This window comes from Lucilia sericata, unplaced genomic scaffold (genome assembly GCF_015586225.1).
Source record: "Lucilia sericata isolate MDLA Ls3-8-SP2 unplaced genomic scaffold, ASM1558622v1 Contig000183F_arrow, whole genome shotgun sequence".
NCBI classification, from domain to species: domain Eukaryota; kingdom Metazoa; phylum Arthropoda; class Insecta; order Diptera; family Calliphoridae; genus Lucilia; species Lucilia sericata.
In genome coordinates this window covers 66,171-127,118 of record NW_023994211.1, presented here as the reverse complement: position 1 = coordinate 127,118, position 60,948 = coordinate 66,171, and the positions used below count along the sequence as shown (strand labels likewise).

General features: G+C 27.9%; 1 protein-coding gene across 5 annotated transcripts; it reads right to left on the bottom strand.

Moving 5' to 3' along the window:
* Positions 1-13,990: 13,990 nt before the first annotated feature.
* On the bottom strand, positions 13,991-54,570 carry LOC119601644. 5 transcript variants are annotated; one of them, XM_037952704.1, is made up of 5 exons: positions 54,319-54,570; positions 37,169-37,418; positions 19,255-19,348; positions 15,538-15,869; positions 14,147-15,471 (listed from the first exon to the last, which is right to left on the bottom strand). In XM_037952704.1, exons 3-5 carry the CDS (start codon positions 19,262-19,264, stop codon positions 14,914-14,916), a joined length of 900 nt encoding a protein of 299 aa, XP_037808632.1. In that variant the 5' UTR covers positions 19,265-19,348; positions 37,169-37,418; positions 54,319-54,570; the 3' UTR covers positions 14,147-14,913. The 5 variants fall into 5 exon arrangements, with proteins under 5 accessions (XP_037808634.1, XP_037808631.1, XP_037808635.1 ...); XM_037952706.1 differs by lacking the exon at positions 37,169-37,418 and having other exon boundaries at positions 13,991-15,471; XM_037952703.1 differs by lacking the exon at positions 54,319-54,570 and having other exon boundaries at positions 13,991-15,471; positions 37,169-37,716.
* Positions 54,571-60,948: the final 6,378 nt, after the last annotated feature.

Here is a 60,948-nt window from a genome sequence, read left to right as displayed (position 1 = left end):
GTCAATTTTAATTTCAACACACAAAAATTAATTGTCAAAAAAATTAAAAAAATATTTTTTTAGTTTGTGAAAAATAAAAATATTTCGGATTGTTAAATGCGATAAAATTGTGTAAAAAATTAAAAAATAGTTATGTGTTTGTGAAAAAACGTCGTTCAAGTCCTATTATCCCGGTATTTTCGCGAAAAAGTTTTGAAGTATTGTGAGAGAATTGAGTTCTCACAAGTGTGTTGAATTTACACAGAACTCGTCTGTGAAGAGAAGGAAATGTTATTGTTGTAAAACAATGTCATAGTCCAACTTCTTATTATTCTTTGTTAGCAACAAAACGAACATTACCTGACTTGGCATCACTCCACAGAAGAAATCTGCTAAATCTTGAAATTATTTACAATTTCTTGAAAAGGTTTTTTTATTTGGTAATTTTCTTTGATTTAAATTTTATTTTAAAATATTTTTTTATTGTTTGACATAAACACATTAATATTTGTATTTTTATTTTTGAATTGGTAGCACTTTTATCAACGTTAAAATTAACTTGTATAATTTTACACGTTAACTCCTAACGTTTATAAATTTTAAATTTATATGAAATTGCCTTTGAACGTTAGCAACAAAACACAACTATTATTAAATTACGTTTCTTTTCAAATACCTAAATTCGAATTCTTATGGTGTTCAAAAGAACAAATAAATTTTGAACTCATCGATTAATATTTTTGATTATCCGATTGGCATCAGATTCTAGATTAGAATATTTTCAATATATGTATTTTTTAAACGTTTTTTTAACGTTGAATACAAACAAGAAATATATTTAATGTTTTATTGCAAAACAACTTTTTATATTCGTGTATATTTTTCTGAAAGTGGTTGATTCAAGTATTTTATATGTATGAATGTATATACTTATGTATATATGTATGGATGTATGTATTACAATTTTTGAAAATTTTAAATCGGTCCTATCCATTCCACATAAAGTATGAAAAAGTACATCAAAAAAGTATATTACTTTAAAAAAGTTTCCGCGGCAAATTCTTTAAAATTTACAATATTTACTCTAAACAAAATTAATTTATTACAAAAATCGGAAATTATTGATATAAACAAGTGTAATTGTTTGGTTCACGATATTTACACAAAAAAAAGCAAGGGTAGTGCCTGGTGTTTATCCCTCATTCTAATTTAGTATCCTATCAAGTAGATTCTACTATTAAAATTACATGTAAATTTGTATGTGAATGTTTTTAGAAAATCGAATTGCACCAAAATGAGCCGAATAAAATGTTTTCGTTATTAGCACACTGCATGGCCTTTGGTTATTACCTTAATGTATAGGTGTGGATATTAAAATACACTGTGATCGTCATTTGTTCAGGTTAGTTCTGTTCTTGTTTTGTAATAATTAGTCTTAAAAATAATTTTAATGCGGAAACTCGCTTTTTTAGTTTATTTAATAAACTAGAACGTTTTTGAGTTAGGCGAATAACGGTATATCTCGAAAACAAGAGCGTATTCGAATTAGTTTACCCCGTCAGGGTGCACAGTCATATAAATATATTATTATTTATGATTTTTTAAACATACATAAATGCAAAACATTAAATCCAACTGTTCTTTACAAAAATTAAAATTATTGAGTAAACCTATATATAGTACATTGATTGTGATTTATAAGAAAAGCGTTGCATTTTTATGCTAACATTGTTCCCACTGAATTAATTGCAATTAAAAAAAAACATAATCAACATAAAACAAACATTTTAATGCTCGTACAGACATAGGTACATCCATACACACATATATGTATACATGTGAAATTACTTACATACATATGTATGTATTTGTAAAATAATGTGTTGTTTTTTTATTTTATTATCATATTTTTGTGATTTCGGTTATACTTTTTATTTTTGAATTTTAAAGTATTTTGTTTGTCAATTTATTTATATTATTATTTTGTTAAATTTAATATATGTAGTATGTATAAGTAGTAGTGAAAAAATATGTTTTTTATTTATAATAATTTCTGTTTGAGCGTCTTAAATAAAATGAAGTATGAGTTTTTCTTGTTTATTATTGTATCATTATTATTTATTATTTGTTGTTATTGATTTCTTTATTAACTTTAGTTGTAATCATATTTCCTTGTTCCGTTAAATATCGGTTGGTTATTTGGTTGTCAAATTTCTAATGATTGGTTGGTTTATTTTTTAAAAGACTCTTTTCATATACATATGTATGTACCTACTTACAATACAATACGATACAATTAAGTATGACATATTTATATTGTATGCCGCATTTATTTTATTTTTATTCTGTTTGTTTTTATTTTATAAATTATTTGTTTTCGAGTAGAGGTGTTTGGTTTCTTAAAATATAATAATTAAATATTTTCCTTTTTTAATTCTTTTCTTACTTTTTATGGGGAAATATTACGTTTTTGTTTAGATTATGTGATGCTGTAGTTTTAATTGTTGGGATTTTATTTTAATTTATTTTTTACAATCATTTAAAATTTTTATTAGTTTTTGAACGATTTTTTTTTTTTTGATATATTTGTTTGTTTAATTTATATGTATAATTATAATATTTTTCTAAAAGAAAAAGTATTTTTTTTGTTAGCTATCTTGTTTTTATACATATTATTACAAATTATAATGTTGTTGGGATATTAATAAAAATAGTTATTTTACTCAAAGAAAATATAAACTTGAGATCAATAAAAATATTGTTTGAAGTGGAGGCAATGAACTTCGTTTTACATACAACTGAGGGGCTTGCTGTAGTAACATACATATGAGCATTTCCACCGAAAAGTCTACTATTGTCACATCACGTCACGCATCATTAATTGCCTATATCTAGGAAAAATATTTATATATATTTAAATTATTTACATTTTTATGTAGAGCTCTAATAGCTCTATACATAGGATAAAGAAAGGACCAGTCAAAACTGACGTGATGTGACAAAAAATATACTTTTCGGTGGAAATGCACATATGGGCAATTTCGTGTCAAGTGACCGAACTTTTAAAATCGATGTCTTCCGATTTTGATGAAATTTGCATCAAGGTTAGTACTATTGGATACTAACTTTGGTTAAAATTTCATTAAAATCGATTTTTGGAGTTAGGTCACTTGACGTTGGTCCACCAAAATTATTTTCATAAAATTTTAATATAATTATTTAATAGACCAAAGAACGATATGATAGCGAAAACGGTATTGCCTTATAAGGGCGATTATAATATCATATTTTATTACTGAAAACGATATTGTTAGAATATCATTTTTGATTATTTTGTTTCCAAGAAAAAATAAAGAAAACACAAACGCTTGAAAAAAATTCAAAAATACAAGTAATTAATGTACATATGTATGTAAATTAAAAATGTTCAAACAACAAACGAAAGCTAAGAAAAAAAATCAAATAAATTATGAATAAACACGCGAAAATCTTCTTTTCAGCTATTGGTAAGTTTTCCGTATATGTATGTATGTAATCTTTAAAAATTTTGAGCTATTTGCAACAAAATAATAATGTGATTATAAATTATGTATATTTTCACGAATAATAGATAAATAAAAAATAAATTTCAATTTGGATTAGAAACATATTAACTTCTACTATCTGAATCTTTTTTAGTTTTTCAAGTCATGATTTCTTTAACAGTTATTTAAAAAGCAATAAACATTAAACGACTTTTTTGGATTATGCCAGTCTTGTAGTAAATGAACAATATGTATACAAAAACTTGAATGGGATCTACATTGATAAACAACAAAAAAAAAAAAAAAACATGACGGTGGATTAATTACGATATGAGTTCTCTAATTAAAATCGAAGGGATTAGGGACATAAATAAATGGTGTGAAAATGTTGGAAGTGTATTCCAAAAGGATAACCTTTCCAAACATTCAAGTCACCTAGCTCGCAACTAAGCGACAATTATATGAATATTTTAAATTGGTCATCAGAATCTCCTGATCTAAATTCAATAGAAAATTTATGGTGATCACGAAGTTAAGTAAATAACCCTTTATAAAACTCTTAGTTGATTCTATGAATAATAATACAGTGATACACCAACAAAATGCAGGGGTTCTCATATACCACTTCGTTATAGTCCATAGAGTACGAATATACTTTTAATTTTTCCCGATCACTTCGTTTAGTAACATTTTAAGAGCAAAAGATGAGAAAAAAGCGTTATTGCAGGTTTAACTTTAAAAAATTATGAGTTTGGTAATATGAAACCGATACCAAATTTTTAATCCAAAAAAAGAAATCATAAATTTATAATGATCATTTAAGTAAAAAACTCTTCATTGATAAGCACTGCTTGGTATTGCAAATTGGCAATATCCGTCCAGGTGTTTACATAGCCCCCATACAAGTGGCCAAAAATCGTTTTGCAGAGTATGACGGATATAGGTCCATAATTGGTCCTACCCCTATAGAAAGTACCATTCAGAAAATTACTTTAACGATCATATCTGACTTAGAAGTATCTATATAATTAATAGGCAAGACGATTTTTTGTGACCCCTTTTACTCTTACAGTATACATCTGATCTTAGCAAAAAATATATCATTTTAAAGGTATTTGTTCACAGATGTGCACAATATATATATTAATGAGATCGGTTCAGAATTTTAGGAGCTATAAACGTTTAAAGTTGTTACTAATACATAGAAACAATAGTCACACGTACGTATTCTTGAAATTAAAAACAAACAAACAAAGCAAGAAACAAAACAAAGAAGTAAACAACACGGCTTTTTGAAAAAAGAGAGGAGAGTGCAGAAACGTTTAACTTCTCTGTTGCGGTTTTCTTTTTGTATTTTGCATGATATTTGTTTTTGTTGTTTTTAATAAGATTTTTGTAAACAAATAAGTATGTAAACAGGCTCAGGCAATGCGAAAATAGGATTTTATTGTTTTATATTTTTGTGTAAAGTGCTAAATTGTGAATGAGATAATGATCTATTTTGTTATAACATCGTTACGATTGTTACCAAATCGAATATTTTTATAAGAAGTAGGACTTCAGTTTTATATTCAGAGTTTTCGATTGAAGGTTTTTCGTTATTTAAACTTTTCAAAATAATTAAATTGAAGGACTTTCCTGAGGAAACAACGAACTGGGAATATAAAAACATGTGTAAATAATGCTTGGGGACACCTCAAGATATGCCAAAAAATGTACTGATATTGGTGTTTGACCTGGAAAAATATTGGTAGGACATCAGTACCGGAATTCAGTAATTTTTTTAATTTTAAGTATTGATATCGTAAAGTAATGACAAATATCGGTTACATTAACGAATTTTCATTTCCCTAACTTTTTAACGACCGTAGAATATTTTAAAGACAAAGATCGGAAAACTATAAGAATGTCAAAAGTTATGTCTTGAAATATTTTTAAATTATTAACGTGAACTTTTTATTGGTCGTTACACTGCCGATGCTTTTCGATTATGTTTAACGAAAAAAATCGGTGAAATAAAATACTGAATTGCGATACAAGTCACCTAGCTCGCAACTAAGCGACAATTATATGAATATTTTAAATTGGTCATCAGAATCTCCTGATCTAAATTCAATAGAAAATTTATGGTGATCACGAAGTTAAGTAAATAACCCTTTATAAAACTCTTAGTTGATTCTATGAATAATAATACAGTGATACACCAACAAAATGCAGGGGTTCTCATATACCACTTCGTTATAGTCCATAGAGTACGAATATACTTTTAATTTTTCCCGATCACTTCGTTTAGTAACATTTTAAGAGCAAAAGATGAGAAAAAAGCGTTATTGCAGGTTTAACTTTAAAAAATTATGAGTTTGGTAATATGAAACCGATACCAAATTTTTAATCCAAAAAAAGAAATCATAAATTTATAATGATCATTTAAGTAAAAAACTCTTCATTGATAAGCACTGCTTGGTATTGCAAATTGGCAATATCCGTCCAGGTGTTTACATAGCCCCCATACAAGTGGCCAAAAATCGTTTTGCAGAGTATGACGGATATAGGTCCATAATTGGTCCTACCCCTATAGAAAGTACCATTCAGAAAATTACTTTAACGATCATATCTGACTTAGAAGTATCTATATAATTAATAGGCAAGACGATTTTTTGTGACCCCTTTTACTCTTACAGTATACATCTGATCTTGGCAAAAAATATATCATTTTAAAGGTATTTGTTCACAGATGTGCACAATATATATATTAATGAGATCGGTTCAGAATTTTAGGAGCTATAAACGTTTAAAGTTGTTACTAATACATAGAAACAATAGTCACACGTACGTATTCTTGAAATTAAAAACAAACAAACAAAGCAAGAAACAAAACAAAGAAGTAAACAACACGGCTTTTTGAAAAAAGAGAGGAGAGTGCAGAAACGTTTAACTTCTCTGTTGCGGTTTTCTTTTTGTATTTTGCATGATATTTGTTTTTGTTGTTTTTAATAAGATTTTTGTAAACAAATAAGTATGTAAACAGGCTCAGGCAATGCGAAAATAGGATTTTATTGTTTTATATTTTTGTGTAAAGTGCTAAATTGTGAATGAGATAATGATCTATTTTGTTATAACATCGTTACGATTGTTACCAAATCGAATATTTTTATAAGAAGTAGGACTTCAGTTTTATATTCAGAGTTTTCGATTGAAGGTTTTTCGTTATTTAAACTTTTCAAAATAATTAAATTGAAGGACTTTCCTGAGGAAACAACGAACTGGGAATATAAAAACATGTGTAAATAATGCTTGGGGACACCTCAAGATATGCCAAAAAATGTACTGATATTGGTGTTTGACCTGGAAAAATATTGGTAGGACATCAGTACCGGAATTCAGTAATTTTTTTAATTTTAAGTATTGATATCGTAAAGTAATGACAAATATCGGTTACATTAACGAATTTTCATTTCCCTAACTTTTTAACGACCGTAGAATATTTTAAAGACAAAGATCGGAAAACTATAAGAATGTCAAAAGTTATGTCTTGAAATATTTTTAAATTATTAACGTGAACTTTTTATTGGTCGTTACACTGCCGATGCTTTTCGATTATGTTTACGAAAAAAATCGGTGAAATAAAATACTGAATTGCGATACATAATTATTAGTTTTGATTGATTTGGAAGATTTAAATGATGGATTAACGAATTGATTCAGTGTCAGTAAGTAATAAAAAAAGCCTGTATAAAATATAAGTAAAGTTTAGTTCGTCATGCCGGTACATGATACACCGCAATAAATGGGTATATCGCTTATATGCAGGTTTAGCAGAGCGAGGATTTGATGATATTCTTCTTTTTTGGGTTATTCTAACCAATTAGGAAATAGTAGTGTAAACTGAAAACTGTAAGTTGAACAGGTGATGGTTATATGCTATATAAAAATAGATAAAACTGCTAGATGAAACTGCTAAATATAATTCATGTCTTTTGGGATGAAGAGTGTTTAACCGTACTTAGCAATGTATCGTTTATTTAATAAATGTAGGTCTGCTGAAGTCTTTGTCGAGTGTTATAAGGGAGAATTTATACAGCATATACTTGATGGAAGGACTACTAATGACATCCAAATAAAATTTATTTATAATTAGATAAGACATTATTTATTTTAAATATTTTTATTGTCTTGACAAATTTTTAGAACATTTCCACTCTGTATTTTGAACAGCTAACATATCTTTAATGGTGCGTACAATAGAGTACTCCAGCATTGTGAACGTAGCGTAAATATGTAGGGGATAATAAGTCGATAGAAGAAATGTTCGTTATTTACTATTTTTAAAATAGTTGAAATACTTTTGTAAAACAAGTTTTATAACTAATTTTGACAATTGAGGTTTTAAACTTCTGATGGGACTTTTACCAAAAACCCAGCACATTTTCTAAAAGAAAACATTAATAATAGCAAATTATACACTTTGATATCAATAAAGTAAATTTTTTACCGCAGATTTGAACTATAAAAAAAGGGTTTTATTTTAGCATATTTATGTATTTTTTCCAGCATATGTTCTGGTCGAATTTCGACCGCTGGGCGAACTCTAGTTATTATTAAAATTCGATATAAACAAGTGTTAAGGTAACAGAAATCATTTTACAAAAGTTTATGTGTTATTGTTATAAAAATAACAATAACCCAGGCTAACGATTAAAAAATGTTTTTAATAATTTTCACTAATTCTAGTATTATTTGGTGTGCTGTTTCCGAATATGGAAATAAAAAGTCGTATCACCCACGAATTTTCCACATTTTCATCTGTTAGTCCTTACGACTGTATACTTGAGTCCCAAATATAAAATGCTGTAATTTTTCAAGCGTTGCGAACAGTGGCTGTCTCTGCCTCTAGACTTATGCTTATTTATATTTTATGTAAAACTGAAAAAATAACGAAATTCTGAACAAATACAGAACACTAAATAAAATACATAACATTTTAACGGTTTTTAGCAAAGAATAATTTATACAGTACAGGACTCTAAAATACAGTGTATAATACAGAACGTCTGGTCACCGTACTTATACTTAAAGTTATAAAAATACACTCTGAAAGAATTTCGGCCGACAGGACTACGTTAACTAGTGGCGCCACAGTTCTGAAGTGGGAAGTGGTTTTTGTAAAAATTTTATAACTAAATTTATATTCTGGAATATAACAGAAAATAATTGAAATATATATTCAATTATCGTTTCAATAAGATATAAAACTCGAAAATCAGTCAAAAATTATAAAAGTTATTACAAATTCCTCCGATTCTTTAGTGTCACAAAACACTTATCTGAGAAATAAAAAAAAAAAAAAATAAAAATTTTTGGGTAATATTCCGATAAAACCATGTGATTATATTCAATATATTCGTATTAACGTAAATGTGAGCTTATATCCTCATTAGATAGCGTAAAACGTATTTGGGGTATAGTCATACGTGGAAAACCCTTCAGACTGCAGTTTCAAAACTCCAGTTTCAAACTTTTACCTATTTTGTTAAGCAAATTTTCAAATTTTGGGAAAATCTCTATGCAACTTATGGACAATAAAGAAGGAAATAAAATAGTAAAAAAATTAGGTCGATATCTCTCACATATTAGAGGTACCTGCGAATTGAATTTTGAGGATTTCGGAGAAAACAAATTTTTGTTAAAATTTTTGGAAAACCAGTTTTATTCTTCACTGTTATCTATTTTATGTAAAATTTTTTCAGATAATACAATTTAAGACTTCAGATAATGTTAACCCAGATAATATTAACTCATACTGCGATTTTTATAAATATTTTTATTTGGGTTTAAAATGAATTTGTTTGATTTTCACACAGAAGGAAAATATTTTCTAACAAACACTTTATTGAAATAAATTTAATTTTCAGTAAATATTTTTACTGATTCAATAAATGTTTTTGTTTGAGTTAAATTTTTATGTCAGCATATGGAATACAACAATAAAACAAGTTTTGAATGCACTAAAATGAATTGATATAATTCTTATTTGGTTTATAACATTTAATGTATAAGTGTTTCTGTACAAAATAATAGTTTCTAGAATGTGAAATAAAATTGTTGTAAGTATATAAGTACTTTTTTCTACAAATTTTAATTTTATAGAATTAGTAAAATTTTTGTTAAAATTCAATATATATTTTTTAACAAAATTTTTATAGATTCAATAAGGAATTTTGTGAATTATTATTGCCAAAATACAATAAATAATTTATCTGTTACAGATAAAATAATTGCTTGAATTTCAGTACAAATACAAATAATTTGCGTTATTGTTTAAGTAAAATAAAAAAAAATAAAAATCGTTAGACATGAACCGGATGACATACGTCCGAAACTATAACTTTAATGGACAATAAAAATATTTGTATGACAATTGATTTTCAAGCAGCCGTGCGGAAAAGTTCACAGAAAAAAATATGAACAATTTTTTTCTTAACAATCGTTTGCTTAAATTTAATTTCGATTTTTATAAATATTTTTATTTGGGTTTATAACGAATTTGTTTGATGTTCACACAGAAGGAAAATATTTTCTAACAAACACTTTATTGAAATAAATTTAACTTTCAGTAAATATTTTTACTGATTCAATAAATGTTTTTGTTTGAGTTTTATTTTTATGTCAGCATATGGAATACAACAATAAAACCAGTTTTGGAATGTACTAAAATGAATTGATATAATTCTTATTTGGTTTATAACATTTAATGTATAATAGTTTCTAGAATTAGAAACGTTTTCTTAAAAATGTTGTAAGTATATATGTAATTTTTTTTACTACTTTTAGTTTTAAATATTTCTTGTAAAATTTTTGTTAAAATTTAGTATATATTTTTTAACAAAATTTTTATAGATTCAATAAAAAATTTTGCTTATTATTATTGCCAAAATACAATAAATAATTTAACTGTTTCAGATAACATATTTGTTTGAATTTCAGTACAAATACTAATAACTTGTGTTATTGTTTCAGTAAAATAATTGTTTGGAAATGTTGCGATTATTTATTAATGTTTTTCGTAAATAGTATATTATTTTAATAAGAAAAATCCTGAAATTTTTTCAATAAAGAATTTACGAATTTGAGTACTTGATTATACGAATTTCGTGATAGGTCCTATTTTAGTAAAAAAAATACTTGGATTTATGAATTTTTTGTTTGATTTTGAATTCAATTTTTTTCTGTGTTGAATAATATTCAACTTTACTCCGTCGCTCATCATTACGTCTGTTCGCAACTCGATAATTTGTAACAATTGTTACTGGATTCCGTTCGCATACTTTTAAAAACTTTCAATGAGAGAGTAAGAGAGCGATGAAAATGACAGTTCGTTGATAGAGAATTTTTTAATTTTACTGGATATATTTTCCCCAGTAAAAAATATCAAACATATGTTCACAACATATGATTGATTAATGAATATGTAAACAAGCCAAAGAAAACAAAAATTTGGTAAATTTCACATTTGTTGAAAGAAATATAAAAATTAATAATAACCGAATATTAAAATATTATTTGTAATTAGATTTATTTTAATTTTATTTATCATAAATTAGTTTTTAAAAGAGTTTGTTTGTTGTGAAAAATCATAACAACTATTGTCAATCTAGCGTTTTTAAAACCATTTAGTGTGTCTTTCTTTTAGCTATTTTGTGTAAATCTTTATTTTAATAATATGTTTGTTTGTTTGTAACATGAAGTTTAAAAAAAGTAATATATTTTTAATGATATTACGTGTTTTGTTAACTTTAAATATCCTCTTTAAATATCATATTTTCAATTCTTTGTTTTTTGGAGTTTTGTTATCGATTGAGTTATCGGCAAAAGGACATTACCAATCTTTGTTTATAAATAAAAATTTTAAATTGTTTTTAAAAATTGGCGTTCGCGTACTTTTTTGGATATTTTTTGATTGAGAGTAAATTAAAAATTACTCTGTATCATAAAGTTATATATTTTACTGGAAAGTACGCGAACACACCTAATATAAAAATTGTGTTTTTCCACACACACACACACAAATCACAATTAAACACAACAAAAAGGAATAACAATAATTTTGACAGTATAGGAATTTGTTCTAATTTACCTACTTCTAGAATGGGTTCATACGGAAGCATTACAGATTCTTGAACAGCAATCTTGGAAATAATGATATCGCCTTTACAACCAGTTTTAAGGAACACAATGTTTCTTAAGTATTTATAATAAGTTCTTTGGCAATAGTTATACCCATTGGAACGTATGAAATCAAAAAAATATAAAATTAATTAACCTAATTTCTTTATATAGAAAAAGATATCACATGAAAATTAATAAAAAACATCCAGTTTCTTTTTATTTGATTAACCGAATAATTTTGAATAATCCGATTATTAACCTGATAAAAACCCGAATAATCTAATCACGCATTTTTTAATTTTCAGTTTTCACATTGTCTATTTTGTAAATAAGTCAATTATATAAAAAATATACATAACATACAAATTTTATTTATTTTAAAGAAAAATTCAAACTTATTTTACTGTGCACGCATATAAATTCAACTTCGAGAAGGCCCCGATATCTTTCAAACACAAATCTTGGATCAATCCATCATAGCTGATGTAGTAATAAATAAATTACTCAGGCCAACAATGAAAAAACTTTTTAAATAATTTTAAGTAACCTTAATATTATTTGGTATGCTGATCCCGAAAAGGGCAATAACAAATTTCCCCCTGACTGTATACTTGTATCTCTCATATTCAATTCTTTCATTTTACAGAAATTACGAATTTTTTTATTGACCGTCTCTGCCTCTAGACTTAAACTATAATTTATATTTTTGAATTTTAATAATGGAAATATATATTCAATTATCGTTCCAATAAGATATAATACAAAAAATCAGACAAAAATTGTAAGAGTTATTACAAATTCCTCAGATAATTTAGTGCCATAAAACACTTAATTGAGAAATATTAAAAAAAACTGAACACATTTTTGGAAATACTTTAATAAAACTATGTCATTACATTAAATATATTCGTATTTTAGGTCGATATCTCCCACAGATTGGCGGGACCTGCGATTTGAGTTTTGAGGATTTCGGAGAAAATAATATGCTACTTATATAAAACCTTTTCAGAATATAAAATTCCAGATAATAAGCAACATACTCAGAAGTTTTAGTAAAATCGAATAATGTTAACCCATAAACTGTGAATGTCAAACTCAAGCTATGCTATATTGGGAAATTTTCTTCAAACCATATTAAAATATTATTCTGTTTTCAACCGGTTTAAATAAAATTTAGGAAAAATACATAATGAGGACCCGAAATTAACTCTTAAACGTAATATGTGAACTAAATATTCAATGCCATTTTGCGGCATTGTGGGTGATAGAGAAAAACAAATACAGATAAAAATACATTAAAATCAGTCGCGTTGGTTTCAAATGTTTTTCCAATTATTTTGTTTTAATTATAGTATCACATGAAAATTAAGCAAATTAAGCATGAAAAGAGCAATCTGAGAAATTTTAGATAGCTAAATGTAAATTGGTACATAGCTTCCGCTTAGCATAATTAGTGGGGGATTAAAAGTCACGGAAAATATAGTGTGCGCTAAGCGACATATTCTGGGTCAAAGGTTACAAAAAATCGAGCTGTAGTGCAATATTTTTCCATTGCACTAATATATCCAAATTTTAATGGAGATTGTACCGATAATAAATATGTCATAATTTATTCGTTACTCATAAGCTGTTAATATAATATATCTCAGAATCGTTCTATGATTCATAGTGTAGTCTGTCTATCAATAATTTCAGATAGTGTCACGTCAAATTTATGATTCGAAAAAAATTGGTGGTCAATACATGCATACATACATTCATACATACATACATACATACATACATACATACATACATACATACATACATACATACATACATACATACATACATACATACATACATACATACATACATACATACATACATACATACATACATACATACATACATACATACATACATACATACATACATACATACATACATACATACATACATACATACATACATACATACATACATACATACATACATACATACATACATACATACGGCAACTTAGAAACATCCCGTTTTAGATCTACTATACGTGTGTAGTTAATAAATATTTGAGATCATTCAATCAATATTCAAAAGTGAAATGATTGCTAACATTTTCATGACAAAATATTTGTTTTATTTTAAAATTTAAAATTTTTCGAAAATCCAATTTATTCACATGTTAAATTAAAATTATTACTAATTAAATTAATTTTTTTATACTTATTATAAAAACAGAACCTGTAATATAATAATTATGATATACTTTTTGTTGTTGTTTTTGTAAATGTTTTAAACTTATACAATATTACCTAGTAATATTTGTTAAACTGTTTTTGTTTTTATTATACATATGTATATATGGAAATACATGCGTGAATATGAGTTTTAGGGTAATTATTTTTTGAAATTTTTGCGAATATTAAAAATACCATAGCATGACCTTGTAGAGCTTGAACATATGTTACGGAATATGATATTATTTTTTTTTTTCGATCGTGAAAAAAGTTCCCGCACTAAAGGCGATGACGTTTTGTATAAATATCACTTTTTTTAAATGTTCAAAAGTAATATTTTGCGTAACAATTTTGCAATTTTTTTCCATTATCTTATAGTGTTAAACAATTTTCAATAAATCGGCATAATATTGCATATTTTAGATAACAGTATAACTTTATATGAAAATTATAAGAAAAAAAATTGTAAAAATATCGAATAAAAGCATTTCAGAAATTGCTTTAGGTGCGGGAAGTTTTTTAACCAAATTGACATATTATCAGGACAGTGTTGGCAAAAAAGTAGTGCTGTGGTATTTTACCGCCCAATAATAGTTATGACCCTAATGAGCATGTTTTTGTTTCGTAGGTATGAGATTGTTTTTGTGTGGGTGTAGGTGTGTGCGGGTTGCGTTTCGGGTTTTGAGAAACCGAGAAAGATGGATAGAGAGTTTTTTTTCTAATAAAAGAAGTTACATTTTGTATCTAAAACCCACAAACCTCTAAATGACGTATGAACGTAGACGAATACTGAAAAAGTTAAAAGATTGCTGCTGACGATGTCGATGAAGGTTGTTTCATCTTGTGATGCTTTTAGGTGTGCAACAATCACTGTTTAATGTTGCAGTTGGAAAGTTAGTCGCAGTCGCTGAGATGATGTTGCTTGCATTGTTTGTGTTATTGTTTTTGGTGGTGATAGTGATGATGGTATTGTTGTCAAAGGTGATTATAGACTTCTTTTTAGTTCTGTTTGATTTGGCGCTACATTACAAACTAACCTGCTGCATTTTATCGAAATCTAAACATGGCCTGTGCGGTCTTTGTAACCGTTGTGAATTGTGTTGCGTGCGCATGGGTCGGCGTCTGGGTGATATTGCACAATGGAAGAGTTTCGCGGGTGGACTAACCGATCTAACCTCAACATCGAGACCAGTCGTGGAGGCAGGACTGCTGCGCGAACTATTAAAGTGAAAATTATGCTTGGCTTGAGGTTGATATATGTGATGACTACTCGTCGAATTGCTCATCTTCATTTTAATAATGCTGCTGGCTGTGCCCTCATCATTTTCGGCGTTTTCCCCCTCGGTGCCCATGATGCAAGAAGTATCACCATTGTTGCCACCGCCAACATTATTTGCTCCACCATTTTCATCATTAACACTATTATCACATAACTTAATATTTTCAATACCGCAACGTGCCTCTTGTAAAATTAGTGGCGTAGTCGAGCGATACATGTGGCTACGATTTGGCTTGAAAGCCTCTAAAGGCGGTGATGTGCGAAAGTTGACAGGCGTCAAAATTGGTTCCAAAAAATTTCGTAACTGTAATCAAAGTTAAATTCAGATTAGCAATTATAAAGTAATAACGAATTTTAACATTTAACATACATCATCATCTGAACTGTGTGCCAGCGAACGTTTGCGATTTTCCACCAATGTTGAACTAGACCTTTTTAAAGCAGCTATTTCACCCTGCAGCTCATCGGGCTCTAGTGACGACGATCCACGTTCTGATATTAGGGATGATGTGCCACGTACCGTCAATACATTGCTGGCAGCAGCTTCTGCAGCTGCCACTGATGAAGGACCATTTATTACCTCTAGTTCTTCTTCAGAACTATGCTGATCGTACTGGAGGTGGGATTTACACATCATCGCAGAAAATTCTGATGAACAAATTTTATCGGTCGGAGAGTTCGCATCGGTGTAGGAACTAAAACCTGAAAAGTAAAACATTCATGGTTTAGTAGAATCATTTAAAAATTACCAAAAAGACGTTTCGGGAAAAACGACTTTAAATGTTTAATTTCGGAACAGTTCAGTAATATTTACTTTATATGTTAAAATTTACTAATTTTATGTAATCCCGAAAAATCCTTGGATCCCAATTTTAAATATGCCGAAATCCGGGATTTGTAAAAGCGAGTCTCGATTGGCATCCCTAACTAAAAATTGTGAAAAGTTGATTTTATCAATCGTAAATATAAATAGTTTTACAAAATTTGATTTGTTGTAGTATATTTTTTACTCATGGAATGAAACATTGACTTTTGGACCCTAACAATCAAAATATTCAATAATATAAAATTTTTGAGTTTTAGTAGTTTTTTCACCAATTTTTTTTTTTTTGTAGGTTTTTTATGAAAAATATAAATTTCGAAAATATAATTCACAATTTATTTCTATACAACACTCAAACATATGGATTTGAATTTATCCCCTATAACTCATTTCTTACGTTATTAATTATGTTATTCCTAAAAACTCCTGGAAGTACTTATGAGAGATAAACCTGACATGAACCGTTGTTAGAATGTTGTGAGGATATAAAATCAATCAGTTTCTTTTCTAAAAAATGATGCACAAAATCAGTAGTTCTAGCCTCAGATATGGTAGATTAAGGAGTTGGAATTTAAAAAAAGAAGTATTACAACATTTCACATAGGGGCACAGGCACATTAAAAAAGGCGATAAATCAACCGTTGGCTTTTAATACAAGTGATTGGTATCAATTAAAAGATAATTTTCTCAAGATTTTAAATATCATAACCCACGATCAAAATTATGCAACATAGGTATAAAATATAAAAAATACCAAAAATATATGTTTTATTTTTTCTTTAATATTGTAAGCCGAATATAATACTATTACTGTTTTCTCGGGAATGATTTTGGTACAAATTTTGTCGAAAACTGCAATTATGTGTTTCATAACTATATAGTAACAAAGTGTTTGGAAATTTTGTCTAATTACGTAAAAGTAAACCATTGATTCTTTGGAACAAATCATTGTATGATATTACATATTAGTTTTAAAAATAGGAAATAAGGAAAAGTTTGGTAGTTTCTGGAACGTTTTGGTAGTTTTTTGTCGGAACTTTGGTAAGAAAAATAAATTGTGAGTGGCAACGCTGTTACAAAGTACTACTTACAATGCATTTACATATATTCTGATTGGAAATCGATCTATCATCGACCATGCTGTTTATAATCACCGCGGTAATTATTTGGAATCTTATTTACAATATTTTCTAAGGAATATTGAGATTAAGATTAAGCTAGAAGTAAAATTGATATACATATTTGGCATATTAGTAACTGATGATATCTACTTTAAAGTATTTATTAGTTTCCAGCAATTTACATACACTGTGGGCATATTATATTGCATATATTTTAATACTATATGCATATGTTACAAATACATACTAATTGGATATACAAGAAGACAAATTTAACTATTCCGGCTTAAGCTTTAATCGAATGTTTGCTGGTGTATATATATATATATATATATATATATATATATATATATATATATATATATATATATATATATATATATATATATATATCTATATATATATATATATATATATATATATATATATATATATATATATATATATATATATATATATATATATATATATTTTGTATTTTAGAGCTTACGCATCAAAATCTATTTCAAAATTCATATAAAACAATGATTGTAACTGAAATTTTACTTAAACAAGTTAAAGCACATCAAAAAAATACATATGTATATTAAAATTCTGTATTGAATAATTTTTACGTTTTTAGCAATTTTTTACCTTCAAACTTTTAAAAATGTAAATAAAATAATTATAATTTTCCTTGCAAGTGAATTGTACATTTTGACACTTGTTACCATTACTACATATGTCTTAAAAATTCGTAAAAATAGGTTTTTACAATAGATTTGTTACATTACTAACATTAAGGGTCTTTAAACAGGCACTATTATTACATTTCAAATAATAGTTTTTTCATCAACTTTGAACTCAGCTCATGCTTATTTTGCCCAAAAATTTTATCAACATAGATCGAAATTATCTTGTAAACTAGATATTGTGGAATGATAAATTTCAATAAAATAAAATTTATTTATAGGTATTTTGTTTTTTATTATGGAAGTAGAGTTTTCCAGAATGTTTCTATTACTTTCTTTGATATCCTAATGTTAAAAGTTAAAAGTAAAATCGACAATAAACAATAATATTTAAATTAATATTTTTTCATAAGTTTAAGATATCCTTATGATATCGCATAGGTAATATTATGGCAATAAGAATACATATTTTTTTCAAACTTCAAAATATTTTAAAATTACGAAAAAATTAAATTTTTTTTAAATAAATGTTAATACATTTATAAATACGCTATAAACCAAGATTGCATCATTACAGTGTTTAGTTATGCTTGAAAAAATATAAGTTTATCTTTATTTGAACAATAAGAAAATGATAATCATGATATTAAAAGAAACTTCCTGTGGACAAACTTGAAAAACCTTAATTTTGCAAATTTATATTGATATATTTTCTGCTTTGTAATTTTTTGTTGCTAACACTAATAAATGTGTCTTCAAATTGCCAATTTTTTAATTTCTTATATTTTTTCTTAAAGATAATAGGGGCATATCTGCTATATATCTTCCAGACGAGTATCTGAAGATATCTTATTATTTTCACCATGCTAATGTCTCTTTTTTGCTTGGAAGTATTCTGGTCCTGGTCGCACAATCTCTCCCGAAGGAGGTATCTTCAGCAATACGAATATGATTGTTGCCGCAATAAATATACGAATTCGTATCACTTTCGTATCTTCTTGCTTGTTATATAAGAAATTCCATGTGTATATTCTTAAAGTGTTGTTATAATGTTTTAACTACTTTGCAATTGATAAAATATGGTTTATTTATTAAAAAACCAACGCTTTAGGAGGTAAAACATATATTTATGTAGTTTTATAAAATTTTACAACAAATTACGTACAATATAGTCAAAAACCGCCATTCGGAATGTCTTACAACAGAGAATCTGTTGTTCTTCTACTTTCTATTTTTCATTTCCTTCGCCAATTTCACGTGAAAAATTTCCCCAATTGAACATTTTTTTAAAAAATTTTGTGAACTATAAGCAAATGTTCAACTGTTGCATGAAAATATCTCGATAGCAATTTCCGCTTAGGGGGAAAAGGCAATTTTATTGTTTAAAAAATTCATCTTAATTTTAACATGAAGAGAAATCTAAAAATAAATTTAGAGCAAAAAAATAATTATTTGTATTAAAAATAACTTACTAGTTTCCATATCCAACTCTATATAATGATGATGTTTAATGTCCACATCTAAGGTATCTCCATCAGATTCTGTACCAGAGTCATTTCATTCGTCCTAAAACGTACATAGAACCAAAACAAAATACACACATATGTAAATACAATAAATGTAAAAAATTTTATCATACTAATTTAAAAATTGTATGTGACTATGTATGTGCGCCCTAGAGGTGGACATAAAATATCGATTTTGTTTATATGGATCTTATTTTGTTCATTAGTGTTCAAAACTAACAGGTATTAAATTTTAGTTCAATCGGATAACGAGAACCCGTGCCGGAAATCGATTGAAAAGTTAAAAATTTGGTAAATAATAGGACAAATTACAAAAATTGTGTCATTAACATAATCTTTTCTTAATAATTATACCAAGTGTCATCATCCGCAGAAAGTTATATATATAATGAGGTATTAAATATTCATGTCAAATGACTAACTAACTAACTAACTACAGGATCAGGAACTAAATAACTACAGGATCAGAAAATGGAGATTAGTATACTTTAAGGTGGGTGTAGGACCAATGGTGTTACAAACATCAGAGTTTGCCTTGGTCAACTTTTTTGTATTTACTAACGATTGCAAATCTTGAGGGACGATATTCAACAGATCTATCTAAAATAATACAAGTTTTCAGAAGAACAAAGCTGTTTATTCGCTAGTTCGTGAAAATTTTTAAAATTTTCCTTCTACAATATGTTTGTACGACCATATCTAAAACTCTTATATAAAAAGAATTAAAAACTTTGCATTATTTGCAAAATTATTCACAAATTTATATCAAATAGAGCTTTTTTTGTAAAAAATTTTCATAGAACCAACAGACATAGACGATATAGAGAAAACATTTTTAAATTTCCTCGAAATGGGTCTCAAAAAAACCTTATGCCCGACCAATTTTCTTCAAATTCACAGCGTATCCCTGTATGTCTGGAATATACTTTTTATTTTGAAATTCCAGATTATGATTATGTTAATGGCAGACAGAATAGTATTAGGGGGCGTGGCACGAAGAACCTTAATATTCATCTGAACATTTTGGAGGAAAAAAGCGGACTTTCATCTGAAGGGGCTGGAAGCACCCATATGAATTAAATAGAAAAATTCGTATATCTGAGAAACTATTAGAGCTACAATCTTCAAATTTTACTTGAAGAATCTTGACATTCATCTGAACATTTAGAGTATGTATAACGGGCGTACTTTTAATGGGGAACTTGGCACCTCTCAAATGAATTAAATATAAAATTTCGTTTATCTGGGAAACTAATAGAACTTGATTCTTAAAATTTTGCACAAATTACTTTAATATTCATCTGAACATTTTTGAGGAAAAAATACGGACTTTCATCTGGGGAGCTTGAAGCCTCCACATGAATCAAATATAAAAATTCGTATATCGTATATTTTCAAATTTTCCATGAAGAACTTTGACATTCATGTGAACATTTAGAGCATAACGGGCGGACTTTCAATGGGTGGCTTGGCACAACATATATGAATTAAATACAAAATTTCATAGATAGATAGAAATTGGCAATAGATAGAAACTGACGAACTTGCAATAATTTGCTTGACGTCTCTCATGTCTAACATATTATAAATCTGGAAAACTATTGTAGTTAGAATCTTCAAAATCGTTAAGTGGGTTGTTTATTTATACATATTGCTTTTAGGGTAGCAAAGCACACTGGGTATAGTTAGTTTATATTAATAATTATATGTATATCTTTTAAAAGTAATTATCAATCCGCAAAATTACTTTAAGTGGTTGATCATATACATACGTAAATTTCAAAATTAACTAAACAAATGTATACATATTTTATAAATATTTTTTGGTATGTATAAGCTATATGTACTTATTTGTATCAACCTTTTCCTTAATGTAAAAGTTGCAGTTTTATAGGTAGAATTTAGTAAATGTTGCTGATGTTGTTGTTGATTTAATTTTTGCAACGAAGTAAACTATTGTTGTGTTGGTTTTCTTTCTGTTGGTGGTGATATATCGAACAGATTTTACATTAATTTTTCAAAAATTTCAAACCGAAACTTTGCGTTTTTATTTATTGACTAGTTTAAGTTAATCTACGCTTTGGTATTTCTATTAATATGTATCACATACACACTAATGTATATATATGTACATAAGTATATACGTATGTTCTAAAGCCAGACACTTCTTTATGTCTGTAATATTTTCTGTGTCCGTCCGTCTGTCGTGTCAACTAGTATGATTGTATTCATGTTTTTTATTACTCAGTTGTATTAATGTATGTATCATCCAAATACGTATGAATGTATTTGTAGAAATACATACATTTACTTTAAAAAAAATTTTCAGTCAATCCAAGACGAGAAAATTTGCGGAAAGTAAAAATTTTTGCAGCCGGAGTAATAAGTAGCAGCGATGCAATAACCGAGCCAAAATAGTAGTAGATGAAACGACTACGACGATAACTCGCTCATACGTTTAAAAACTTGAACATCCTCACAGGGATGATTATTATCACTACTAATACGTATGTATTATATTTGTAGGAGAAGTGAAACTCAACGACATAAAAACAACCAAAACATAATATGCAGGAAGAAGTCAGGAGCGCGCGGAGCTGCATGCAGTTACGAAGCTAGTCAAATAGGTGTTAGGAAGCCTGCAATAATATCGCATACATTTAAACATAGTGTAAAAATCTGTGGAACATCCAACAGCTACCAAAAACCGGGGCGGCTTTACGATAACAAAAACGAATATCAAACACTACTACTTCGTTTTTATCGTAGTTTTTTTTACATACATAATCACGAGTACATACATATGTATATGTATATTATTTCTTCTTCTATTGTATATACATATGTACATACATACATATATAATTTTTCCTTGTTGTTGTAGCCCCGTCCTCTGAGTGCAGCCTCAGATCACCTTTACCGTAAGATACAGTACTGAATTATCGATTTTCTTGCTTGGCAGTCAAATTGTACGTAAAAGATAATACAATAGACGCACATAGAAAGGAAGGAACGAATAAGTACAACTGTTAGACATTTTTCGCAAAAAATAACAACATTAAAAATTTTAATATAATTTAATTTTATTTGTTCATTTACAAAACTATTTCTTTAATTAATTTAAAGATTCAATGTTTAAATTTATATTTTCACTTTTCCGATTTTAGTTTACATACACACACATTTTCTTAAAGCTTTCTTTGTAAAAATTCATTTTATTCCATCTAAAGATTTTTCAATTTACAAATTTTCATGAAAAACACACTAAAAAATACTACAAATAATTCGGCTGTCACCGGCAAACGTTACACACAAACTAATGGCGCTCTCTATAAAGTATCCTTTGCGAACGACTATCTCTATACATTTGTTGATGAAAACAACAACAATAAAAGTTCTAGCAGCATAGAGTCGAATCGTACTCTTTTTTAAAAGTTACGATGACGATGAAACAGTAACAGAGACTGAGTATTGATAAAAATATGTGTATGTATACATACGTATAATGAGCGCTATTTTAACCCATTATCCGATTTCCATTAAATATAAAATACAACTGATTCGATGCACCAAACAGCATTATTTCAAAAATATTAAATTTTGTGTTTACGATAACAAGATGCGAAAAACATACTATCGTAAAAGTTGTAATTAAATTATCATAAAACTATTAGTTTTTAAGATAATTTAATTAATTTCATGAATGAATCGTAATACAGTTACTGTCAAAATATTAGCACCACTGTGCAACTTGACTTTAATAAATGATAAAATGATAGCACCAAAATCTCTATTATCTACAGAAATTCAGGTGGTGCATAACCAGCGTTGCCACATTGTGAACTCAAACATATGAATTTATGAAAATTTCCAGAAAATAACCAGCGTTGCCACTTTGCTTGGTAGGTTTAAATTTTGGTCAAATTTGGTAGGATGAGATAATTGTGAACTCAAACAAATGAATTTAGGAAAATTTCTGATCTTGCCATAGCAAAATAAAAAGAATTTTAGTAAATACATCAATCTTAAGTTTATCCTTGTTAATTGTAAGTCCAAATTCTTCACAGAGCAATAAATCTATATAAACCTTTGTTTCACAATTCTGTGGCAATAAGGAAAAATCACATATCTCAAATTATGCATAAAACATGTTTTCGCATTTTTGAAATCTTCATTCTCAACTCTATAATGTGTAAATTTTTTATAAAGATCGGGTCAGAACTATTGATTTACTATAGTTTTGTATTGAAAATTAAAACTTTAAACGTTTTCCTGAAAATACAAAAAATGTACTTTGGCCTTTTTACCACATATTAAGTTTCTATGTTTTTTAACATATCTGTTCAACATTCATGATTTTAACGTGGGTTTAAACAAAAAAAAATAAGGGTACATATATTGATTTTGTAATTCCGTTTGTAAGGTAGTAGACTAACAAAAGTATATACATATGTATCTTTTCTGGGTTTCAATTAGATTCTAAGACGATCATCCGTCTGTTCGTTGAAACAGTTTTATATGAATCGAAATCTTTATGGAATTTATAGGAATCATAATTGACCCTACTACCGCCATACAGTTTTTTCCATAAAGTCAGCTTCCAAAATTCAACTCCTGCGCCAGTCGTTGATCGAATCTGCGTTTATGATTTAACAACATCGTGTATTATTTATTTATTTTTGTTAATTTTATAACGTCGTGTATTTTTTATATTTTTGTTGTCGATTTTAAACTATACGTTAAAATTAACTGAGAAAATGGTACTATTATTCTATTATACAGTACATATTTTAAAAACTGTATAAATCGCTTTCAAAAAACCAAAAAAAATAAAAGAACACCCGTTGACTTTGTGCAAACTTGCCTTTACAAAACAAATACCCTTCCTTTATCGACCTTAAAGTGCAATGTAAATGCAATTGGTGTGGGTTATACAAATTTACTCACATTCCCAAATACGATTACAAACATTTCTCATTGACCAGTTTTCTACGCAGACTCCCTAAAAGCCAACAACATACAATTGAGCGAAAAAGCGCCAAAAAAAAAAGAAATAAATAATAACTATGATTTTGTGTTGAATTTTATTTTTATACATATACATACAAATACATATGTACATATTTATAATACGCTCGTACGAGCATTAACACGTATGTACGTATATATATGTATGTATGTATGTATGTATGTATGTATGTATGTATGTATGTATGTATGTATGTATGTATGTATGTATGTATGTATGTATGTATGTATGTATGTATGTATGTATGTATGTATGTATGTATGTATGTATGTATGTATGTCTGTATGTATGTATGTATGTTATGTATGTCTGTATGTATGTATGTATGTATGTATGTCTGTATGTATGTATCTATGTATGTACGTATGTATATATATGCATGTATGTATATGAATACGTAAAAGACAATTTAATAAGTCCGAATATTCTGCGAATGATTCCTGATGCCTTCAATGAGCTTCAAATCTTAATAGAAGGTTGAAAAAGTTGTAACAATTTTATATCAAACGACCTTCATATTTGAGTCTCACGAATTCAAATTATAAATGTTAGTAGAACATCGCATTTACCTACCGTTGTGTTGTGTAGTATTACTCATTCTAATTAGGCAAGTTAAGTTGTACACTTAATGAAATTGAGGACAGGGAGCATGCGCAACGTTTTAGTTAGAGTGATCAAAAATAAAAAAATTTTAAAAATGAAAAAAAATGCTTTGCTTTCTAAAGCCAACGTCTGTACGCAGAGGAAAAACATTGTTCGGCATGGTTATATTTTATTGTCAAAACCACACAATTGTTTTTTTTTTCTTGAATTTCAGTAATATTACAGTTACTGTAAACATTTACATGTTTATGACAATTATAAATTTGTGAATGATTCTCTGAAAAATAATTATTTTTACAACAAATGAATAATCATAATATGTAAATATATTATTTAGAACCATTTAAACTTTCAAATAACCATTAAATGGTAAGTTTTTACATGTTTACCCATATAATGATTAAGATAAAGGCAAAATACGTTTACTATTAAATTAATGATTATTAATATTTTGGTATCGCCGTTTTTATATCAGTTCTGTGGTTTATCTGTGCTAGATTGGATTAAATAAAGTGTTGAACAAACGAAGTGTTAAAACAATTGTGAAAAATAAATAATATATAAAAATGTAATCGTAGACTACATTATAAAATTTAAATGAAATATAAAATACATAAAATATGTTACATAAAAAATTAATCATTAAAAAAAACTATAAATTATCTTAATATTGACATGAAAGTGTGGATATGTAAATTTATATTTATGGGAATACCAGAGTTTGTAAGTTTTGAGTTTGTTCATAATAAATTAATTAATTTTAAGGAAATGTAAATTATCTTAATATTGATATGAGAGTGTGGATATATTAATTTTTATTTATGGGAATACCAGTGCTTGGAAGTTTTGTGTTTCTTTAAAAGAAAACTAAAAAAATAATTACAATTTACGCCTAACACAGTAGATTAGCCATATTATGTCATGTGATTACTTGAAACCATTATATGATTATATTAAACCATAATATGATTACTTGAAACTACAATATATGCTTATGATTAATAAAACTATATTATGATGAAATATTAGGAATATATTTAATCATATTATTATTCTAATAATGATCATAATATGATATTTTTTGATACTAATAATCCTCATAATATGTTTTAACTTTAACCACAATTCTAACAATAATATGTTGCTCTTAGATGGTTACAACAACCATGTTTTTTCTCTGCATGTGTGGAAAACGTTTGAGTTATCTCAGTAGCTGGAAATTTTTCCACAAAATAACGGAATAGTTGATCTTTTCTTATATTAAATTAATTCTAAGAAGTATGAATGAATCTTATTAATTTAATACTTAACTATTCCTCTGCCTATGGAGTATATGATCTGTTTAGTAGTCCTATGGTATGCAAACTATCTCACCAAGGTTGGCTATGAAGTAATTGCCAATAACAGTTTCTCAGCGGCTAGAGCAAGACATTCACAGAGAAGATGAAAGACCGTTTCTTCCTTTTCCCTGCAACTGCGACAATAGTAGGGTGATCGACTCGGGTTTTGAACCGATTTTTTGTAAATGTTGATTTTTCCAATATCGAATAACCCGGTTTTTTTAGTTCTCAAAAGAGAGAATAATTTAGATATCGTTAAATTTCTACAAAAGTAGTCTGTTAAAAAATATAACAAAAAAATAGTTATTATAGTTTCCCGGAAAATTGAAAAGTCCGGGAATTCCCAAACTTTACTTAGAGAGCCATCCATTATAAACAAGATTCACAAGACTTTGGACATTTAAAAATCCATATAATAATTTCATTAATACTTTTTGGTGTAAATATAAACAAATATAACCAAAATTGTGCGTGTTTTTAATAGTCCATCTGTGCGCGCATTAATCAAATTCTATAGTCTAGTCTATAGTCTAGTTTATAGTCTAGTCTAGACTGTAGTCTATAGTCTAGTCTACACAGAAAAAAATGGAATTCAAAATCAAACAAAAAATTCAAAAAGCCAAGTATTTTCTTTACTAAAATAGGACCTATCACGAAATTCGTAAAATCAAGTACTCAAATTCGTAAATTCTTTATTGAAAAAATTTCAGGATTTTTCTTATTAAAATAATATACTATTTACGAAAAACATTAATAAATATTCACAACATTTCCAAACAATTATTTTACTGAAACAATAACAAAAGTTATTAGTATTTGTACTGAAGTTCAAGTAAATATGTTATCTGAAACAGTTAAATTATTTATTGTATTTTGGCAATAATAATAAGCAAAATTTTTTATTGAATCTATAAAAATTTTGTTAAAAAATATATACTAAATTTAAACAAAAATTTTACTAAAAAATTTAAAACTAAAATTTGTAAAAAATTACATATATACTTACAACATTTTTAAGAAAACGTTTCTAATTCTAGAAACTATTATTTTGTACTGTGAAAACTGAAACACTTATACATTAAATGTTATAAACCAAATAAGAATTATATCAATTCATTTTAGTACATTCCAAAACTGGTTTAATTGTTGTATTCCATATGCTGACATAAAAATAAAACTCAAACAAAATCATTTATTGAATCAGTAAAAATATTTACTGAAAATTAAATTTATTTCAATAAAGTGTTTGTTAGAAAATATTTTCCTTCTGTGTGAACATCAAACAAATTCGTTATAAACCCAAATAAAAATATTTATAAAAATCGAAATTAAATTTAAGCAAACGATTGTTAAGAAAAAAAATGTGCATATTTTTTTCTGTGTATAGTCTAGTCTATAGTCTAGTCTATAGTCTTGTCTATAGTCTAGTCTACAGTCTAGTCTATAGTCTAGTCTATAGTCTAGTCTATAGTCTAGTCTATAGTCTAGTCTATAGTCTAGTCTATAGTCTAGTCTATAGTCTAGTCTATAGTCTAGTCTATAGTCTAGTCTATAGTCTAGTCTATAGTCTAGTCTATAGTCTAGTCTATAGTCTAGTCTAGTCTAGTCTATAGTCTAGTCTATAGTCTAGTCTATAGTCTAGTCTATAGTCTAGTCTATAGTCTAGTCTATAGTCTAGTCTATAGTCTAGTCTATAGTCTAGTCTATAGTCTAGTCTATAGTCTAGTCTATAGTCTAGTCTATAGTCTAGTCTATAGTCTAGTCTATAGTCTAGTCTATAGTCTAGTCTATAGTCTAGTCTATAGTCTAGTCTATAGTCTAGTCTATAGTCTAGTCTATAGTCTAGTCTATAGTCTAGTCTATAGTCTAGTCTATAGTCTAGTCTATAGTCTAGTCTATAGTCTAGTCTATAGTCTAGTCTATAGTCTAGTCTATAGTCTAGTCTATAGTCTAGTCTATAGTCTAGTCTATAGTCTAGTCTAGTCTAGTTTATAGTCTAGTCTATAGTCTAGTCTATAGTCTAGTTTATAGTCTAGTCTATAGTCTAGTTTATAGTCTAGTCTAGACTATAGTCTATAGTCTAGTCTATAGTCTATTCATTTTAGTACATTCCAAAACTGGTTTAATTGTTGTATTCCATATGCTGACATAAAAATAAAACTCAAACAAAATCATTTATTGAATCAGTAAAAATATTTACTGAAAATTAAATTTATTTCAATAAAGTGTTTGTTAGAAAATATTTTCCTTCTGTGTGAACATCAAACAAATTCGTTATAAACCCAAATAAAAATATTTATAAAAATCGAAATTAAATTTAAGCAAACGATTGTTAAGAAAAAAAATGTGCATATTTTTTTCTGTGTATAGTCTAGTCTATAGTCTTGTCTATAGTCTAGTCTATAGTCTAGTCTATAGTCTAGTCTATAGTCTAGTCTATAGTCTAGTCTATAGTCTAGTCTATAGTCTAGTCTATAGTCTAGTCTATAGTCTAGTCTATAGTCTAGTCTATAGTCTAGTCTATAGTCTAGTCTATAGTCTAGTCTATAGTCTAGTCTATAGTCTAGTCTATAGTCTAGTCTATAGTCTAGTCTATAGTCTAGTCTATAGTCTAGTCTATAGTCTAGTCTATAGTCTAGTCTATAGTCTAGTCTATAGTCTAGTCTATAGTCTAGTCTATAGTCTAGTCTATAGTCTAGTCTATAGTCTAGTCTATAGTCTAGTCTATAGTCTAGTCTATAGTCTAGTCTATAGTCTAGTCTATAGTCTAGTCTATAGTCTAGTCTATAGTCTAGTCTATAGTCTAGTCTATAGTCTAGTCTATAGTCTAGTCTATAGTCTAGTCTATAGTCTAGTTTATAGTCTAGTCTATAGTCTAGTCTATAGTCTAGTTTATAGTCTAGACTATAGTCTATAGTCTAGTCTATAGTCTAGTCTATAGTCTAGTCTATAGTCTAGTCTATAGTCTGGTCTATAGTCTAGTTATAGTCTAGTCTATAGTCTAGTTCTATAGTCTAGTTTATAGTCTAGTCTAGACTATAGTCTATAGTCTAGTCTATAGTCTAGTTTATAGTCTAGTCTAGACTATAGTCTATAGTCTAGTCTATAGTCTAGTCTATAGTCTAGTTTATAGTCTAGACTATAGTCTATAGTCTAGTCTATAGTCTAGTCTATAGTCTAGTCTATAGTCTAGTCTATAGTCTAGTCTATAGTCTAGTCTATAGTCTAGTCTATAGTCTAGTCTATAGTCTAGTCTATAGTCTAGTCTATAGTCTAGTCTATAGTCTAGTCTATAGTCTAGTCTAAGTCTATAGTCTAGTCTATAGTCTAGTCTATAGTCTAGTCTAGTCTAGTCTAGTCTAGTCTATAGTCTAGTCTATAGTCTAGTCTATAGTCTAGTCTATAGTCTAGTCTAGTCTATAGTCTAGTCTATAGTCTAGTCTATAGTCTAGTCTATAGTCTAGTCTAGACTATAGTCTAGTCTATAGTCTAGTCTATAGTCTAGTCTATAGTCTAGTCTATAGTCTAGTCTATAGTCTAGTCTATAGTCTAGTCTATAGTCTAGTCTATAGTCTAGTCTATAGTCTAGTCTATAGTCTAGTCTATAGTCTAGTCTATAGTCTAGTCTATAGTCTAGTCTATAGTCTAGTCTATAGTCTAGTCTATAGTCTAGTCTATAGTCTAGTCTATAGTCTAGTCTATAGTCTAGTCTATAGTCTAGTCTATAGTCTAGTCTATAGTCTAGTCTATAGTCTAGTCTATAGTCTAGTCTATAGTCTAGTCTATAGTCTAGTCTATAGTCTAGTCTATAGTCTAGTCTATAGTCTAGTCTATAGTCTAGTCTATAGTCTAGTCTATAGTCTAGTCTATAGTCTAGTCTATAGTCTAGTCTATAGTCTAGTCTATAGTCTAGTCTATAGTCTAGTCTATAGTCTAGTCTATAGTCTAGTCTATAGTCTAGTCTATAGTCTAGTCTATAGTCTAGTCTATAGTCTAGTCTATAGTCTAGTCTATAGTCTAGTCTATAGTCTAGTCTATAGTCTAGTCTATAGTCTAGTCTATAGTCTAGTCTATAGTCTAGTCTATAGTCTAGTCTATAGTCTAGTCTATAGTCTAGTCTATAGTCTAGTCTATAGTCTAGTCTATAGTCTAGTCTAGTCTAGTAGTCTATAGTCTAGTCTATAGTCTAGTCTATAGTCTAGTCTATAGTCTAGTCTATAGTCTAGTCTATAGTCTAGTCTATAGTCTAGTCTAATAGTCTAGTCTAATAGTCTAGTCTATAGTCTAGTCTACAGTCTAATCTATAGTCTAATCTAGTCTATAGTTAAGTCTATAGTCTAGTCTGTGGTGTAGTCTATAGTATAATTTTAAAGAGGTATTAATATCTTGTAGGTTCTATTAAGGACCAATCCTCCTTAAATTTGATAAGCACTTTATGGTTTCTATAATACATGTTTTCCACATCCATCTATACACAGAAAAAAATGAAATTTAAAATCAAACAAAAAATTCATAAAGCCAAGTATTTTTTTACCTATCAAGAAATTCGTATAATCAAGTACTCAAATTCGTAAATTCTTTATAGAAAAAAATTCAGGATTTTTCTTATTAAAATAATATACTATTTACGAAAAACATTAATAAATATTCGCAACATTTCCAAACAATTATTTTACTGATACAATAACACAAGTTATTGTATTTGTACTGAAATTCAAGCAAATATGTTATCTGGAAAAGTTAAATTATTTTTAGTATTGTTTATTGAACCTACTAAAATTTACTAAATAATATAAAAATAAAATTTTTAAAAAAAATTACATATATTCTTACAACATTTTTAAGAAAACGTTTCTAATTCTATAAACTAGTATTTTGTACTGTGAAAGCTGAAACACTTATTAACGGCTGTATTTATAAAAACTTATTTTAGGTTTATTAAACAATTTTAGGCAAAATTCAGGAAAATCGTATTTATAAACGTGAAATAGCTTAAAACACCTTCAATAAACCATTGACAATTAGAAGAATTTTATTGTAGGCTCGACCCTTCTTTAAGCCAACAATAAGTTGATTTTTAACAATTTTTTCTCAGATAAAGATTTTTCCGGTAATTTTAGGTTGATTGCGAAAACTAATTATGGTTTCTTTTAAAATAAAATTTAAAAATTCTAATTTTAACGTTTACAAATTTGTAAATAAAATCCCAGAAAATTTTTAAACGATTATATTTTGAGGAAAAAACTCAAATCTAGGCATAATTGGATTAATGCATGAATATTTGACAATATTCCAATTGTCCAGCACTATTTTTAGGCAATTTGGAAATGCCCGTCTGTCAACCAAATGAAGGACAAAATCATTTGATTTGGCTTTTTCAAAGTTTGTTGGTTAAATATAATGCCATAAAGTAATTAACCATGTAAATTATATTGATTAGTATTATACTAATGCAAAATATATTCGTCGGCATTAAAATTAGTCAAATATCAAAGAAATTTATCAATATTTGCAAAAATTTATCAAAAATTACAAGGAAAATAAGTAAAAATAAGAAAATGTGTCATAGTGATGTATATTTCGTCGCAAAATATCCGTTATTCGGATACTTTTAATAATAATTAGAAATTATATGTTATATTTATACATCTGAACTAAATAGACATTTATTAAAGCCATATATATATTTATTTTTTTTAAACGTTTGTTTTTATTGTCAAAAATCTATTATAAACAAAAATATGAAATTAAGAAAACCGAATCAACGAATATTTTATCCTAATTGTACGCAACACTAACACATAAAATGACGGCCATATTGTACAGTGCTGCCAACTTAAACATAAATCAGCACAATAGCTAATATACGTTTATTATTTGTTTATGAATATCACAATTTTATTAATGGTTTTTAAGGCTAAAGTGTGCTTTAACTATTGAGTGCATTAAAAGCAAAATAAGATTTTTTTATAAATGCAAGCGTAAATGTTTTAAACCAAATATCAATTCATTTTGGTGCATTCAAAACTTGTTTTATTGTTGTATTTCATATGCTGACATAAAAATAAAACTCAAACAAAAACATTTACTGAATCAGTAAAAATATTTACTGAAAATTAAATTTATTTCAATAAAGTGTTTGTTAGAAAATATTTTCCTTCTGTGTGAACATAAAACAAATTTTTTTAAATAATAAAAATTTTCTTTTTTCAAAAAATCCCAATTTTTTCTTCTTTTTTTTTGCTCAAACGAAAGCTTAGACAATTTACTTTAAGGCATTTATAGTCCCATAATGGGATGCGAGTGGGATATCTATAAAAAAAAAATATTTTTTAACTTAAAAATTAGATTTTTTCAATATTTGGCAATTTTTTCAAAATGAACGTTTTAGATGTGTATGTGTGCAAATTTCATCACTTGACACAAAATGACCCATATTTTTAAAAATTTAAGTTTTGTGGAATCAGTAAAAGTTTTGTTAAAATTTTGTATATACATATTTTTTAACAAAATCTTTATAGATTCAATAAGAAATTTTGTATATTCCCAAAATACAATAAATAATTTACACAGTGAGACAAAATATACGAAAATTTAAATACATGGGAAGTGATACTATTTTTCTGAAAGGTGGATCCGAGTAGAATAAGAATATGTTTCTGAATTTGCCAAACACCTTCAAAATCTTGAGTTACGGGTAAAAAACAGGTTTTTCGTACCTTTAAGCACTTATAAGTCAGTAACATTGTTCAAACTGAACCGATTATAAGTTTCTCTACGGATTTAGAAAGCAGAAGCTGAGGCCTTCATAATAACATATAACGTTTAAGTAACCTGGTGAGATATGTGTGAATTTCATCAGCAAACATATTTTTTATTTTAATTTTGCACCGTTGTCCAAGTTTGGAGATATATTTCATATAGAAACCGTATTATTTATTTACTGATTAGCAACTCATGTTTATTCATGAGTAAAACGCAACTTAGCTTTTAAAAATCTGTTAGCAATTAATTCTTAATGCAAAATTTTTCCAAAACTGATTTTCCGAAAGATGCTTCATAGGGATATATATGCCGATCCTCATACAATTTGGTTGTAGGATTAAGATTTATATAAAAGTTATTTATGCTAAATTTCATCGTAATTATGGAATTAAAGTCGCTTTCTTAAGGACGATTTGCATGGGGGTAAGGTCAAATAAGGTACAAACAATACAAAAATCGGTATAAATGAGTTTTCTGTAATCTTTAGTGATACTGCTGATTCATTAGACAATACGGTCTTATTTGACCCTAGTCCCCATACAAACCTTCCTTAAAAAAATGACTTGAATTCCATAATTCTCCTCTTAATATTAATATCGCGATGAAATTCAGCATAAATAACTTTTATATAAACATAAATCCTTCCACCAAATTTTTCGAGGATCGGCCCATATTTAACCCTATAAAGCATCCTTCAGAAAATCAGTTTTTGAACAATTTTATATTAAGAAAAATATCAATAACGTCGTCAATTGCTAACGGATTTTTAAAAACAAAGTTGCGTTTTTCCCATGAATAGACATGGGTTTCTAATCAATTAATAAATAATACGGGTCCTATATAAAATACTTTCAAAACTTCTTCAAACTTGGACAACGGTGCAAAACTAAAATAAAAAGTATGTTTGCTGATGAAATTAACACATATCTCTCCAGGTTACTTAAAAGTTATATATGTATGTCATTATAAAGGCCTCAGCTTCAGCTTTCTAAATTCGTGGAGAAACTTAAAATCGGTTCAGAATTAACTAAGTTACTGAATCATAAGTGCCTAAAGGTACGAAAACTGGGTTTTTACCCGTAACTCAAGATTTTGGAGGCGTTCGGCAATTTTCAAAAACATATTCTTATTCTAGTCGGATTCACCTTACAGAAAATTTGTATCAGTTCCCAGGTATTTATTTTTGTCGCATAGTGTTATTTGCTTCAGATTTGCTTTAATTTCAGTAAAATACAAATAACTTGTTTTATTGTTTTAGTGAAATAGTTGTTTGGAAATGTTGCGAATATTTATTAATGTTTTTCGTAAATATTATATTATTTTAATAGGCAAAATTTATTTTGATTACTTTTTGTTACATTGGTTACAAAAATTTTGGAGCTGTGGCAACATTGCTCATAGCATTCAGAGCTCTCCCGAAGAAACATGCGCTTTACAATTTACTTTAAATAGCGAGGATAAAAACTAAACGTGCTAGCGGAAGTAATGTATACTATTACACCGTGTAACATTTTTTAAATATATTCATACACGTGAAACTATATTATGTCAGGTTTCCCTTTAAACAAGCTTTTAATTTTCAAAGTATGTATATGCATTTTACAAAGAAATATTGAAAAAATATAACCACATCCATAAATCGAAGAGGCTTTTAGATCTTAACATTACACCGAATTTCTGGATCCTGCAATTTGGCCGCAGAACATCAACTACCAGAAGGGGCAAGGATGGTAAAGAACATGAAAGTTGTGAACGACATAGCAGAGCGAGGAGTCAATCTAACTCATAACAGATTACAACCACTTACAACTTACTTACAAAGGACGAGCAGCAAAAAACACATTTTGTCAGTCACTTGAATAAATTTAAGTAAGAACAAGTAAGAGTGCTATATTCGGCTGTGCCGAATCTTATATACCCTTCACCACAGTGTATTTAAAAAATATCAATTATACCTATAAAATTTTAATTTATTTCATTTTCCGGTTTATATCATTATTATAGCAATAGCAAAACGAACAACAACAACGCTAAACGAAATAAACACACAAAAAAACAAAATACACAAGGCAGTGAAACCAACAGATATCCAAACATACGAAACGAAATACACAAAAAAAACAAAAACAAAATACACAACGCAATGAAACTAACCCAAACATACACCAAAAACAAAAACAATGAAACATACGAAACGAAATACTCAAAAAAAGCAAAAACAAAATACACAACGCTATGAAACCAACAGACATCCAAACATACGAAACTGAATGCACCAAGAAACAAAAACAATATACACAAGGCAATGAAACACATAGCCATCCAAACATATAAAACGAATACTCAATGAATAAGCAGTGTTGTTGTTGCTTATATCAAAGCATGAAAAAATTGTCTTTTTTATGATATTTTCAGAGGTTGTCTCGGATTTTTGCACATATCTCCGATATTTATGGACCGATTTTACTGATTTTAAATAGCGATCTTCTCGAAAGCACGTCTAACAGAATTATTGAAGATTCCGATCTCGCCGATATCTGGGGTCCTCTAAAAACTGATTCCAACAAACACACAAACGGACAGACAGACGGACATAGCTTAATCAACTCCGCTACCTATAAGGATCCAGAATATATATATACTTTATGGGGTCGGAAAATTATATTATAGAAATTACAAACGGAATGACAAACTTATATACAGTGTCTCTCATAATTATTCGAATTTGGGTAAACTATAAAAAGAAACCAAATTTAATAATAATTTTGTGTGCAAAACAAATAAATTAATTTGTTATATTGTCTAGATAGTCGTTATGTTTGATATCACGCTTTTTAAAACTTGAAAAATTTGCATTGACTTAAATTACACATACATACATACACATACATACATACATACACACATACATACATACATACATACATACATACATACATACATCATACATACATACATACATACATACATACATACATACATACATACATACATATACATACATACATACATACATACATACATACATCATCATACATACATACAACAACATACATACATACATACATACATACATACATACATACATACATACATACATACATACATACATACATACATACATACATACATACATACATACATACATACATACATACATACATACATACATACATACTACATACATACATACATACATACATACATACATACATACATACATACATACATACATACATACATACATACATACATACATACATACATACATACATACATACATACATACATACATACATACATACATACATACATACCTACATACATACATCATACATACATACATCATCATACATACACACATACATACATACATACATACATACATAAATAAAATAAATTCATAAAAAAAATACATACCAGACATACATAATACATACATCATACTACATACATACATACAACATACATACATACATACAATACATACATACATACATACATACTATTACAATACATACATACATACAATACAAATACATACATACATACATACATACATACATATTACATATATACATACATACATACTACATACTAGCCATACATACATACATACTACATACATATATACATATATACATACATACATACATACATACATACTCATACATACATACATACTACCTACTACATACATACCTAATACATACATCATACATACATACATAACAATACATACATACATACTACATCATACATACATACATACATACATACATACATACATACATACATACATCATACATACATACATACATACATACATACATACATACATACATACATACATACATACATACATACATACATACATACATACATACATACATACATACATACATACATACATACATACATACATACATATTAGACATACATACATACATACAACATACATGTATGTATACGTGTACATATAAAACAAGGTGTCCTTTTCTCTTAATGGAGTGAATATAGTTTACATATCTGTCTGTCTGACTATTCCTGTCTGCCCTTTACCATGAGCATTTCTTTAGAATACTTATGTGAATATGTATTTTTTATTTGGTGTGGTACTTACGTTATAATATATTACTTCCGCTTTATTACTTTAACGTGTTTTGACGATTTACGTTGTTGTATTTAGAATATAACATATCGATGTACTTGAATTTTTAATAGTTTAGATTTGTTTTTTCTTACATTTTATTGGCTTATTAACTCACGTGTATAGCAATGTGTGTTAAATTATTTTATACAAACTATTTAAATGTAACTCACGTAATGATTTAGACCGTGTTTGCGAAATTGTGTCTTAGATATTTAAAAAACTTAAAAACAAATAACACATTAATTTTGTTTATTGTTGGCTTAATTTTCCATACACGTAATAATGCATTTTTTTTCTTGCTTTTTCAGACATCTTCATCTCAAAATCTTAACAAACATACCAACTTAAAACATTTGAAACGAGTATTATTACATTGTTTAAATCACAAAAAACAAGTAGCATGATTAATTTATTAAGCATTTTTTCATAATTTGTATGTGTAATAAGTAAGAAAGAAATTGATGTTGGAAAAAAATAAATATAATAAAATACAATACAATATTTAATGTTTGGTGACTGACGACTGCACTCAACGAAACGCTTTACAAAACCGCTCTGGAATTAGCGTCAAACACAAAAACCAAATACTCTCACATGTAGCAGGAACCAAAAAGACAGAGAGACGTTGTTTATGTATATACTTATTTGTCACATACATACTTATGTACATACATTTGTATATACTATATAATATAAAAACAGACTATTTTTTTAAACCAACAAGAACCACAACAAAATGCTAATACATATATATTATGTATGTATACATATAGCGATTGTAAAGATGAATGAGCAGCCTGAGAACATTTAAAACCTCTCAAATGCATATGACAAGTACTGAGTGTTGCCATTTCGGTGTTTTTGGGGTATTTTTTTGTGCCTTTTAGCTTCGTATAAGCGGAGATTTTTTAAAAATACCCGGACAAATAAAACGGGTATTTATAGTGCTTTTTTAATTATCTCTCGATAGGAATTCAGTTGTGTCGATTCAATTTTGGTTTTCACTCGTGATAAAAAATACGTATGGGAAATTCTTTTTTTGTTTTAGTTTTTAAGAAATCAACATTATGCATTAAATATTTCTTTCGTTTAATATCATGAAAAGAAAGTGATGACGAATTATGGGAAATTTTGATATAAGAAAAAATAGAGACTGTAATTACGTGTCGTTTAATATATATCTCCAAACTGTGCTCCAGAAGATATCACTGTGGGAAAAAGTTTTGAAAAAACTTCAATATACCCAAAATATCGCGTGATCTTTATGTTTATATGTTGAAATCTTTATGATTTCCGCGATAAAATATTAGCATTCTAAGGTTGTAGAGCGAATTCAACAAATTGCGAATTTTTAATTTTTTACTTTAGCGAATTTTCGCATTATAAACAAATTTTAAATTCTGAATTTTATCAGTAATCAATCTTTATATAGAAAGAATTGGTTTGCATTAAAAATATTAATTAAGGGTTTCGTGGATTAAATACGCGGGATTTCTTTCACAACAAAAATCGATGAAGCACGCCCAAGACACTAATTTAAATTGGTAACATTAAACATCAACCGGTAGTTGACAATGATGCTTATTGAAAATCGATAAGCCCTTCGAAAAAAAGTACGTTTTTGCATTAAAAAAGGTTTTTATATTATTTATTCATTTAAATTCAGAAATATAAGCAGCATATAATTATAAACAACCAGTTATTGACGAACCACAAAAAAATTTGCATCAAAGTTTCTCGTGCGTAGAAAACGCATAGTTTTACTTTCAAGAAAAACGGACGAAGCACACCCAACCCGCTAATTAATAAAATTATATAATTTTAGGTTGCTATTAACAAGGTCCATAGCAAAATCTAAAAACCATTCGAAAAAATATAATCATTTTGGATTTAATGTAATTTTAAAAATACAAAGCCACTCACGGTGGTTTTGTTCTTGGGCGAGTTGGCAACACTGCAAGTACTCATTCTATTAAATGCAATTTTGAAATAAAATGAAGAAAGATTGAAATAAACCGAGAACCATAAATAAGGGAGCGAAAAATGAGATGTATCTGAGAAATGTCATCTAATAGAAAAAATCTCGGAGTAATAAATGTACGATTACAATCAGGGATGGTAAATTCAGTACATTGTATCGTATATTATTGGTAATACATTCCTGAATACTTTTATAAGCACATTTAGTTTTATAATGTCATTTATAAAGAAAATAATCAGTCAGAGTCCTAGACCCACTTTTCTTTTAAAGCCATGAGCGTTGAAGTCATTTTCTAAAAAGGAACCTTATATGGGGAGTAGGGCCATAATACCTGTTTATGTCGAATTTCATCCTTTTACTGGTATTTTTAAGCCAGTTATGACAGTTTAATCTCTATTCAAAATAATTTTACGCAAAAAACAAGTAAGTGTGCTATATTCGGCTGTGCCGAATCTTTATACCCTTCACCACAGTGTATTTAAAAAAAAATTTTAAAAATATATATAAAAATTCAATTCTATAAAATTTTAATTTATTTAATTTTCCGGTTTATATCATTATTATGGCAATAGCAAAACGAACAACAACAACGCTAAACGAAATAAACACACAAAAAAACAAAATACACAAGCCAGTGAAACCAACAGATATCCAAACATACGGAACGAAATACACAAAAAAAACAAAAACAAAATACACAACGCAATGAAACCAACAGACATCCAAACATACGAAACTACACCCAAAAACAAAAACAATATACACAAGGCAATGAAACATACGAAACGAAAAACTCATAAAAAAAAGCAAAAACAAAATACTCAACGCAATGAAACCAACAGACATCCAAACATACGAAACTGAATGTACCAAGAAACAAAAACAATATACACAAGGCAATGAAACACACAGCCATCCAAACATATGAAACGAATACTCAATGAATAAGCAGTGTTGTTGTTGTAACTTATATCAAAGCATGAAAAAATAGTATTTTTTATGAAATTTTCAGAGGTTGTCTCGGATTTTTGCTCATATCTCCGATATTTATGGACCGATTTTGCTGATTTTAAATAGCGATCTTCTCGAAAGCATGTCTAACAGAATTATTGAAGATTTGGATCTCGCCGATATCTGGGGTCCTCTAAAAACTGATTTCAACAAACACACAGACGGACAGACAGACGGACATAGCTTAATCAACTCCGCTTACCTATAAGGATCCAGAATATATATATACTTTATGGGGTCGGAAAATTATATTATAGAAATTACAAACGGAATGACAAACTTATATGTATACATATGTATACCCTTCTCACGAAGATGAAGGGTATAATAATGGACCAATTCTGATAGCTGCTTTTTAAAAAAATTTTTTTTTTCTAGCTATATTTTTTTGGCTCACTTGATTCACAATAAAATCAGTTTACTGCTGGCAGTGGGTAAAATCCATTCATAGTCTACCGTCTGTGAATATATATTTAAAAAAAAATAGCTCCCAGTAAGCCGTTAACTAAAGAATAAGATGACAAAATTTAAGCGTTTTTGGAAACTGTTCAAAATCATAGAAATTTGGCAAAAAATTGGGCAAATTCAGAATGTTATTCGCTATTTTATAAGAAAACTGTCTGAATATTAAGAAAACATAAATGGACGTACATATGGAGTCATAACGAAAGCGGACAGAAGAGATTTCATAAAATCTGCCTCCAAGTCAAGTGATTAAGCGATAGCAACATATGTATGTTTTTTCGGATGAAAAAAAGTTTAATTTAGAAGATCCAGATCAATATAATCATTATTTTTATGATTTTTTAAAGGAAGAGCTCTACCTGTGTCGTCTGCATAGCTGTGGGGGATGTAGTAAGGGGCAATTTTGTATTATGAAACATATGAGCTTCAATTTCTTTAAAATTTTCGGATATATTTGAACCCTTACCGAGGATATTTCAAAAAAATGACCCGATTTATACCGCCAGTGCTGTAAAACAAAGATTATAAGCCAGAAAGTAAAAATTTTAGAGTGACCTCCATACTCTTCTCACCTATTATTATTGAAAATGTTTCCGATATTTTTATACCCTCCACCACCATCAGTGGTGATAGAGGGTATATATATGTTTGTCGTTCCGTGTGTAACACCAAGAAATATTCATCTAAGACCCAACAAAGTATATATATTCTGGGTCCTTATCAAATTCTGAGTCGATTTAGCTATGTCCGTCTGTCTGTCTGTGTAAAACACGCTCACATTAAAACTAAGCAAAGGAAATAAACCAAATTCACCCAAAATATTTATTATTATCCTAAGCAGTTTGGTATTGAAAATCAGCAAAATCGGTTCACAACGTAAAAAGTTATGAGTAAAAATTTCAGACTACCTCGAAAAAAATTACGTTTTTTTCCTAATTCTTTTGAAGTTTTCTCAGAAACTACCAAAGATATTTCGATGAATTTTGTCGTACATTATTTTTTCAGAGTAGTGATCAATTATATTCAAAATCTTTACAATCGATAAAATATTTCCCATAGCCCCCATACAAAGGTATATATTCCCGGAAATTAGTTTATCGTTAATAACTCTCTCAAATATATAGGTATCAACACGAAATTTTGTACATGTAAATATAATATGAACAGAAATCATACTCTCAACGTAGATCTCAGTCGGTCCACAATTGGTCATAGCTCCCATATAAGGTCCTATTCCGAAAATCACTTAAACACATATATTTCATTGAATTCTAAAGATATCGGGATAAAATTCGACAGAAATATGTTTTGTGTGCATTCAAATCATTTCACTATTTTTTTTACGGATCGGTCCCTTATTGGTCATAGCTCCCATATAAGGCCCTCTTCCGAAAATAACTTAAAAGCACATATTTCAATGTCAAGTAAAGCTATCATGACAAAATTCGACACAAATATGTTTTGCCTAAACATGAATAACTCTACGAAATTTTTTCCGGATAGGCCTATAATTGGTCATAGCTCCCATATAAGGTCCACTTCCGAAAATCACTTAAACGCATATATTTCATTGAATTCTAAAGCTATTGGGATAATATTCGACTTGAATATGTTTTGTGTACGTACAAATCATTTTATAAATTTTTTACCTGTCGGTCCATTATTGGTCATAACTCCCATATAAGGTCCACTTACGAAAATCACTTAAAAGCACATATTTCATTATCAAATAAAGCCATCTTGATGAATCACTCTGCGAAATGTTTCCCGAATAGGCCCATAATTGGTCATAGTTCCCATATAAGGTCCACTTCCGAAAATCAGTTACACGCATATATTTCATTGAATTCTAAAGCTATAGGGGTAAAATTCGACTTGAATAAGTTTTGTGTACATATGAATCATTCTACCACTTTTTTCTCGGATCGGTCCATTATTGGTCATAGCTTCTATATAAGGCCCACTTCTGAGAGTCACTTAAACACACATATTTCATTGTCAAATAAAGTTAGTTTGAGAAAATTCGACACATATATGTTTTGTCTTTACATAAATCACTCTACGAAATTTTTTGCGGATAGGTATATAAAACATTGTACCAAATTTTTTCTGGATCGGTCCATATTTGGTAATAGGTCCACTTCAAAAAATCCCTTAAATGCACATATTTAATTATCAAATAAAGATATCTTGATAAAATATGATTTGTGCACATATGAATCACTCTTCGAAATTTTTCCGGATAGGCCCTTAATTGCTCATAGCTCCTATATAAAGTCCACTTCATAAAGTCACCTAAACGCACACATTTCATTGATTAATAAAGCTATTGGAGTAAAATTAGATCTGATCTTTTTCTGCATATAAATCATTATACGAAATTGTTTCCTGATCAGTCCATAATTGGTCACAACTTCCATATTCTGTGTATAGATACATCATTCTATTAAAATGTTTCGAACTGGCGTATTAATATACATTTTGCTGGACCTAATCAAAATTAGTTCGACAAAAATTTTGGCAAGTTATCTAAAAATTAGATAGCTAGATGGGTTTCAATAAAAAGTAGTTTGCTGGTGGAGGGTATTTAAGATTCGGCATAGCCGAATATAGCACTCTAACTTGTTTCTTGTAAAGTGTATATGTCGGGCAGACATGAATGAAGCCTAAACAGAAGGAATTAAAAAGGCTTGGGTCGAAATTTTCTAGCCATAATTAAGAATCTTTATAACTCCTTATCACCTCGAATTTTTAAAGTTATATCGAATAACCTCGGATATACTCATTAATAAATTTTTTCCAAAACCTTGTAAAAATTAAAAAAAAAAATAAAAAAGTTTCATGAGAATGCATTTTGTTGTAGTTTTTGTCAATTAATGATGATAAACCTATTCAAATGAACAAAAAACAAAAATATTGTTCAAAAACATAGTAGCCCAATTCACAATCTAGTGTAAATGGTCTTGTATCATTGCATTTGCAAATGGTTTAGTATATTTTTGCAACACACTAACAAAATATACGGAAATACTCATGCTACGGTTTATATTTTACTCAACATTTTGCAATACAAACTGACAGCTCAAAAAAAATTATATAAAAACAATTTAAAAAATCAGCGAAAAAAGTAAAAATTCAATAAAAAAATAGACCAAAGGAGACAAATAGGATTATAATATATCTTCTAGAAGCACCGGAGATAGAGGTAAGAACGAATTTAAAGCGAAAAGCCAGCAAAAAGTGTGTTTGCAATTAGTGTTGTAAATAGAAGAAGAAAAAATCCATGCCAAATATATACGAAAAATGTCGTACATTGTACGAATCGTTCGTTGTTTCGCACCACGAAATTCTTTCGTAATATATACGAAATTGTACGAAATATTTTAGTATAATGCAAAATAATCTTGGAAAAATTTATTTACATAAATTGAAAAAAGTGAATTTTTAATAAATATGGTAAAATTTATCAAATATTAATTTATGGAAACATTTTTGTTCATTTTAAAATAATTTTTCTAATTTTAGTTCAAAATTATTCTCCACACGAATTTTTAATTTTTTTTTTATGAAAATAATTCGTGAATAATATTATACTTTATCTTAAATTTTATTTAAATGTTGTAGTTTTATTTAATTATAATTTAATTTATATCGTTATGTTTAATTTCGCTAAAATTTAAGTAAAAAATATTACGAAAGGTTTTCGTACTTTCGTAAAAATAGAAAAGGGTTTTATTAAATAATATTTCGTATTATACGAATTTTTTTTCGTAAAGTTGAGCATGGATTATTTTCAGTGTAGCAAATATTTACAATTGCATAAATACAAGTGCAAAAATAAACCAGATCGTGAATTGAGCTAGTATGTTAGAAAAAAAATTATTAAAAATCATCTATTAGGTATCGCGCCAATTTTTGTCTTACTGGTGATACCTAAGATATCTTGTTATTATTTAAAATTTTAATATTACTAATTACCCTGCAGGAAATGAAACTAGTACCAAACTAGTATTTTACTAGTCCCAAAATCACCAGTACTAGTTCCCAACTGTAAACTTTCCTATAACATCATAATGCTTAAATTAACATTGAATGTTTTTGAAAAATTACTAGTAACATTCTAGACTTATACTTGGATCCAATTGGGTTCTTTAGAACCAGTTTGATACTAGTTCTAATATTCATAAAAAGTCGCCATAATTGGTGGTTTTGCTCTTTTGAAATCCTCCTGCACAATTCCAAGTGAAAATTACTACAGAACTAGTTTTTTATATGGTTTTATTTCTAAAGATACTAAAAAAAATACAGTAAAAAATGTTGTAAATACATTTACCTAACAATTCAATATGAAAGTTTGAAGAAATTCTGGTTCTATCTGTATCACTATCATTGATTTTATTATGTCCAAAAATTCCTTTCAGGTACATATCTTCATTTCGTTATAAAAACATTTGCCGTACGATAAAACAAATATTAAACTTATTGCAGTTTTTAAATTTAATAGACGTTCTTACATAGGGATTTGCTTGCAACCGGACCTAAATTTTCATGCACTATTTATCCTCTCATTTGAAGGGATATGTTTGAAAATATTGTTTTTTATGCAAAATGTTTCAAAATTATATTTTAATAATTTAAAAAAAATATTTTTTCCAACACATATCAAACAAAAATCAGTGGCGCCATTCAACTACTCTTAGTACTAGTATTTTTCCATATAAACACTAACCCAATTTGTACTAGTGTCTGTTGTTCTAGTATTAGTACTAGTGGCATTAAGACAACCATCGCTTCATTTCCTGCAGGGTAGTCCATTATTTTTTGCAATAAATTAATTTGAATGTAAACCTATTTAAGTGAGTAGGAGTGTATTCCAAATATGCAATTTTTATTGTTTTCAACTGGTGTTTCAAATTTTAATTTTTGTAGAAATAATAATTATTTATTATTTTTTAGAAATAATTAATATTTTTTATTTGTATTAATAAAACATTTTTTATTTATCTTGTAGAAATAAATGTTGTAAATACATTTACCTAACAATTCAATATGAAAGTTTGAAGAAATTCTGGTTCTATCTGTATCACTATCATTGATTTTATTATGTCCAAAAATTCCTTTCAGGTACATATCTTCATTTCGTTATAAAAACATTTGCCGTACGATAAAACAAATATTAAACTTATTGCAGTTTTTAAATTTAATAGACGTTCTTACATAGGGATTTGCTTGCAACCGGACCTAAATTTTCATGCACTATTTATCCTCTCATTTGAAGGGATATGTTTGAAAATATTGTTTTTTATGCAAAATGTTTCAAAATTATATTTTAATAATTTAAAAAAAATATTTTTTCCAACACATATCAAACAAAAATCAGTGGCGCCATTCAACTACTCTTAGTACTAGTATTTTTCCATATAAACACTAACCCAATTTGTACTAGTGTCTGTTGTTCTAGTATTAGTACTAGTGGCATTAAGACAACCATCGCTTCATTTCCTGCAGGGTAGTCCATTATTTTTTGCAATAAATTAATTTGAATGTAAACCTATTTAAGTGAGTAGGAGTGTATTCCAAATATGCAATTTTTATTGTTTTCAACTGGTGTTTCAAATTTTAATTTTTGTAGAAATAATAATTATTTATTATTTTTTAGAAATAATTAATATTTTTTATTTGTATTAATAAAACATTTTTTATTTATCTTGTAGAAATAAAAGTATTTTTTCCATGATTTAAAAATATCAAGGTTGGCAAACGTTTCGAAATGGTGATAAGGCAGCTTTATCGGTATATTGGCTTATTTCGGTATTGGCATTTTAGGGTTATCGGTATTTTGGCTTATTTCGGTATTGATATTTTAGCGTTACATATGTAGTTGCATAAAAACGTACTTAAAAATTTTAGAAAAATAATAAAACATTTAAATTTATACGTTCACTGAGGCTGTGTGCCAAACGGCAATGTCATTCCGTGTGTAACACATCGAAATATTTTTCAGAGACCCCATAAAGTATATATATTCTGGGACCTCGTAAGATTCTAAGACGATCTAGCTATGTCCGTCTGTCTGTCTGTTGTTGGCACGATAGCGTCCACAAAAAAAGAGATATTAAGATTTCCCAAAATATTTTTTATTGATCAGAAATGTTTGGTATTGAAAATGGGCAAAATAGGCCAACGATTTCACATAGCCCCCATACAAATGTACCCCCCGGATTATTGTGTAAAAAGTTTCAAACATTCACAAATTCGTTGTTTATGAAGCAAATGCCACAAAATTTCGCATAAGGCAGTTTTTTGACTTTCGAAATTAAATTCTAGGACCATAATTGAGCCTACAACAACCCCCCACCCCCCATATAAGGTCCCCTTTAGAAAATGACTATAATGCTGATTACTGTCTTAAAAATAAGAATATAGTGATGAAATTCGACACACATAAGTTTCATTCGATCCAATATCTCTCCACCAAATTTTATGTGGATCGATCCACTGGGTTTAGCTAGTATAATAATAAAATATTAAAAATATCAAAGTTCATTTATATGGCAGTGATTTGATGGTGGGTATATAAGATTCGGCATAGCCAAATATAACAGTTACTTGTTCTGATATTAAACTTTGTATAGAACTAGAGTGAAATAAGGTCCAATCGCTATGAAAATGGTTTAGGCTTATATATATTTTATATCTGAAGATTTTCAAAGAGATAGTTTTATAATTAACAGAATTATGAGCTAAAAAACAATATTTGCGGGTCTGTTTGAATAACGATTTCAGCAATTAACATTGGTCTTTGATGTAACAAAAGCTCATACTCCAAATTTTGTTGAATTATCTTCAAAAATACAAAAGTTATAAGGGTTTTATTTTTTCAGTAGTGGTTCACTTTTTCATGGATTTGCACATATACAAAGTTTTCGTGCGAATTCCTTAACATTTTACAAAACATCTAGAAACGAATTTTTTTAGTTCTTAAAAGAAAATTAATTTTATAGTTCTTAATCATGATACAACCATAGATTATTATTGTTTTATTATGGTTCTTAATTATAAAAAGTGCAAAATAAATAAAAAAAATGCCAAAAATGCACTTCTAATGCTAAAAATATCTAGGAAAAGACGAAAGTGCTAAAAAGCATCTAAAAAATAAGTGCAGCCGACGAAAAAAAGTTCTAGAATTGCACTTTAAATGACGTTATGGCAACACTGACTGTATGTCTAGGGGAAAAAGTGAAATCTCAGAGATTTATGCATTGCAAGAGATTTGCTCTCTGAGCAATAAAACAATCATTCAATTAGCTTTTAGACGGTTTATGGACTGAGTAGGCGGTGGGTGCTGAATAGGGTTGTCATTCGAATAAAAATTATTCATTAGTCGAGGAAAAAAATTGTTTTTCTTCGAACGAATAAAAAATTTGCAATTTAGAATAAAGAATAATTCGAACAATTTTTGTCGATTAATCGAACTAGAAATTTCATGACATAAATTTTAAATTTCAGCCCATAAATTGGCAAAATTCTTAGGAATATCTGTTTTTATTTGTTGCTCCATATCATTTCATATGTTCTCTATTGGATTGGGATCTATAAATTATTCTGTGCACTGCAAACGTGTCAATCCCGCTCGCTTCAAGAAGCGAAAAAAGAAAAAAAAAACGCAATTGAACTGAACTTTCGTCCTCTATTTTTTTTACTAAAATATTTAAGAACATATTTTGATAGATACTGATCTATTTGTGCATTTGTGCAAATAAAGAAATAGCTATCTGAACTCTTTTGGTGAAAAATTACACTCATTTGAATAAAACCCTGTATGACCAAAATGTCCAAATTTGTCACCCTCTGACTCCGGCAGTTCTTGACCGATAGAGCTGAAAATTTGTGTCCGGCTTACTATCCCATAGTACTAATCTTGGACTAAATTCCCTATATGTATGTTGCTTTCATTGCATTCGTGAGAAGGGTATATATAAGTTTGTCATTCCGTTTGTAATTTCCAAAATATAATTTTCCGACCCTATAAAGTATATATATTCTGAATACTTATATATAGCCGAGTCAATTAAGCCATGTCCGTCTGTCTGTTAAAATCAGTTTTCTGAAGACCCCAGATATCTTCGGTATCCAAATCTTCAATAATTCCATCAGACATGCTTTCGTGAAAATTTCATAAAAAAGATAATTTTTTCATGCTTTGATAAATAAGCAACAACAGCACTGCTTATTCATTGCGTTGTGTATTTTGTTTTTTTGAGTATGTATTTCGTTTCGTATGTTGGATGACTGTGTGTTTTATTGCCTTGTGTATATTCCCTGCCAGCAACTCAACTAACTTTAAATGCATTAAAAGCCGACTTTTTCATCAACTACCCAGCGGTAAAAATACACATTATGTATTCGCTTATCTAAGTGATATTTCGCGGCAATCAGTGGTGATGCTTTCACTTATTCTTTCACTTAGATTTAACATAAAAGTGTCCTAGGCTACCTCATCGATGTGCTCTCGCTTAGAATGTAAGCCACAATATCATTAAGACAAATTAAAATTTCACTTACATAATGTGTGGAGTTCTAAGCGAAGTTAATGAGACGCCTATAAACGCTTGCAAATAAGAATGTAATGTATGTAGATTACAATCCTATTTGCATCTGTAAGTTAAAGTACCATGTTTTCCGATTTTGTTATAGAAAAAATATATACTTTTTATATTTATTTTAAAATTATGCAAGTTTATTTAAAAATGATCATCAAATAATAAACATGTATTATAGTTAATTCAATAAAAATATAATTAAACAATTTTAACGAAGATAAATGAAATGAATCTTAATTTTCTTTTGAAACTTTCGGTCATCTTCCTTTAGAGATCCTGTAAATAATCAAGAGGAAATTGTCAGTATTAAAACTAGAATATATGAAGTAAATTTACCCTAATTTTTAAGTCCGTTTCTGCCATTTGGATCACCACAATTATTTTAGATTTTTACAATAAAATAACTTTTTTAACAAAACACAACTTCACTTACAAAAGATCAACTTTAAACTGAAACAAAAAGATTCTTCTTTTCATGTAGTATACAAAAGAAAAATAAAACGGTACTTTAGTTCTGTTTTTTTTTTAAAGAAATAAAAACAAAAAACAACATGTAGAAGGCAGCTAACTCTCTGCTTAAATCGTAATCTATGTTATAATTAAAGTGCATGATATGTTGGATTACGCATACATTGCACTGTAAGTACTTAGATTGCTCGCTTAGAACGTCATACTGATGTCATTCATTTACCGCTGGTAGTCATTTACCGCTGGGTAGTTATGGTTGATCATTGGATTATTTTTAATGGAGCCAACTGACTATTTTAACATGGCGATGTCCTACGCAGTAGTCAATTGTCCGACTCTGCATAACTTTTCAACTACTTTTCAACTTTTTACAAAAAGATTAGTTTAAAGTTACCTGTTTATTAACTAACTTAAAGTTAGTTGCAGAAAAGTCAACTAATAGTTTTCTTTTGTATTACCTACTGTATTAATTAATTACATTTTAATTAAATATATGTATGTAAAATTTATTTACATTAACTAAATATATTTATTAATTAATTACATTTTAATTAAATATATGTAAAATTTATTTACATTAACTAAATATATTTAAAATTTATTTAACTATTAGTTATCTAAATTAAATTTCGCTTTAATAAAATATTAAAATCTTCTTTGTTTTGATAATTGAAAATGAAAATTATTTCCAGTGCTTATTCTGTAAGCTATTTATGGCTCAAGTTCATTAGATCCACTAAGTAGTTGAAAATACTGTGGAAATAGACACCTTTTTAAGATTTTGAAGGTTTATGCAATATGATCTGCTTTTTCAAGTCGTGATAGTAGTTTGTTAAAATTAATAGACATCAGTTTTCTGCAGGGGAACTAATAATAACACCGGTATCCATGATCCAAATCTAAATAAAATTAAAAATGTTATGTGTAATGTTAACTATTAATAAATTATATTTACAGTATCAATCAGCAGAATTTAGGATTTAGGGACCGAGTTTTGAAATATTTAACCTTTTATAATTTATATTTCCAATTTACTGACTCTAATTTCACAATGTATACAAGAAAATGAGATAAATGTAAAACTAAATTCCAAATATTAAAGAAACATGAGAAAACATGTCGAAAAAAAATGCTCTCCAGATACTTTTGGTGTACTTCTGCATTATATGATAGTTAGCTTGTAGCTAGTCTTTAAAAGTCGGTTGCTTAGGTTAACAAATACCAAATTTTGGAACATTTCTGAATTATAGTGTAGTTCGTTTATAATCAGTCTACTAAAGTTAACAAAAAAATTCATAATAATGGAGAAACAAGAGAAAACAAGTCGAAATAAAATTTTCTCCAGATAGTAAGTCTTTAAAAGTCGGTTGTTTACGTTGCCAAATACCAAATTTCGACATTGTAGTTAACTTATAGTCAGTCTGTAAAAGTAAACTAGGAACTAATTTTTCTCGTAGTCAATTACAAAATTGCTGGCAGGGTTGTTTTTGTTTCTTGGTGTATTCAGTTTCGTATGTTTGGATGTCTGATGGTTTCATTGCGTTTTGTTTTTTTTTTTGTGTATTTCGTATGTTTGGATGTCTGTTTTGTATTTTGTTTTTTGTGTGTTTATTTCGTTTAGCAATGTTGTTGTTTATTTTATTTTGATATTGCTATAATAATGATAGTCGGGAAAATGAAATAAATTAAAATTTTATAAAATTTATATTTATACCCTACACAGGCGAACTTGTTATTTGAAAAATATTAGCAACTACGAAAGAAAAGGAGACAAACTACACATCGTAAGTTTTTGTTCATATATAACTTGTTTATGTCGAATGTTATATTCTTATTTTTTAACTCAGTAATGAACGTTAAATTCATTTTAAGGGGATGTTATATTGGAATTAAATTAAATAGAAAACAATAAGGAGATTATTTCTTGCTTTATAGAATTAATTAAAATTAATTAAAAAATGTATACCCAATGTTACACTTTTTTTAATTAAAAATAGGGCTTTTTTAATTTCTTCAAAAATGCTGCCATTAAAATTATATATTCTTAACATTTCAAAATTTTTACCATCTAGAGAAAATTATCTTTCCAACAAGTTGAGTGCTATATTCGGCTTTGCCGAATCTTTAATTCCCTCCAGCAGCAAACTACTTTTTATTCTAGTTTTTAGATAACTCGGCATAAGTTTGGATTCCGTAGTGAGTAGTATAATTTATTAATTTTTTATGCATATATGGAACTTATTTCGATTAGGTCGAAAACAAATTTCGAATATGGACTTTTCAAACGATGTTGTTGGCCTTATATGGGAGCTACGACCTATAAGGAATCAATTGGAAAACATTTTAGCTGAATGAGTTATCTATGGACAGAATTGGCTCATGTCGAATTTTATTATTTTATAATGAATTATGTGGTATTAAGGGATTTTCAAAAGTGAACCTTATATGGGAGCTGTGACTGTTTATGGACCGATTTTTATAATTTTTCTGTGACATCTCCTGCAAAGTTAGCTTATGATTCGTTTTGGACTAAAAATTAAAATGTTTAATAAGATTATATTAGGATTGTAATATTAAGCTTTTGAAAATCGTCTACGAATTGTTAAATTTTGATATTTTTTGAAACTAGGACTATTTTATGGCACACCTTTTCATATAGCTTAATTTAAAATTACATTAAAATTACGGATAGATATTCATAACAGATCAACACAAAATTTCAGTTAGCTTTTCCAACTCAATTCTTCATTGGAAAGATTTTAATTGAAAATAAACTTTGAAAGAGCAGGTGGCTCTATTTTTATGACATCACTGTATATACTCTCTATCACCACTGATGGTGGTGGAGGCTATAACAAGGTTTAACATATTAATATCAATTGACAAATAACAAAGTTGTAGGCATTTTCTTTTCATAAATATTTAGCAAAAACGACTAATTAATTCATATTTTACTCGTTTTTTTTGTGTAGATATTTTTGTTTACTTCACTTCTGCATGCAAAACAAAGACCAAACAACGCAAAAAATTCATGATTTTTTTAAATACATGGCTTGGTAAATTGTTATTTGTCCTTTGATATAAATGTTTTATACCTTGTTTAATAGATAGATAATATTAAAAAAGATAATTTGAATGCCAGAATTTTTGAAGAAATAAAATAAAGTCCCTATTTCCGGCACGGGTTGCCGTTATCCGATGGGACCAACATTAGGGTGATCGATTATTCGACATTTTCCAAAAACCGGTTTTCGAATAGTTCGAATAGATGACATTTAAAAAAAACCGGTTGATATTTTTCAAATTCTGAAAAAACCGGTTAACCGGTTTTTCATTACAAATAAAAAAATATATTTTAATTTGAAAAACTTAATGTGATTAATGTGAAATGATTTTTAACAGTTTAAAAGATTATCCCCCTTATTCACAAACAAAATTTTTATTTTATAAACAGTTTAAAAATAAGATTTTATATGGAAATTTTGTTTTATAAACCTTTTATAAAATAAAAATGTTGTTTGTGAATAAGGGGGTATATCTTTAGATCTAGTCGTCTGATTTACATTATTTCATTAATATAAAAAAATTAGGAAAAAAGTGGGACACTTCTGTTAAACATAAGGTACTATGTAATCCTAGCTTATTTTAAAAGCCCTGTTTAGGAAATTTGCATAGGCATTCCAACACTTCCATAAAATTTCAGCCGTAAATTAATTATTGTAATTGGAATATAATCTTAAGATTGATAAAATTTTATCAAACAGTTGTCAATTACAAAGCAAATGAAAGTATTCGAAAAGTGAAAAAACCGGGTTATTCGATATTCGAAAAATCAACATTAAGAAAAAACCGACACTGGTAAAGCAGAAAAAACCGGTTTTAAAACCGGTTGAAAAATCGAGTCGATCACCCTAACCAACATGTAACACCGGTTAGTTTTAGACACTAATGAACAAAATAAGACCCATCTGAGCAAAATCGATATTTTTTGGACACCTCTAATCTACATATATATGTAATTAAAGGAAATAAATGAATTTTTTTAAAAGGCAAAACATATCAAAACAATCGATATTTTTTGGACACCTCTAATCTACATATATATATATGTAATTAAAGGAAATAAATGAATTTTTTTAAAAGGCAAAACATATCAATACTGGTTCGACAGTCGAATATAAAACTCTTACTTTTTTAATGTATTTTTGTTACTTTTTTTAATTTTCGATAAAACATTTTGTAGCTGTGGCAACACTAACTAGTGGGTATATAAAAATTAAGGAATAAAAAGAAAAATACAATTAGAAAAAACGAAAAAATAATATGCCATGTTGACGTTTTTGTTGTATGTATAGTTCTGTTTGGTTAATTATTTGACAACTTTGTTTTCTCAACAGTATTCAACTATGTATGTACATATGTACATACAATTTTATTTTTTGTTATTTTTCGTATATTTCCAACAATTCACTACATACGATTTTGATTTTTCATTTTTTTTATTCAATGTTTGTTTTCATGTATGTCAAGATTGTATGCAAAATTTATTTTGTTGCAATATTTCTTCTTCTTTTCTTAAAATTTGCACTTACTTTTTTGTTTTATTCTTCATTTAATATGTTATTTATTATTTTATATTTATTCCGAGCTTTAGTTAATTATTTCTTTTTACACTATAGTAGTAGTGTTGTTGTTTTTTTAATTTAAAACCACATTACTTCTATTTTTAATATACTACTACATAAAACACATATTCACTATTTCTAGTATTGTGCTCTCCCTAATAAATAGCCTCTGTACCCAAAACAATTACAACCATTTCAGTTGATATCCAACCGCACACTGACTGGAGAATTTCGTTGTGTTGTAAAGCATAAGAACATTTTATTGTTGTTTGATTGTGCATATTTAGTTTGATTGCAATTTTTCTTTTCGTTCAGTATTTTTTTAACGAATTGTTATACCCTTCAACTTCGTAGGAATGGTATATGTATATAATTTGGTCATTCCGTTTGAAATTTCAAATTTAATTTCGCGATACTATAAAATACCCAGCAAAAACTCGGTAGCGGCTTATACTTACATAAGCACTTACTTCTCAATTACTTCTACTTACCGTCTACATTACTTTGAAGCACTCTTATAATGACTTACATATAACCAGACACGTATATACTTTATATTAAGTTTTTTAAGAGAATTTTGTTTTTATGTTCATAAATACAATTAAAAAAAAAACAGATAAAGTAAATGTAAGTTTTTCAATTAAAAATAGAGATTGTAAGAATAAATATTAAAATACAAATGTACAGAATTTGCAGTTCAATAAAGTATTTTGCATTTTTAGAAATCGAGTTTTTCAAATTATTTTTTAATTACTTTTTGGAATTTATTGTTTTATTACTAAAAGGACACCTGTTAAGTATTTTTCATTGTGTGAAACTGTGAAGTTATTTGCGTTAAAAATGTTTAAAGGAAAATAATGAGGCAATTCCAATATAAAAAATTAGGGGAGCGACTTTTATCCAAGGAAAACCATTGAAATCCTCATTTATCTTCTCCAAAGTCCATTATTTTATACATGAAAATTTTAAATCTTTATGTTTGTGAAGAAAATTGTTTTATCTTGTGGAAATTAATCGACAGAAGATAAATTTAAATTAAAGTAATCCTATTAATTCCAATTCTTAAGTAAAAATTTTTAAAATATCATAATTTCAGAAATTATACTTCCTAAATAAAAATAAATATCACGTTCAATCCTTCGAATATCATTTTAGATCAGAAGTGAACCTTTTCTTTGGAAAATGTTATCTACATTCAGAACAATTTAATTTACTTTTACCGTTATCACAGATTTGTAGAAAGCTTGAAATTCAAAACATTTTAGATATCATTTCAAAAATAAATTTTATATGTGACTGTGCCGAAATAAAATAAATATTCCGGTATGTAATGGAATTCGAACGATTTGAAATCAATCGATTTGAAATGGTATGATAAATTTCGAACGAGGGATGGTTTATTATTATCTTGCAAAATACTACGCAGACAAAAAAATACATACTTTCCTTTTAAGAGAATGAGTTTAAAAAAATATGATAATTTGTATGAAAAGCCACAGAAATTGAATATTACACAATTTTTGTATTATTTTTGTAGATTCAAATCGATTCATAAATTTCATCAAATAGCTGATTATAATGTATTGATATTAATATGGACATCAAATTGATTTTCAGAGGATTTTTAGGATTTCTTGTGTTAATTTTGGTCCAAATTTGCAGCCTAAATAGACAAATAATGTGTATACTTTTTGGGTCTACGACGAAATGAAAAAAATAAAATTGTATGTACTATAAATATATGGAATCATACCACTTTAAAAAATAAAGGTACAAAATTAGCTGTGCTGAATTTTGTCCTGCATAAGTCAAAAATAAACTAAGATAGTAATTTTCAAGCGAATTGAATGAAATTATGGGTTAAAAAAAGAATTAAAAAAACATTTTCTTGTACATATATGCACGTTTCACTATTTATTGGCGAATTTAGCTAATCTTAAATAGAAAACTTCTTGAAAGCATGTCTGACAAAATAAATATGAAAAAATTCAAATATGAATAAATTGAAAAAATTCATACAATTAAGGAACCAAAGTTTAGTATAACAGTCCGACTCTATGACAGCAGTACCTAACTCTAAGCATGTGTTAGTGAAAAAGTACCCTTCAGGAAATGTCAATAGTCAAACTGTACTGACCTTCTATTGACGCAGTGCTTTCTACTACAGACATTTAACATGTGCGTGTCATTGAAAATCTACTACTGACTTTAGTACTATTGATTAGGTACTTCTTTTGGGACCAGTGGGATCACTGGTAAATTCTAACAATTCTAGTCTACACTTTTGGTATTTTTTTTGTAGTAAATAGCTAATAAAAATGCAAACTATGTTAAAATTTCATATAATTTATTAAAAAAAATTAAAAGGTTCGAATTCATCGCCTTTCAGGGTCAAAAATAATTTATGTCTAGAAAAAAACTTGAAAACTTATATTTAAGATAATTTGAGTATGCTGAATCCGGGAAAAATAATATTTTTTGAATTTGAGTTTTCCCTAGTGAGTTATAGAAGGTCAAAGTTAAATGTCGAATATATTCAACATTCGAAAAACAGTCTCCAAAAAGTACGACCAATATTTTTTATGAATTTTTTTTTTGTAAAATGTCTTCTTAAACTTTTTTCAATACAATACAATATAAATCTGCATAGTCCGATCTCCTAAAATACAAGTTTTTTGGCCATTAAATGAAGCTGTTTTTTAAACGTTGTTAAAAAGCACTTTTTAAAAAGTAGTCATAAGTGACAATTTCTTAAAATCTGATTTTTAAATACTTTTAAAATACGGAAGAAAAAAATTAAAACTAAAGTTAAATATTATACCCAAAAATGCTTAAAAACAGAGTCTATTGTAATGTCGAATATATTCGACAAAACCACGGAAAGGATTAAGAGCGTTGACGTTGTATGTAAATTTTTCGAATATTTGCAATTTAGAAACATGCATTTTTTAAATAACTATTTTATTGCAATCGAAAAAATACTTGATTTATAAACAATTATACCGCCGACACATTATTAATCAGCTGCCGCCAATCATTTGTTATTGACGATTCGTTGACAATGTCGCCAATAAGTCACCAAATTAGTCGACCAAACTGGTGACTTGGGGACACTTGTCGACAGGTTTCCTTCAGGGCACCTACAGTGACTGTCATTAATATTCGGGTTTTACATTTGCGTTTTTCTGTTCTTAATTTTTTAATAAAAATTTAAGTATTTAGAAAAATATTTTGTTCTTATTGTTGTACATATAAAGAGCTTTTTATACATACCAAATTTTTTATATACATCGATTAAATATAATAAAAAAAATTTAAAAACATGGAATATTACATAAATTTATTCTTCATTAATATTCGGTTTTTCTTCTTACGAAAAAAATAATCGCTGCAACCGTTCAAAAATTGTGTAAATAATGAACGAATTTATATTATGATGTTCAATTAAGCGTGTATCACGGGAATCAAAAAAATATTCACATATTTTTCTTAAAATTCCTGCCTAAATTTCAATATCAATATATCGCAATAAAAAAACGAATATTAATGACAGTTACTGTAAATCTAAATTTGTATTAGTAACAAAAATGTACATGTATTTAAGCATTTCACCAGACATACAGAGTTTTATAAAAATTAATATTATTTTATTTGTTTGAATTTTCAATACAAAAAATGTAACTCTGCTTGTAAATTAAAATTCTACCACAACAAACAATAAATGTAACTAAGAGCGTGTGCCAAATGATAGCAAAGTTCTATGGTAAATTATAATTTTCCTATGGTGGGAAAATTTTTACATTTTGCTGTGCCAAACGATATCTTTTCTTGTTGAGATAATTTTCAGTGATTAATCCCAAACGATAGCAATTTACTGGTAAAAGTAAATTTTTGATAGATATGAGGTGAATAATTTTATTTCCAAAACCGCGACCTTTTATATTTAATTCACGTCGGAAGTGCCAAAGTCCGCCAAAATGTTCTCCGATATACTAATTTAATATTTTCTTTACATGTGAGGTGCCACGCCTACTATAGCTAGGCTGCCCATTTTATCCTCATGTATTCATATGTTGTCCATACAAAATTTGAGGACTGTAGCTTGATATGCTACTTTTAACACTTATTTCGTATGTGGTGGTGGCACGTCGCCCACTCAAAATTTTGAAGTAAAAAGTAGCCTATAGTTCCTTTCAGACGTACAAGAAGAGACTGTGAAAATTTAAAAAAAATAGGTCGAGTTATTTAGCTATCTATAAAGTCCAAACATACACATTCATGATGATATGATATGTTTTTTTCTATCACCAACCATTTTCTCGCAAAATGGCATCGAATATTTTGTTCATATATTTGGACATTTTATATGTGTAATTATAAAATATATTTATGTTTAAGGGTTAATTTAAATTTTTTTCGATGTCATCATAAACACAGTTCTTCATTACATATTTTTTCTAAATTTCATTTAAATCGATTGAAAACAAAATAATATTTCACTATGGTTTCAAGAGAATTTCTCAATATTGCATACTTTAAGTTTGTCCCTCACAGTTTATGTGTTAACATTATTCGATTTGTGAGTTCTGATTTGATGGTTGGTATATAAGATTCGGCATAGCCAAATATAACACTCTTACTTATTCTGATATTAAACTGTGTATAGAACTAGAGTGAAATAAGGTCCAATCGCTATGAAAATGGTTTAGGCTTATATATAGTTTTATAATTAACAGAATTATGAGCTAAAAAGCTATATTTGCGGGTCTGTTTGAATAACGATTTCAACAATTAACATTGGTCTTTGATGTAACAAAAGCTCATACTCCAAATTTTGTGGAATTATCTTCAAAAATACAAAAGTTATAAGGGTTTTATTTTTTCAGTCGTGGTTCACTTTTCTTAAAAGAAAATAAATTTTATAGTTCTTAATTATAAAAAGTGCAAAATAAATTAAAAAAAGCCAAAAATGCACTTTTAATGCTAAAAATATCTAGGAAAATATCTAGGAATAGACGAAAAAGTGCTAAAAAGCATCTAAAAAATAAATGCAGCCGACGAAAAAAAGTGCTAGAATTGCACTTTAACAGTTATGTCAATACCCACATACCCGGGTATTTTTTTCATTTTTGAAGTAATATATCTCGAGATCTATATATCGTATCGGCTTGAAATTTGGACTATGCTTTCAGAGTAATGTTTTCTATACATTATGTTTTATTATTAGAATTATATATATTCTTGTATCTTATGAAAAAAAAATTAACTAAACAACAAATTTAGTTCCAAATACAGAGTCATGTGTCTTTATTCATAAATTTGAATGTGATATATTTGTGGACCCTGTAACATTAACAAATATGGGCCGATTTTGATGAAATAAATTTTTTTTACTGTATATGACTTAGTAAAGTAAATTTGTGCTGATTATAATAATTTTGTTCTCATATAAACAAAAATATTTAAGTTTAAATTTTAAAATTAAAATTTTTGACCATGACTTAGCAATTATATTTTGCAAAAAACTTCCCTACTTACGACAGCAAAAACAATTTCATTAATGCTAATCGATTTTATACCCCTTAATAAATAATATATAAAAGTTTTGTTCAATTATCTTTCCCGGTCACTGAGTAATAGCTTCTTGAAGTCAAAATTTTACAAAGTCAAATTCTGCATAATGTACATTATACGTTATGAAGGCGTTTTTCTTTAGGTTTTTTGCATACAATATTTTTGTTAATGGTTTATGATCAAAAACTATTTAATTTATATATACAGACGTTTTATTAAATTAGTTTTAATAATTATCTGAATTATACACTAGAAATGTATAAATTGTATGACATACCCGGGTATGTTGGGTATTGATGTACGTAATTTTGCTCGGGTATAGACAAGACGGTTAAATACCGTTATGGCAACACTGACTGTATGTCTAGGGGAAAAAGTGAAATCTCAGAGATTTATGCATTGCAAGAGATTTGCTCTCTGAGCAATAAAACAATCATTCAATTAGCTTTTAGACGGTTTATGGACTGAGTAGGCGGTGGGTGCTGAATAGGGTTGTCATTCGAATAAAAATTATTCGATTAGTCGAGGAAAAAAATTGTTTTTCTTCGAACGAATAAAAAATTTGCAATTTAGAATAAAGAATAATTCGAACAATTTTTGTCGATTAATCGAACTAGAAACTTCATGACATAAATTTTAACTTTCAGCCCATAAATTGGCATAATTCTTAGGAATTTCTGTTTTTATTTGTTGCTCCATATCATTTCATATGTTCTCTATTGGATTGGGATCTATAAATTATTCTGTGCACTGCAAACATGTCAATCCCGCTCGCTTCCAAGAAGCGAAAAAAGAAAAAAAAAACGCAATTGAACTGAACTTTCGTCCTCTATTTTTTTTACTAAAATATTTAAGAACATATTTTGATAGATACTGATCTATTTGTGCATCCACCATTCGTATAGAACCTCCACTACGCCCGGAAAACGCCACCGAATTCGTTATATTTCACCCATTGTGTTTTTTCGTTTTAAATTTACACTTTGGTTATTGCTGCATGTTTGGAGTACAGCATAAATACAT

Coding starts and splice junctions, on each gene's coding strand:
- LOC119601644 (XM_037952706.1), bottom strand. Junction 15,472..15,537: donor CACACAGTTCAGATGATGAT/GTATGTTAAATG, acceptor CTTTGATTACAG/TTACGAAATTTTTTGGAACC.